This window comes from Daphnia magna, linkage group LG3 (genome assembly GCF_020631705.1).
Source record: "Daphnia magna isolate NIES linkage group LG3, ASM2063170v1.1, whole genome shotgun sequence".
Lineage (NCBI taxonomy): Eukaryota > Metazoa > Arthropoda > Branchiopoda > Diplostraca > Daphniidae > Daphnia > Daphnia magna.
The window spans coordinates 11,100,469-11,166,547 of NC_059184.1; the positions used below are offsets into that span (position 1 = coordinate 11,100,469).

The 66,079-nt window shown below is 40.6% G+C and overlaps 10 protein-coding genes across 21 annotated transcripts; 5 read left to right on the plus strand and 5 right to left on the minus strand.

The window, feature by feature from the left end:
* Window positions 1-4,150: 4,150 nt before the first annotated feature.
* Window positions 4,151-4,555, minus strand: LOC123470685. Its single transcript, XM_045171237.1, has one exon. It carries the CDS (start codon window positions 4,553-4,555, stop codon window positions 4,151-4,153), a length of 405 nt encoding a protein of 134 aa, XP_045027172.1.
* A 2,470-nt stretch (window positions 4,556-7,025) lies between these two features.
* On the plus strand, window positions 7,026-10,478 carry LOC116918632. The gene is made up of 7 exons (XM_032924364.2): window positions 7,026-7,029; window positions 7,846-8,242; window positions 8,340-8,484; window positions 8,549-9,235; window positions 9,331-9,438; window positions 9,502-10,084; window positions 10,155-10,478. The coding sequence occupies exons 1-4, from the start codon at window positions 7,026-7,028 to the stop codon at window positions 8,978-8,980; spliced, it is 978 nt and encodes a 325-aa protein (XP_032780255.2). The 3' UTR covers window positions 8,981-9,235; window positions 9,331-9,438; window positions 9,502-10,084; window positions 10,155-10,478.
* Window positions 10,479-20,415: 9,937 nt separating this feature from the next.
* LOC116918680 (adenosine 3'-phospho 5'-phosphosulfate transporter 2) lies at window positions 20,416-22,614 on the plus strand. The gene is made up of 8 exons (XM_032924414.2): window positions 20,416-20,792; window positions 20,858-20,979; window positions 21,050-21,146; window positions 21,238-21,403; window positions 21,463-21,653; window positions 21,954-22,064; window positions 22,132-22,202; window positions 22,308-22,614. Exons 1-8 carry the CDS (start codon window positions 20,592-20,594, stop codon window positions 22,465-22,467), a joined length of 1,119 nt encoding a protein of 372 aa, XP_032780305.1. The 5' UTR covers window positions 20,416-20,591; the 3' UTR covers window positions 22,468-22,614.
* Window positions 22,615-24,201: 1,587 nt separating this feature from the next.
* LOC116918681 (dnaJ homolog subfamily C member 5) lies at window positions 24,202-26,580 on the plus strand. Of its 3 annotated transcripts, none has more exons than XM_032924415.2 (8): window positions 24,202-24,463; window positions 24,530-24,641; window positions 24,706-24,748; window positions 24,813-24,946; window positions 25,017-25,148; window positions 25,313-25,402; window positions 25,585-25,726; window positions 26,087-26,580. In XM_032924415.2, the coding sequence occupies exons 1-8, from the start codon at window positions 24,444-24,446 to the stop codon at window positions 26,161-26,163; spliced, it is 750 nt and encodes a 249-aa protein (XP_032780306.2). In that variant the 5' UTR covers window positions 24,202-24,443; the 3' UTR covers window positions 26,164-26,580. The 3 variants fall into 3 exon arrangements, with proteins under 3 accessions (XP_032780306.2, XP_045026940.1, XP_032780307.2); XM_032924416.2 differs by having other exon boundaries at window positions 24,204-24,463; window positions 25,334-25,402; XM_045171005.1 differs by lacking the exon at window positions 25,313-25,402.
* LOC116918676 lies at window positions 26,263-34,874 on the minus strand. Of its 2 annotated transcripts, none has more exons than XM_032924406.2 (13): window positions 34,002-34,874; window positions 32,095-32,203; window positions 31,889-31,974; window positions 31,456-31,644; window positions 31,290-31,359; window positions 31,029-31,195; window positions 30,296-30,487; window positions 30,017-30,211; window positions 29,792-29,908; window positions 29,595-29,629; window positions 29,408-29,517; window positions 28,549-28,857; window positions 26,263-27,480 (listed from the first exon to the last, which is right to left on the minus strand). In XM_032924406.2, exons 1-13 carry the CDS (start codon window positions 34,177-34,179, stop codon window positions 26,643-26,645), a joined length of 2,595 nt encoding a protein of 864 aa, XP_032780297.2. In that variant the 5' UTR covers window positions 34,180-34,874; the 3' UTR covers window positions 26,263-26,642. The 2 variants fall into 2 exon arrangements, with proteins under 2 accessions (XP_032780297.2, XP_032780296.2); XM_032924405.2 differs by having other exon boundaries at window positions 28,549-28,860.
* Window positions 34,875-35,142: 268 nt separating this feature from the next.
* On the minus strand, window positions 35,143-42,219 carry LOC116918675 (ATP-dependent helicase brm). Of its 3 annotated transcripts, none has more exons than XR_006644354.1 (14): window positions 42,056-42,215; window positions 41,083-41,769; window positions 40,451-40,994; window positions 40,127-40,387; window positions 39,689-40,066; window positions 39,221-39,616; window positions 38,868-39,138; window positions 38,373-38,791; window positions 37,628-38,308; window positions 37,196-37,485; window positions 37,034-37,136; window positions 36,228-36,965; window positions 35,686-36,157; window positions 35,143-35,606 (listed from the first exon to the last, which is right to left on the minus strand). XR_006644354.1 is itself a non-coding variant. In XM_045170998.1 (14 exons), exons 2-14 carry the CDS (start codon window positions 41,757-41,759, stop codon window positions 35,529-35,531), a joined length of 5,241 nt encoding a protein of 1,746 aa, XP_045026933.1. In that variant the 5' UTR covers window positions 41,760-41,769; window positions 42,063-42,219; the 3' UTR covers window positions 35,143-35,528. The 3 variants fall into 3 exon arrangements, 2 of the variants coding, with proteins under 2 accessions (XP_045026933.1, XP_045026932.1); XM_045170998.1 differs by having other exon boundaries at window positions 35,753-36,157; window positions 42,063-42,219; XM_045170997.1 differs by having other exon boundaries at window positions 35,753-36,157.
* Window positions 42,220-42,655: 436 nt separating this feature from the next.
* LOC116918683 lies at window positions 42,656-43,526 on the plus strand. The gene is made up of 3 exons (XM_032924417.2): window positions 42,656-42,817; window positions 42,883-43,116; window positions 43,210-43,526. Exons 1-3 carry the CDS (start codon window positions 42,739-42,741, stop codon window positions 43,473-43,475), a joined length of 579 nt encoding a protein of 192 aa, XP_032780308.2. The 5' UTR covers window positions 42,656-42,738; the 3' UTR covers window positions 43,476-43,526.
* Window positions 43,527-43,853: 327 nt separating this feature from the next.
* LOC116918679 (aminomethyltransferase, mitochondrial) lies at window positions 43,854-45,533 on the minus strand. Of its 3 annotated transcripts, none has more exons than XM_045171004.1 (4): window positions 45,374-45,533; window positions 45,013-45,314; window positions 44,279-44,946; window positions 43,854-44,206 (listed from the first exon to the last, which is right to left on the minus strand). In XM_045171004.1, exons 2-4 carry the CDS (start codon window positions 45,273-45,275, stop codon window positions 43,923-43,925), a joined length of 1,215 nt encoding a protein of 404 aa, XP_045026939.1. In that variant the 5' UTR covers window positions 45,276-45,314; window positions 45,374-45,533; the 3' UTR covers window positions 43,854-43,922. The 3 variants fall into 3 exon arrangements, with proteins under 3 accessions (XP_045026939.1, XP_045026938.1, XP_045026937.1); XM_045171003.1 differs by having other exon boundaries at window positions 45,013-45,319; XM_045171002.1 differs by having other exon boundaries at window positions 45,013-45,525.
* Window positions 45,534-46,420: 887 nt separating this feature from the next.
* On the plus strand, window positions 46,421-54,045 carry LOC116918678 (epidermal growth factor receptor kinase substrate 8). 3 transcript variants are annotated; one of them, XM_045171000.1, is made up of 15 exons: window positions 46,421-47,161; window positions 48,108-48,222; window positions 48,367-48,869; window positions 48,952-49,124; window positions 49,448-49,568; window positions 49,644-49,879; window positions 49,953-50,061; window positions 50,160-50,218; window positions 50,300-50,519; window positions 50,618-50,765; window positions 52,474-52,665; window positions 52,734-52,902; window positions 52,979-53,114; window positions 53,199-53,466; window positions 53,577-54,045. In XM_045171000.1, the coding sequence occupies exons 2-15, from the start codon at window positions 48,171-48,173 to the stop codon at window positions 53,678-53,680; spliced, it is 2,490 nt and encodes an 829-aa protein (XP_045026935.1). In that variant the 5' UTR covers window positions 46,421-47,161; window positions 48,108-48,170; the 3' UTR covers window positions 53,681-54,045. The 3 variants fall into 3 exon arrangements, with proteins under 3 accessions (XP_045026935.1, XP_045026934.1, XP_045026936.1); XM_045170999.1 differs by having other exon boundaries at window positions 48,121-48,222; XM_045171001.1 differs by lacking the exon at window positions 46,421-47,161 and adding an exon at window positions 47,924-48,061 and having other exon boundaries at window positions 48,121-48,222.
* LOC116918677 (DEP domain-containing protein 1B) lies at window positions 53,834-58,392 on the minus strand. 3 transcript variants are annotated; one of them, XM_032924409.2, is made up of 11 exons: window positions 58,114-58,392; window positions 57,773-58,041; window positions 57,379-57,713; window positions 57,213-57,308; window positions 56,791-57,136; window positions 55,920-56,689; window positions 55,552-55,721; window positions 55,422-55,489; window positions 55,232-55,340; window positions 54,350-54,523; window positions 53,834-54,244 (listed from the first exon to the last, which is right to left on the minus strand). In XM_032924409.2, the coding sequence occupies exons 1-11, from the start codon at window positions 58,159-58,161 to the stop codon at window positions 54,098-54,100; spliced, it is 2,532 nt and encodes an 843-aa protein (XP_032780300.2). In that variant the 5' UTR covers window positions 58,162-58,392; the 3' UTR covers window positions 53,834-54,097. The 3 variants fall into 3 exon arrangements, with proteins under 3 accessions (XP_032780300.2, XP_032780298.2, XP_032780301.2); XM_032924407.2 differs by having other exon boundaries at window positions 55,881-56,689; XM_032924410.2 differs by having other exon boundaries at window positions 54,350-54,475; window positions 55,881-56,689; window positions 58,114-58,391.
* Window positions 58,393-66,079: the final 7,687 nt, after the last annotated feature.

Below are 66,079 nucleotides of genomic sequence, written 5' to 3' on the forward strand. Positions count from 1 at the left end.
AAACAAATCCCGCCCACAAACAACCCTTGGGTTTTTATAAAGGTAGTAGACTAGTATACGGCGGCCCGGCCCAGGACGGTAATAGGTGATGTCTAGTATTCAGTGTCTCCTGAACGTTAGTGTACTTTTATTGTCTGCTGAGCGTTGGTCGAATTGCAGTTTTAGTGCCTTCCAAATGCCCGTCACCTTTCCGTCGTTTTCCAACTACTACTACTACTATCTGCCAGCCGTTCATAGGGAAGTGGAAAACGGTTAATCCTAGCGTTTTGTCTGTCTTTGTGCTCGCCATCTTTGTACGACTACCCATCGGTTGTTGTCTCAGATGTCTCAGGCCTCCCCGTTACCGAATCCTCCACCATCGATTGCTATTGTAAATGGTGAGGAGGAGTGCAAACGTAGGTAAAATGTGGCTTTGAATATAAAATATATGAGTCTCGAAAATTCACGGTTGAGTGCACTTGGGAACTGCCCCCAAGGCCCTGCCCGTGTCCTTATTTGGTCTGTAGACCGAAGCGGAATTTAGTTCCTCTTGGTGGTTGATGGTTTGGTGGTTCCACTTTGTCTTAATCACTTGGTCGGTGATTTTTTGTTTTCGGTTTTTCTGGCTACTGGAGGCTAACTCTGGCAACTCAAGGAGAACTTCCTTGTAGACAACGCTTTTAGTGAATTCCTTGTTTTTCACTTGCACCGTGGATTTCGGAAGATTTCTAAGTAGCTTGCCTTGTTTCTCCGTTTTTTCGCATTGATTCTTGACACCTTCCCTCGATATGGCTCAGGAGAACGCAACGCACAGTTGGCCGTGGCTGAAGACATATTCCAGAAGGTAGATGCCTACTCGCTCAAAAGTCTTCCCTGCAACTTGTTGATAGTCATGGCAAAAGCCACAAGCACAGGGAACTGCAATCTCTTGAGTTTGAAGAGCAAATCAGAGTCGGTGGGAGACATGGACATCCGCGGGAGGAAGACGTTGTGTCCTTTTGTGTTTGCCTGCCGCGATCTCTCCCACAATCAAGTTACCGCTGAGTGCCTTGATGATGAGCCTCGTGCCGTTGCAAAGTACCTTTCGTGAGTCGATGTTCTTGTGAAGAATGACAATGGCTGCTATATTCAGTTTGAGTTGGTGCGGAGGTAGCCCAGAGACGTTGAAGGTGTTTAAAATTTCCGGGGGGTAGTTGGTCGAGGGCGTGGTTGTTCTTCATGGTGACTTCGTCTGAAATGATGAGACTGATGTTTCTGATCAGTTGCGCGTTGTAGCTGGCTTCTTCGATTTTTGATCTCGTCGTCTCCATTATTGAATTGAACTTTCTTCGACATTCTTCGCGGTGATAGTCGCAGTCTGGCCAACCAGACATTCTGTCGATCCAGTTTCTGATAATACGAGGCTAGAGTTCGATGACGTTGCTGTTATTACTGACTGATTTCTTGCAATTCTGGGTTATTGCAGTTTGACAGATTGGTGGATTCCAATGAAATCTGTAGTCTGGAAGTTAGTGGGTCGTTCCCAGTAGCAGATTTATTTGCTGTCCCACATGTATTAGGATGTTTATCAACATCACCTAAAATAAAATGTCGAAATTGTAAATCAACTTATCAAGTTTTATTGTACACCTATATGTCGACTTAGTTGAGTAAATAGCCTACCCAATTGCCAAATTTAATTTTAAAGGTAGGGGGACATTCGATTTATAAAATGCTGTGCTTAAACACAACTTATAAAACTGCTGAAACCAAGATATTGATATACTTTACTCCTAAAATGACTTTACTCAAAAAGTTTCAGGAACTTGTTTAGCATTCCGGAGACCTGTAACAAACAATATGAATGTAAAAAAACATAACTATAAATGTTTTAAACAAAAAAAAATTACATTTGAGTCTTTGAGTTATCATCAAGCAATAATTCTTGAAATCTTGAAGCGGTCTTGAACATTTATCCATGTTTTGGGTTTTCTTTCCAAATTGTTTATACTGTAACGATCCGCCGACCAAATCAGAATTCAAACGGTAAAATTTAACGCGTTGCTTTTATTGCCCTGTTTTGACCCCAAATTTGTTGCCCCGAATGACCCACTTTCTACTTTTATTACTATAACGGTAAAGTCAGCCTTCTTCCGCCGACCTTATATTTTTGAACACGCCTGATCTCGTTTGACTTTAAAATCGGCTCTCTGTTTTGCCGAATAAAAGACGGACAAACTTCAACAGTAGTCAGTCGAGTAACCAGTCGACCAGCAAGGCAGTCAGTTAGTCAGTCTTTCCCGATTCCTCCCTCCGTCTGTTACCTTTTCCCTTTTGTTTTTTCCGCTGTGTTTCTTGTAATGTAATTGATGTCAAATTTAAATAAACATCATCATCATTCCCCAATGGTTTCAATACCCACACGTCCCAACTTTTTTGTTCGGAAAGTAGGTGAGTAGCAATATTTCTCCATTGACCACCCTACTTATTTGGTTGCCCTAAAACAACAGAAAAAGCAGTTAGGAAACTCAGAGAATTAATAGCAATAGAAAGCAATACCAGAAATTCGATGTGATCTAAACTCTTTTGATTTGCATTGTAATCAGATGTTTTACGGTTATTCCTTCTAAAACATTTACCATTTTCGTTATATTTCCCCCTCTTTCTAGTGCGTTTTTCTCTCTGGTTCCACTTCATTCATGTCATTTTCATCGTTACTCAAGTCATCCATCACTATTTCATTTATTTCTACAATTCTTTTTCATAAATCGCTTTAAATTAGCATATAAGCAGGCGAAATTTCACCGAAAAAAAAACAAAAACAAAAAACAACTGACGCACGCGGCACACCGTTTCATAAAATTATTCAGCTAGGAAGGTGGCACTAGTTGCCATTACGGGCACCTCGGCTGCTTGGGCCATAAGGAAAATTACAGCCACGATTATGGACTAAGTAATACATATTGCCCCACGACCAGCCTGCCGTTATTGGAGGATAAATCTTGAGCTGCAAATGGTAAGTTGTTCCGTCCAGTAACAAAGTGGACGCGATCCCCATGTAAGCCCCTGCGATGACTTGGTTCCCTTGGCCTAGGAGGACGGTGATGGGGGGTGTTGTAGAGAAAGGTCTTTCCCGTTCCTCCAGGACCGTCCAGGAAATACTGCCACGGGTGTAAGTTTTTGACATCGTTTTCAGCAGCCATGAATTGATCAAGGGCCGCGCGTTGCCCGTCGTCCAGTTGAGCCAACATCATTTCGCCCATCAGTCTCTTTTATTTTTGGCGGTTTTCGTTGTTCTCTTCCATCTGAGCTTCGACCAGTTGGTAAATAAGATGGAAATCAGAGACAGGCAAGGAGAGATCTTCCATCGTCTGATTGTGGAGACGTAGCTTGTCCTGAATCCATTTCAACGTCAAGTTCTTTGCCACGTTAGCTTCGTGTCCACTTCTAATGTAGTCTTCCATCAGATGGTTCAGGTTGATTTCAAACAGATGCAGAGCGTCGGAGGGATTGCAGAAGAGAAAAATGTCGACAAAGAGCAGTCTCAGCTGAAGAGGGCTTTGGAATGCTGCCGCTTCTTGCATGGCTCTAGCCCAAACAGTGTCGTCTTCCAGCAAATTTAGTGCTATTGCTGCCGCTTTGAAAGTTGAATGGATTTCATTTTTGGCTTGCATTTCATTTCCCGGTTGGAAAAATACGGGCTGCTCTCGGAACAAATGGACGTCTAGGTGATAGATGGCATGTGAATGGTCGGAAAGAGAAAACTTGAAGATTCGCCAACAGGCCTCCTGTGCGCTGATGTAACGTGCATCAAGATGGCACGTGATTTCGTCCCACTCTACCCGTGGTTCTTTGCCTACTACCAGATGATATGTTCCCACTTTTTGATCCATTTTAAGGCAATCCTACCCTTTGTAGACGTACTTGAAGATGTACTTGACGCTGACGATGGATGCGCAGTATTTGAGGTTGATGTGGGAGTCAAAATTGAGGGATAACCAAGGGTTGTAAGGAACGACCCATCTGTTGTCCACTTCGAAATGCGTGCGTCCTCGTTTCAAGCGGTGTACAACTTCCGTATCTCTTCGTCTGTAAGTGGGGTAGCCGTTATCGTTGAGGAGGGTTTCTTGGCTATGTTGCTTCGGGAAAGCCTTTGAGCACTTATCGCCGTCCATGCAAGAGGATTTTTTTTTTACCCACACGGACCGTGAATCATGTGGGCCATAACGCTCTTATGAAGTCTCAGATGCGTTATTCTATCGGGAATTTCCGCGCATATGGTTGCATCCACATCTTCCACTGTAGCGGGGGCGTCACGCTCGTCGATGCAAATGAGCATGTGACAGTGGGGCAATCCGCGCTTTTGAAATTCAATGACGTGTATCCGTGCAGTCGCAAATCCCAGCATCTGACGCTTTTCAATGTCGTTGACCAACTCAATCTTTTTTTGCTGGAAGACTCTTGCGATTATATCGGGCCGATCTGGTGCCGATAGATGGCTGGGAATGTTGGCCGCCACCGCCGTGAAAGTCAGGAAGAATACTGGATTGCCGAATTTACTGCAGATGGCCATAGCATCTTGGTACGCTTGCTTCATTGCCTTTGGGCTTCCGATGAAACTCGATGGAAGGACGTAATACGATCACCCCGTAAAGTTTTCTCGTTAAGCGCGATTATGCAAGTAGTCCAAAAGACCGTCGTATTGAGCCACGTGAAGTTCTGCCTGATGTCCGTGGATGTACTTGACGTGGTTTGCTTCAATCTTGGCGTGAGAATCGACCGTCCATTGCTGAGTGAGTGATCCGCCGGCCAAGACGTTGTTGAAATAACCCCAAATTGACATGAGAAAGCTGTAAAATTCACACAGCGTGACCTTTTTTCGTCTTCCTTCGCCATGATTCAATCGATGGGGATCGTTTTCGTGGTCATCCATTTGCCCCTCTGGTTTCGGTTCTGGTTCTTCCACCAGCTCTTCACCACCAGCTAAGTCTTCTACTGGTGGATTTTTCAACCGCAAGATCTCATTAAGTCTTGCGAGATCGATCTCTTCCTCTTTATCCACATCCATTGCCCGTGCTGCTGCTTTCTCTCTTTCACGTTGTGTAGTGGTGGTATAAGGCATGTTTACGTGCCATCCACCGTCACCGTTGGGAAGAGCAAGGAGTAAGTCATTGGGTCGCACATGGGCTGTTGTGTGTTAATCTGAACGAATGGCCTCCCTCTTACTGGGATGAAGAGATGGCCACGGATACCTCTGTTCGCTAGCATTTTCTAAATCATTTTCTAGAATTGATATAAATCGCAATATAAATCATAAATCAAAATCAAGAAAAAATTTATTTAAATCGCGATTTAAATCGATTTCGAAATCAAAATCAAAATCACTTCAACTTTTTTTGCTTTAATATAACAATATGTTTTTTAGCAAAGCAATAGGAAATCTCTTCGTCATTTTCATCCACAAACTCGTAATTATTTTTTGTATTTTTTTTTTTTTGTAATTGATTGATAGCACGGGAAAAATGAGTGTAGGGTAGAATAGGTTCAAATAAAACACTTCATGTATTTTTGGTCCCCCAGACTAAAGTACTGATTTAATTCAGCAAAAAAGTATGTAATTGTGTAGAAAATTATCTATTCCTTAACTCATTTTTCAAAATTTTAACGCCAAGGGCTAGATTTTTGTTTCAATTGATCCCGCGTTTCATTGGTCCCATCCTCCCTACAAAATCAGTACAAAACTTAAAGTATCAGGCACGATTCCCACAATGATTGTTATATTTTAGAAAGAATTGTGAAGATTCTGTAATCTGTATTAAAATTTATAAAAAAAGGTGATTTTGATTTTTTAAAATGATTTATTTTCGCATAAATCAAATCAAAAATCGCAAAATTTAAGAATGATTTAAATAAAAATAAAAATCATGAAAAAATGATTTAAATCTCGATTTAAACCATTTGTGATTTAAATCGCAATAGATAGATTTTGACAACACTGGGTACTTCAGCCTCTTCGTGTGTTTCGTTTGCGAAAAGCATTTGGTGACGCTCTCTATTCACAAGTCTATTCACCATTGCGCGCGAAATCCTCTCTTCTACCGTCCCTTGGCACGTACGACTTGATGGCGCATTTCATCTACCATTAAGCGGGAGGCTCTGACTTCTTCTGTCTCTTGATCACGTCGTACTTGATGTTGCAAGTTATCCTCGATCATCCTTACTCCCCTCTCATAAGCGGTTTCTGCGTTGCGTACAGCTTGCTGCCGTGTTGCTTGATCTCTTAGCCTTGCACGTCTTTCTTCCTCATTTTCCTCTTCACGCTGAGCTTACTGCAGCAATGCTTGCTCTTCTAGCCTAGCTTGTTGTATTTCGTCTGGCTCTTGAGCTCAATTTTCTTTATGTCTTTGCGCCTCTACGTCTAGACGTGCTCGCCTGTCTACTTCATCTTGGATTTGACGTTGAACTTCTTGATCAAGACGCAATTTTTCTCATCGCGCACATCTTGTGCCGTGGCTCTATTGCCTTGTAAACGTTTTTCTCTAGCCTCTGGATCTTTTTCTCTTTGCTTCCTATTTTTTCCTCCCTTTCGGCATCAGTGAGTTGACGGCGTGGTGGCATTTCTGTTACCGACAATTTCGTTGTTACTTAATAGATGTTAAGGGAGGGCTTTTGGAGGGCAATAAAAACAATGGCACAAACAAAAACAACAAGGATTAGTATGAATAACCATTCCACCACAGGACACCGTCCAAGGCAGTTGCTCAATGTGGTTTCCGAGTGCTTAAACCTTATAAAGTTGTTGGCCCCAAACACCTATCACTATATATCCGGTATTGCAGTTCTCAAATCACCAGCTCTGCATTCTCCCGGCCTTAATATTGAAGCTATCGCTCACTATTGCCTCTTCTTGATAGTGATTTTCAATAGCAATGTCGTTTTGAGAAAATCCGTTGTTTGAGTTGCAGTCGATTTGCGGAATCGATTTTCAAAATCACAAGGATTTTTAATAGATGGACAATCTTCAGTCTTCCAAAGCATTGTCTCGTAAAGGGTTTTAAATGATTTACATGGGTACGCTTTTACAATCCTATAATGGCCTTTATATTTTGAAGTGAACTTCCTACTATCCTCGTCCTTAACTGCGCGAATATCTAATAACACTCTATCTCCTACAACATATTTTCTTTCCTTTGCACGTTTATTGTATTGTTCACGCTGACGATTCCGTGCTTTCTTGCTTTCTTCATGGACTCGTTGGAAACTATAACGTAAACGATCAGCTAAATTTCCTACATAATCGGATACGGATTTAAAAGTTTGAGGGGAAGCATCTAGAAATTCGTTAATGGGAATATTAGGGTCTCTACCATAGACTAAATAATAAGGGGTTTCAAGTGTCGAAGAGTGAACTGAACTACGATAAGCAAATAAAACATCGTCTAACATATCTTCCCAATTGGAATGTTCTCCATCTTTTTATTCTTTTCTTAACATAGCGGAAAGTGTACGACTAAATCTCTCGGTCTCGCCATTACTATCGGGATTGAAGGCCGTGGTGAGCCTTTGATCAATTTTCAATTTCTTACGAAAATAACGGATTAATTTTGAAGTGAAATTCGTTCCACGATCAGAAACAATTGATTTGGGCATTCCGTGTCTTACAATAATTGTCTTATATAGACCACTTTCGACTTGCTTCGTATCCACTTAGCCAAAAGTCGTGCGGCTAGTCGACTAGTGCGCACCGTGGCGGGGGATAGCCGAAACATGCTGCAGACTTGGCTAGATTGAGCCCATGAACTTAGCAGTTGTTTGTCTTTTACTGCAGTCTGCTGGTGTATCAAAAGAAAGAGATGTCCGTTTTCAAGTTTAAGTTGTCAGAGTAAGTGCTTTCGTTAGAGGATCGCGATGTTTATTACAAAACACTAGAGTTCCTGAAGTGTCACGATCCCCTTGTTATCCCTCTACAGTTATATAAAAGTGGTAAATCTTCATCTAAGTTTATTCCCCCCATAGAGAAATATCATTTGATTCTCTATCTGGTTTATGAACGCGATGTTACTGAGAGTGAAAAACACGAGGCACATAAAAATCTTCATTCGGAACAGTATCTAACAAACACTTTTACTGACAAATTGCTAGTGTTTCCACTTTCTAGTGGTGTTCTGATAATACGCACCCATGTCACTCATTCACAGTCCCTTTCAAATAAACCTGCAAGGCCTTGGGTTGCTCTTCACCCAACTGGAAAAGTTCTTCGTGCTTTTTGTGATTGTGCTGCTGGGTAGGTTTGTACATATTTGTTATTACGTCAGTAAATTTGTGTACTAATCTTTTGTGTTTGTTATTTTTGGAACTACCAAAAAAAATGCAATTCACAGGCTGGGGAGTGTGTGTATCCATGTTAGTGCCCTATTACAATTGGCAGTATCAGCCAAAAAAGATGCCTCAACCATTGCTGATGATAGTGTTGGGATACCGGTCACATCATTACCATGTTCTTGGAACAAGCCTGGGAAAGGACCAGTAAATATTGAGACAACTATATATTTATTTAATTCATACCCACATGTTATTTTTGTCACTTAAGGTAACAATTGGGAAAATTTCTGATTTAAATGTACACAGTCATAGAAAGAAAGAGGTTTTAGTTAGTGATATTCCCGAGGTTACTAATGAAGAATTGCAACGTACAAATGAAGCTCTCGCAAAACTAAAACAGTTGCCTGTTGTGCTGTCATGTGTACTTGAGTATGCAGATTCATTTCAGCCACCAGCTGAAACAAATATCTTACCGAAGGTACTGAGTGAAATGTACAATCCTCAATTAGAAGATAAAAATGAGATGGAAGTAAACGAAGAGTGTGAAAGACTAGTTACAGAAATACAAACTACTACCGAAGAACAGCGTTCAGTCGAGATTGTTACTAGGAATCAAAGTGAATGTGAAGAATGGGAACAACAGCGAAGTGGCAGGATAACGGGAACCAAGATACACCGTATCCGAAAAAGAGATCCATAGAGAAGTTATTGGTGGTGAACTACAGTTTCTTTTAGAAATGTGTTATCCTGAACTGGTTACATTTAACGGAAACACCTACACAAGGAACCGAATAATTTACAATGATATTACATATAGTTTTGAATTTCTTTATTTTGTATAGATATGGTCAACGAAATGAGCCAAAAGCTGTTTCTCTACTGGGAAGTACAATTATTGCTACGAAGACACACAACAACTTTCAATGCGAACCTGTGGGTTTGATTATATTAAAAAGTAATCCCTATCTTGCTGCGTCTCCAGATAGAATATTCACCTGCAGCTGTCATGTCCGAGCTGTAGTAGAAGTTAAATGTCCATTTCTATTAAAGGGACAAAAAATCAAGGAGTACGCCAAGAAGAATAAAGGTTTCTGCTTATTGTTTGATGAAAGTACCAATGAACTGCGCCTAGATACAAATCATGAGTATTACTCTCAGGTATAACACAATTTTCAAATATTAGATACGTTTTTTAATGTAAGATTAATATTTCATTCTCAGGTTCAATTACAGCTTTTTGTAACAGAGCTGTCTCTTGCACTTTTTGTTGTATTTAACGGAAACAAGGATATCGAATACGTTTCAGTACAAAGGAATGAAGATGTAATTGCAATGATGGTATCTAAAGGCAAACTTTACTTTGTTAACTTCATTCTCCCTGAACTCGTCGCAAAACGATATACGTCCGTGAAGGCAGTTCCTCAAACATCAACTTCACGTCAACAAAACGCGCTCAGTGATAAGTTAAACCAATTTATTTGTTATTGTCAAGATCCAGTAAAAAATGAAGAAACAGTAATGTGTGCAAGTACATTCTGTGTTATTCACGAATTCCACAAGACCTGTACCGGATCAAAGAGAATAACTGAAAGTTGGTTGTGCACATTCTGTAAAAAAGAAACTGCTGCAAGGAAAAGAAAAAGTGGAAGAAACAATCAGCTAGTTGGTGCAAATTCCGTTGAGTTGGTTGAGCCAAATAGTTTTGGAGATGTAGTGGTTGTTGTTGAAAATTTTGAATCAATGAATGCAGTCGAAGTAGTTGAAATATCAGATATCAACTTAAATCAACCTCAACGAGTGAACGGTATGTTAAAAAAATAATAATTGCTGTTGTTTTATTACATTAGCCTACAATTAACAATTTACTTCCACAGACACGATGAATGAATGTGAATCTCCATCATGTTACATATCTAAAGTTCCTGATAACACTTCAAGAAAGAAACAATTGAAATCCAAAGCAAAGTGTAATGACGCAAATGTCCCACCACAAGCAATGGTAATGCCGAACCCTTGTAGGAAAAGAGGACGACCAAAGAAGAGTATTGAAAATGGGAAAACAGAAAGTGATGTTGTCAATCTAAGTCAATCAATTCGTCCTAATGTGTGTTCTGTTCCTGATTAAGTCTCTGATATTACTCCAAATGTTCTCAGTAATGTAAGCCGCTTCGGTAGGGTAAGAAAAGCAATGCGTGTGTTAAATTATCAATAAAGAAAAAACAGAATTATGTTGACCAATATTTATTATAAGCAACACGGCAAAGTCAATGCGATGGAACTACACTTGGGTTTGCATTAGTCAGACAACAACAAACAAAAACTATTTTATCAAAAAAACCTATCTTTAATTCTCCTTTGCGAAGTAATTAAATTTGAACAACATCTTTTGTAATCTTGTAAGTTTCTCTTAACCTTCCAATAACTCTTTCCATTCAAGACCCAAGGGTTGTCCGTGAGTGATTCCCATTGGATATAAAATAAGGAGAGGCGACCTCCAACGCGGGAACACACATTATGAATGGAAAAAGAACGGTCTACATACTTGCCGGTAGAAGGATTGGAAAGATAGCCGTTTTGTTGTTTCCCACGCTGTTGCTGCTGCTGTGGCTTTCCCCCAGTTCCAATTGGGCTTGGGATGATTGCTGGTACCACCACCGGAATGACAATCGCCTTTGCGCGAGAAAGCGTTGCCTCTACGGCTAGAATGATGGCCGCCCAGGCGCCCAATCTTGTTCATTTTAGCATCAATGTCGACCTCTTTATCCATTGCCGAAATAAATTTTTTACCGAGAGAGATAACGATGGTCTCGTGTAGAGAACAATAAAGGATCAACCAACGTATTGGAAAACTTTGGGGCCACGTGGCGAATAACGTTTGAACGACGTATTTTGGTGATGTGGGAAAAACATGGCCCAATAAGCGAGTGACCGTTCTGATGCACAACTCGGCGTCATGACCCTCCGGAACCGAACACAACAGGTAAATAAGCGGTTCAAAAACATCTTTTAATTTCCGCTGAATAAAGAAAAGATTCTTTTCCCAGAAATCTTTAATCTTTGGGTTATCAGAAGTATCGCCAATATTACGAAGCCACTTGCGGACCAACGCCGGATCTAACTCGGGAAGCATCGATTCAAAATTCCCTTCAAAAGATTGTTTGTATGAGCAGCGGAGAGTAAAATTTTCGGATTTTGAATCCATGCAATTTTTCATCCAACCGCGCAGCTCATGGACATTAGACCTCTTCACCATGCAGACGTTGGCAGATTCGCCGTCAGACGTGGTCTCCTTACGAACACGAGATGCCAATAGTACCGAAGAAGATCCGGACTTTGAACGAGAACGTTTCCTACTGGTAGACGGAGACGGAGAAGTACGACGAGAAGGATGGGAATGACTGTCCTGGTCATCTCGGTTGGCACGGGATCCACGAATATCACGGTCATCTCGGTCGGCACGACCACCAACACTAGCCATTGGCGAGGCCAAGTCAAGATAGTTAATTGACAAAGTATTACCTCTGCTTGAACCACCACGAAAAACAAGCGAATCAAGAGCACGTTGGTGCTTGTGTGAATCGCTAGAAGAGACACTAAACACGCTGAAAAGGTTCTGAAGAAAGGAAAGAGGGGCCTTGCCGCCCTCGAGTGGGGTGACATTGCCTTGTGGGAAATAAGAACACGGGTAACTTCAGTATGTGTCTGTGTCACGTATATGTCTTCAACTGATCAAAACAAGACATCAAGAAACTTAATTAGACGTTGCATGATGTGCTATATATAGATCGCGGGACCCCTAATTTTATCTCGATTGCTTTCATTTTTTAAGTAGTTATCACTAGTATAAACAACTAGCATGGGTAAAAATATGGTAGCGATACCGGTTATAGTTTGGCTGAAATTCGCAATTTATTTAAAAATTCCCGTTTTCTTCTAAAATATTCGTGCATTTCTTTCACGCGTAACCTCTAAACTTAAACTTAAACGGACGATTTTTTTAGGGACGGTAGTTCATACAACTCGCTTTGATTTCCCAAAAATAATTATTTTCTTGAGTACGGTTTGCTTGCAACGGGCAAAAAAATAAGAAAAACTACGGGTTTTCACGCTTTTTCCCGCGGCGTTACCCCAGAATATTTATTTTTTTTGTAAAAAAAAAAAAAACACGTAGTTTTCCCACATAATTGAACCCCGATCCACCAACGCAACCGTGAAATAAAAAAATATGTCAGGAATGGAACGCCCTAATATGCATCCTCTCTTGGTCGTCGATGTTGCCATCAAGTTAACTTGTTGACTTATCAGAAAATAATTAAAAACTAGAAACTTATTATTTAAAAATGATACACTATGAACTAAAGAAGTTCATTCTAAAAAAATTAATTCTCCTGAAAATAATTTAAAACGAGACACTTATTTTCTTCAAATTAAAAACTATGAAACTTTATAATTTTCCCACAGTTATCCATTTTTGTTACTGCTTAACCATGAAATGTTATGACTGATCCGGGTAGTCAGCACCTCTAGTGGATGCCCGGATTTTAGTTTCAAAAAATAGCAGACAAAATTACGAGCAGACGACAGTTCGTAGACCTCTAGTTTATAGACCATGCCAAAAGTTATCAAAACCACTTGGAGGCCCTTCACCAAAGGCCCTTGGTGAAGGGCCTATTTTAGATACAAGTCCATTTCCATAGTCGGAACACGACATAGTTTTACACTAACACAAAAAAACAAATGATGAATAACGTGAAACGAAACACTTACTTTTTCAGCGAAACTTTTAAATTTATTCATATTTCGCACAATAGCAAAATACATTCATAGCAGACAGAATCGGCCGTCGAATGCTGCGTTGAGCGATAAAATCAAATGCGAAAAAAGATGTCGAATAGCCCAAGATTAAACTTAATTTAACCATGGTCTAAGAACCCTGGTTTATTAACGGTAAGCGCCTGCCCTCTCGGCCAAGGGAAACCAGCATACGACCTTCAAAGGAACTTTTGTCTCCTTCGTTCAGCGCGCCATGCGGATGTGTTGGGTACCTCTTGGAGAAGAACCAATCACACGAGGACATTCAATGGCGAAAGAAACCAATCGGAGAACAGCTTCTGAACTTCAAAGCAGACGAAAAATTTCTCAGCATTTGGCTGCTGGTGTGATAAGTGGATAAGTCATAAGTCACTCATCCGCTTGGCGCGCTGAACGAATAGGACAAAAGTTCCTTCGAAGGTCGTATGCTGGTTTCCCTTGACCGAGAGGGCAGGCGGGTTTTCAATTTTTTTTCGAGATAAAAAAGTTATGAAAAAAGATTCATAAACAAAAAAGTTTAAGACAAGATTTTTTTTTTAGTTTTTGCGCACTATAGATATACTGGACCTAATAGATGTAAGTAAAACATTTTATTCTTTTTCAAACTTTTTTCTTTATGAATATTTTTCATGGCTTTTACAGAATTGGATAGCTTTCACCAAGAGCTATCCATTTCTGTAAAATTTATTAATTTCGGGCTTGTAGTTTCCCCGATAATAAATATTTTAATTTCATATATGACTGGGAAGGGGGGATTACCCACTACCCGTTAAACCGCACCGACCTGCCCTAAAAATGGCTAACCAGTTTACCATTTGAGTAATTTCTTTTAAAGCAATATTTATACAGAAATGGATAGAAATTATCAAGAGCTATCCATTTCGTCAATTTTTTTTTATTTTAACTAATTGTTTTTCCGATTATGACTTTTATTGGGGCAGGAAATTCCCTGAGACCCGTCAAACCACACCGACCTACACAAAAAATAGCCAATCGGTTTACTACTCAAGCAGATCCTTTTAAAGCGATAATTTAACAGAAATGGATACGTCTTGATGAGAGCTATCCATTTCTGTAAATTTGTCTACTCCATATTTATATTTTTACGGATAACGTTAAGTTATTAATACATATTATACGTAGTATATAGGATATATAGGATATAAATATATAGGGATATATATAATATATAGGACGTAATATATAGGAATAATACGTATTATATATTTTATAGTAATAATACGTAGTAACACGTAAACTGTTTACGGATTAAATGTGAAGTATGTGTTGGCTAGATGGTGAAGTATTGAATCGTTAAAAGACCGGAAAAGAATCGATTCTTTGGAAGGCCCTATCCTTTAGCTTTGGCGTATTTATCGTCTGCACGTTAAGATGCCGTCTCAGATACCTTGTTGCGATATATCTATTCGAGATTTCGAGTACAGACATGGACTACTCTAACTAAAGGACGGACCTCTTCGACATTTCCTATGTAACCCATGTAATTTTTTTTATTTTTTATTAAATTCAGTTTTAAAAAATTATTATTGACTTACCAAATGTCCCTATATTGAAAATTAACCCTTTAAGAGATATTAATTATTTTGTATCAGACAATCGGGAAATTGGGCGGGCCGCCGGTGCCATCTGGGAACCAAAAATCACAGCTCATTGTTGGTTTTCTTTCTACAATTACAAGTTCAGTTGTCAATCAGCAAGATCATGCGATTTTAGTTGATAGATGGCACCCGACAATTTCGAGTTCAGTTGTCAATCAGCAAGAACTTGCGATTTTTGGTTGATAGATGGCACCGGCGGCCCGCCCAATTCCCCCTCCTACCAAAATTTAAATCGCTATATCTTCTTAAATGATTCGTTTTATAACGAAAAAAATATATGGTTACAATTTCCTTTTGAAGCTGCATTTATTTTTTTATTTTTTCATGAAAATAGCCCACCCGACACCCTTTAACCAGGCGAGATAGGGAAAGAGTCCCGTCCTTTAGTCAGAGTTAGGCAAACTACTTACACTCTTTACACTCGTTAAAAACAAGATTTTGAATTACCATTTAGACTTGTGGTTTTTAAAAATGATTCAGCAAGTCAAATGTCGAAAGAAGAACGGCAGTATTCTGGTCGGAAAAGGTATATTTCGGCCTTGTCAATTCTGTCAAACAATAGTTTTGTTAGTGACACAATTGAATTATATGTTAGTGAGGGAAAAAAAATGTAAACGAATCAAGCACAGCATCATGCACTCCTAGACGTAAGTTACTTTCAAAATCTGTGTTTCAATGTTAAGCAACTAACAAACTTAATAATAGGTATTTCAACATCTGAATCTGTTACGACTGAAGAAGCTGAGAGTCCATCTGTAGGAAAAGGAAAAAAGAGGAAGTCATGGGTTTGGTTGAATTTTGATGAGATAGCACCTAACTCAAGCAAATTTAGGTACTGTTCTAGCAGTTTTGTTGTTAGTGGCACTGGCACCATGTCAAAACACTTGCATACAAAGCATTCAACGAAGATTGGTGAGACAAATCAAAGCAAGCTAGATGTACGGGGTAAAGTTGTTAAGCCATTTAAGGTTAGTAATGTATTAAGTAATCATGCCTCAATAACCCTTATAATAATATTTTGCTTGTAATGTAAGCATGATGTGAACAGCGCCCATAAAGCATTTATTGAATTTTTGGTGTGCAACAATCCCAGGTAAAAAAGTACTGCATTGCACTACAATAAAATTATAATGTAGCCAAGTAAACTATCATTTTACTATAGTGAACGCTGTAAAATAAAAGTAACACTAAGTGGGCGTATTTTTTTCTTTGTTTCAATATCAGTATTACTAACACACACTACTGTTTCACTATCCCAGGTAAAAAAATACTATAGACCAAGATCGGATGCTGAGTTGCCAAGGCTGAATTCCGACCTGCGGTATTTGTCCTCTCGGGCCCTATAGGAGGGAAATGAAAAATAATATATTTAATTAAGTTATAGTTAGTTTTATTACAAAATCTTTTGGAATCGTGTACTATACCTCTGTGCTGATATAATACAAAAAATTTTATCTCCAAAAAAGCTGTTATTTTTCCAGGAAACTTTTTGAAAGATACTTGTTTACCTTTCCACAACACCCCCCCTCCCCGTATTACAACTGTAGAACAAGAAGCAGACGTTTTTCTAAGTAAATTTCTTTTTCCTTATGAATAAGTCCTTTAGCATAATCAGATAACTTAAAAAGACTAATTGTGTCAAATAACTCATTACCGACATCACAAACTACGGGGCCGTTCACATACTACGTAGTGGGATTTTGGCGGATTTTTACCCCCTCCCTCCCCCTTGTAGTAGATTGAAGTGTTCGGGCTGACTCCCCCCTTGAAATTACGTAGTAGTTCGCTCGACCCCCCTAAAAAATATAGGCCTATATATATTTCGAAACTCAATTATTTCTGTATTAAAAAAGTAAGCATTCTTACAAACGAATTTCAAAATACCATAACAGTCGACTGCTCATCAGGAGCTTTCGCCAAAAATAAACAACGATAGCGTTGCCAGCTAAGGAAAAACAATTTTTTTTTTAAATTGGAAAATTTTTGAAAATTTGTTTCTACTACGTATCAAATCCCCGGGCTCCCCCCTCCCCCGTAGTATTTTGAAGTAATTTGTCTGACCCCCTCCCCCCTAAGCCCACTACGTAGTATGTGAACGGCCCCTACACTACTCATGACATAAAAAACGAAAACAGTTTGACACTACAGTCACTAGTCACAGTCAATCACTTTACGTCTGCTACGGTACATTGTAAACAAGTACCTTTCAAAAAGTTTCCTGGAAAAATAACAGCTTTTTTGGAGATAAAATTTTTTGTATTATATCAGTACAGAGGTATAGTACACGATTCCAAAAGATTTTGTAATTTAACTAACTACAACTTAATTAAATATATTACTATTCATTTCCCTCCTATAGGGCCCGAGAGGACAAATACCGCAGGTCGGAATTCAGCCTTGGCAACTCAGCATCCGATCTTGGTCTATATTGCACTACAATAAAATGATAATGTAGCCAAGTAAACTATCATTTTACTGTAGTGAACGCAGTAAAATAAAAGTAACACTAAGGGGGCGTATTTTTTTCTTTGTTTCAATATCAGTATTACTAACACACACTACTGTTCCACCAGTGACAACTACAAGTTTACTTGGACACACTTTGTTTTCAGTAGTGTTCACTGTATATTTACTGACACAAACTGCTGTTTTACTATAGTAATTGCTGTTTCACTACATTGGGCATTAATGCCACTATATTCTTACTGAGACTCACATTGTTTTTACTGATTTCCACTGTACTTCTACTTTATATATTTTTCTGCGTGTATTTTTCGTGATATGCTTCACTCTCAATTTTTGGTTTCTACCTTTTTCCTAACTCTTTTCTGATGACTTACAGGTAAATTTTACTTCCCCCTTTAAATTTGTCATATTTTATTTGCTTTTATACAACTATTTCCACTTTGGTTTTTTAAATTTCTTATTGAACATTAACATTTTCTTTGTTATTTTGAAATATTTGGGTTAAATTAGCGATTAAAAATGAAAAAGATATTGAATAAAAAGATATTTTTTCATTTCCCAATTTTTTTTCTAGTCCTAGTTCTATCTGGTTTATTTTTATTTAGCTATTGTTTGTGAATGGTTTGTTGTTCATCCCCTTGTAGCAGACGAATTTCTGGCAGCAAACGAAATTCTTCGGCAAAAAGAGACGAGCAACTTACAAACAAAAATAAAATAAAAATAAAGTAGATAGAACTGGAGCTAGAAAAAAATATTGGGAAATGAAAAGATGAATAGGGTACCCACTGCTAGGAAGAAAAGGGGGAAATCTAAATTATAGTTATGAAAACTTAATTTTTAACGTGAAGAAGATGGTTTCTCCATAAGACGCTGCAGCCGCAGCAGACCAACTTGGACACAAATGAGATTTTCGCATTTGTGGAAAATGCGCAACGCAGGATGTTTTACTGCTCTATAGTCAGGAAAATCTCAACTCCATCTCGTTCAGGGACCTGAACGCTGTCAGGCAAAACATGGCGACAACTCCTGATAGGGTTCAGGTCCCTGGCCTCAATTTGCAGCAAGAGATAGGCAGCTCAATTCGCTATACTAGCGCAACTTGCCTTTCGCATTCAGTTGCAACTCCATCTCGTTCAGGGACCTGAACCATGTCAGGCAAAAACACAAAACCCACGAGCAGTTATTTTTTTGTTTTGTGTTTGTTATTATTTATGATTATTGTTTATTTTTCTTTCTGTTTCCTTTCCGTAATACAATGCCTTTTAACCTTATAATTTTGTTTTCATTTATTAGAATATTACTTAATTAATCAATGGTATAATTTCATTAAAATTACTATAATAATTGTGAATTTCCACTCATGGGCATTCGGGTAGTGGAACCGGTTTCAAAACCCGATATCATTACTGTGTACCCTATTTCTATTTGACTTGTTTTTTGCAATACATCATAGTTTTATTTATTTTCCTTCACTTGCACACACATTTTAAGTTAAGGCTGGGCCATGTCTTTTAAAGTGGGTATTTTAAACGAAAGAAAACCGCTTGATAAGCACGTACCCGAGTAATGACCGATCAGCTATTTTTCAGGTAGGTAGGTCGGTGCGGTTTAACGTGTCTCGGGTAATCCCTCTATCCCAGTACACAAAATTAAAATAGCTTTATAGGTAACCATATTAGGTCTAAATAAACAAATTTTACAGAAATGGATAGCCGATGATGGGGGCTATCTACTTCCGTAAACTTTTTACTTAAAAAATACCTAACCGAGTAGTAAACCGATTGGATATTTTTGTCGGTGTCGTTTGACGGATCGTGAACTAAATGAATTATAATCGGTAAACCATAAGCTCTATATTTGAAAAATTACAGGAATGGATAGCTCTTGATTAGATCAATCTATTTGTGCAAAATTATCGCATTAAAAAATTTTACTAGGGTAGTAAACCGATTTACAATATTTTGCTTTGGTCGGTACGGTTTCACGGGTATCGGGTAACCCCCACCTCCCTGATATATGTAAAACTTCAATAATTTTTTGCGGAAAAACTATGAGTCCAAATTAAATAAATTTTACAGATATCGATAGCCCTCATCAAAAGCTACCTATTTCTGTAAAAATTATGAAAAAATATTCATAAACAAAAAACTTGAGACAATACTTTTTTTTATAGTTTTTGCGCTCTATGGATATACTCGACCCTATTGACAAAAGTAAAAAATATAATCCATTAAAAAATTTTTTTTCTATGAATATTTGTAGAATTGGAAAATCTAGAAACAAATTTTTATCAAAATAGACCAGTTTCGGATGCTGCGTTGCAAAATTTAAAAAAATCCAGGGGGGTTTCGATTGCAGGGGGAGATAGGAAAAAAGGGGATTTTTGATTTATTTACCCTAGTAATACTTTTCCAATTCAGGAAATGTTCTAGAATACTACACTTTAAGACATTTTGCGTCTTCTCCAGTCTTTATTAATAATTAATCATTCCTAGTTTATCCATTATCCCCATATCCACATTTGAATCACCCATGTTTACATATTTTCTTGACACTAGAAACGCAAAAAATACTAAACAGCATCCCTAGCCTTTTACTTGAATTAATTTTCATGGATAAACTAGGGCTGATTAATTATTTATAAAGACTGGAGAAGACGCAGAATGTCTTAAAGTGTAGTATTCTAGAACATTTCTTGAATTGGAAAAGTATTACTACCTAGCCTTTTACTTGAATTAATTTTCATGGATAAACTAGGGATGATTAATTATTTATAAAGACTGGAGAAGACGCAGAATATATTTTTTTCTTTATAAAACGAATCATTTAAGAAGATATAGCGATTTAAATTTTGGTAGGAGGGGGAATTGGGCGGGCCGCCGGTGCCATCTATCAACCAAAAATCGCAAGTTCTTGCTGATTGACAACTGAACTCGAAATTGTCGGGTGCCATCTATCAACTAAAATCGCATGATCTTGCTGATTGACAACTGAACTTGTAATTGTAGAAAGAAAACCAATAATGAGCTGCGATTTTTGGTTCCCAGATGGCACCGGCGGACCGCCCAATTTCCCGATTGTCTGATACACAATAATTAATATCTTTTTAAGGGTTAATTTTCAATATAGGGACATTTGGTAAATCAATAATTATTTTTTAAAACTGAATTTAAAAGAAAATAAAAAAAAAATTACATGGGTGGCATAGGAAATGTCGAACAGTCCCGTCCTTAACAATAGAGTAGTCCATGTTATATCGTGATCTGACAGTTAAAATTTCATCTGTGTATTAACCGGTTTCTTGCCGGCTTGTGTCTACATCATTTTGTTGTAAAAAAACTAGTTTATGCTACAAGTTTGAAATAAAATTTTAATTTTTCAAATAATATCTATTGAAACTTTTAATCTGTGATAATGAAGTATGCCAGTGATTCGGCCATTCTTGTTGAGTCAAATTCTTTGCCTGGAATTAATAAACCTCCCAAGGTTTTCAAAGAGTCGTCTTTTAACGTAACATTATTAGGAATCGACATTTCATATCTCACCCAAACAACCCAGTTTGCTTTGGTCTCGTCAGGAGTTTTCGTGTTTTTCATTCTTTATGGATTCCTACTAGTAAGTCTGAAATGGAGTGAAGTACATATGTATGGGGAGGGGAAATTATTTTGTTTTCATTCCAGGAAACCATATTTGTGCAACCAACGCTCAAGTCTCATGGACTCTATGTAACATTTATACAATTTATTTTGTACAGCTTCTTTGCAATGGTAGAATCACACTGTAAAAATGATACAGAAAGAAGGTATGTAGTTGGATTGAATCACTAAGAACTCTTTGTGGTTTTTTCTTATTACTTCCTGTTTAAATTTTAGAATTCCAGTACCAACTTATATCATCATATCATTTTTAACAGTTGGTACAATGACCATGTCCAATTTGTCTTTGGAATATTTAAATTATCCAACACAAGTGAGTAAATAAGCTTTTTCCTAAACTGTACTTGAAATACTTAGTCAGCGATGGAACAATCAATTTATTTGTACTATAATTCTCCAAATAGGTGATTTTCAAATCATGTAAACTGGTCCCAGTTTTATTAGGTGGAATACTTATTCAAGGAAAGAAATATGGTGCAAAAGATTTTCTAGCAGCCATCATAATGTGCATTGGATTAATTTGGTTTACACTGATTGATGTAACCATTTCACCAAACTTTCATCCAATTGGTTTCTATTACTTTACTTTTCAATTTTAGAATAAAATTTAATTAATAATATTTTTTAAGGTGTTATTATGATAAACTTTGCCTTAGTTGCTGATGCTATTATAGGGAATGTGCAAGAAAAGGCTATGAAAAAATATGGAGCTTCAAATAATGAAGTTGTCCTCTACTCATATTCACTTGGTACCATCTATCTTTTCGTGGCTTTGATAATTAGCGGCCGCTTGATTCCTGCCATCACTGCGGCTAATCAGGTTTTGTGGAAATTCCAACTAATAAAACATTTTGACGCAGCGCCACTGGTATTATTTCGTAAACAGTCCGATTCAGCGTTTTCAGTATGACAGCAGAATATTTAAAACAAATTTATTCATTTGTTTATTCGCTACTCTGATGTGGGAAGCTTTCTGTGCCCTCAGATATGTCGGAAAACCTTTGAATCAGCGTATTACGAAATAGTTTTTGTGATGTTCAGCGTTGCTAAAAACCTTATTCGGTTTACCGGTGTTAACAATTTCTTTGCATAAATTTTGGTTATTACAATAAAACCAAAGTTTCCAGTTTCGATATACGGGTTAGGTTGTTTGCTTTCTTTCACTGGATATGTGGGAGTAAACTTGGTTCTCACCCTTGTTCGAGTTGCTGGTGCCTTTGCCGCAGTAACAGTAATACCAGTTTGAGCTGTTATTTGTTTATTCGCATGATAATATTTTCTATTACTGCGCATTGCAGGTTACAACATTTCGGAAAGCCCTCTCAATCGTTGTTTCGTTTATATTCTTTGCAAAGCCTTTTACATTTCAGTAAGTTGAACTAATTAATCTGGGAACTATTGAACTACTTGATGCATCAACTTTTAATTAATGTTTTAATTCGCATTGGTTCTTCCTTTTACAATCTGTTTATAGATATGTTTGGTCGGGATTCCTTGTCATCTTGGGCGTGTATCTTAGCCAACGGCAAGCTCATTTGGTCTTTGCTGAAACTCGTCTTTTCAAAAGTGCTGTCAAATTTGTTAAACAACTGATGGCAACGAAGAAATTTGCCAAGGCTGCAATCAGTGTGTAATGAGTTTTTCACTTTATATTATATTTTTATTTTTTATTTATGTTTTGTTTTGTTAAACATTTCTTCTTGGGGTATTTATTTTGTGGTCGTCTCAGTAGCAATTAAAGTTACTCATGGTTAAATAAATACGAAAAGTAAATAATAAAATAATGCTGGATAAATAATTACGGCTCGGCTGAGGTAGTGCTACTATGAAAAACCGGTAGGAAGAACTGCCGTCACATCTCTTCCCACACATTTAATTCGCTCTGCATACTTTTAGCGTAACATTAAAATCGATCCCAAGAAGCTGGACATGTTTAAATATTCGTCTTGAAGATAGAATAACCATACAGTAGAAAAGAAAAAAAATTTAACAGGATCGTCGTAGCCGATATTAGAAATTGGCAGTAGCCTAAGCTCAACAAAGATGAAATGTAAAAGCTTTAAAAATTCTAATAGTTTGTTTGTGTTTGTGCACTGCACGAGAACTTTAAATCTAAGTAGTGACAAAAAACACGAAACACGCTGTGGGTTTACAACACTGCACAGGGATTTGTTTTAACCCGTGACGAATTATTTTTTTTTTTTTTTTTTTTTTTTCAGTTTACAATTTGCAGTTTGATGTAATTAAAACCAGATTTTAATTTTTTTTTAAGTACATAATTAATAAAGAAATGCGTAACCAGCAAATGAAACCATTGTTATGCTATTACTGCAAAATTTTATTAAGTTGTACACACAAAAAAACAAGAAGGAAAAAATAGTTTTGTTTTCAAAAACATACATACATACACACATTCATCGAAGAACGTAACTTGATAGACAAATGTTTAACTAAACTCCAGCCTTCAGTAGGTTAACTTCTAATTTCGCTAACCAGAAACTTGAAACTGCGTGAAACTGTCGGCAATCAAAAATAAAAGCGCACCAATCGATCGCTTTTTTACCTTCTCGACTGGGTAACCGAATCTTATCACTGGACGTTTGCATTGCATTGCATTGCATTGCAGAGATTGCCAACAATTTCTACACCTTTTTCATTCAGAATGAGTAATAGTAGTCACGTACGGGCGTGACGTAAAGAGATGTGACCAATAGGGTTACTAAGCGCTGTTTATAGGCAACGTTCAAAGTCTCGTAGCGACCGTTTCTCGCGTTCTTGTTGACTTGTTGTTTATTAGCCAGCATCGTTCAATAACAGCATTACGAGCGGTTTAATTCCGATTTTTTTTGGTATGAATAGATATTCGGTAAGACAATAGTGGGAGCAGGCTGGATGCACGATTATACGCGCGTCATTTGTTATCTATATAATCATCGAACCACTTACACGACTACATACTAACGTGATTTTACGCCCGTTTTCCTTGACACTTTTTCGCTGTAACTGACAAACGTGACCACTTAGACATTAAGAATAATAGTAGCTCCGATGATTTTTATGATCTATTGAAGCAAAAGTATTTGCCTTTGAATGAGCACATCCGGAGTTTTGCAAACAATACATCCGTTAGCTTCATTTTTTTCAAAGTGGCGCTACGATCAGGTTCAAATCAGCAACGCTGTGTTAAACAGTAAACTTTAACACCCAATTTTCTAATACGTGGTTAGCTTATACAGTTCAGTTATGTGTTTTGCTGCTTTTGACTTCTAACATTGCTCATGAAAACTGAAGTGTAGGACAGATTTCACTTCCGAAATTTGGATTTTAAAAATAACGCTAGGTGGCGTCACGGCTTTCTTATCTCCAGTTACTGTGACACACCGCGATTCTAGTCTGCGCATTGATCCGATTGCAGCTTGAAGCTTGAATGAATGTCGATTCTCTTCTTGTCAAAAGCTTAAGCGTGTAATATCAACGGCATTTAACTGTTTTGAATTTTTCTAGTTTAAAGATTTCTCGGCTAGGATCTATTTAGTTTCCGACACGTCCTCTGACTCAAGGGCGTGTTTTTGTTGGTGATAAATACCAAAAATAAAGGGAAAAAACAATCATGGAAAAACGCCGCTATTCGTAAGTTATACGGTTTGGGCTCTCAGAAATAAATATTACTAAACATACATTTTTTTCCCCTTTCAGCACTACAGGTGATTCCTTGTACATTTGTATGGATTTGACCAAGCAGGCTACAAGTGATGACATTAAAAAAGCATACCGTAGGTTAGCTCTAAAATATCATCCAGATAAAAATGTAAGTGGTGCTACATAAACCTCCATTAGGTTGCTTTTAATCATACCTCCTTATTTCAATGCAGCCAAGTCCAGAAGCAGCAGAAAAATTCAAAGAGGTCAATCATGGTTAGAATAAATTTGTTTAAAATATAATGTCTATGATTAATAAGTATATTATTGAAATTACCAGCTAATTCAATACTGAGTGACTCAACCAAAAGAAACATTTATGACAATTATGGATCCCTTGGTCTTTACATTGCTGAACAATTTGGAGAAGAAAATGTCAACACATATTTCCTAGTCACTTCTGGATGGTGCAAGGTAAATTTAAATTACCAAAATAAAGAAAAGCTGCCTTGTTTAACATAAAATTGTGTGTGTCTGTGTTAAGGCTCTGTTTATAGGATGTGGAATTCTCACTGGATGCTATTTCTGCTGCTGTTGTTGCTGTTGTTTCAACTTCTGCTGTGGCAAGTGCAAACCTAAGGCACCCGATGAGACTGGAGACTATCATAACTTTCAGGCAAGTACCAAAAAATCCCACCTCTACCAATACCGAGTGCCTTTCCATTTTGGTTGCTACTTTTGCCTTCTCTCATTTCATGTAGTCTGTTATGCTATCAAGGTTGCAGCATGTTTTTGATTTATGCTTGATCTTTCCACCTTTTCCCTGGGGAAACATAATAGTTGATTCAATATCCTACGCAGGATGGACATCAAGAAGGTGCTGCTAGTCAGCAGCCCATTATAGTTGAACAGCCTGGGAGCTTTACAAAGGTTAGTTAATTTTTTTTTATTTCGCCGGTTTAGTAAATAGTTATCGTGTTTTTTTTTCTTGATTAATTTTGCTTTTTCCTTATTGGCTTGTTTGAGTTCCACTTCACAACCTCTCCCCCCTCACTGCCGATAACCTAAATGTACATCGATAACGAACATTTTGTTTTTCTTTTTGCATAAAGAATGACGACAGCAGTGATGAAGAGGAAGCAGAGGAAGTCAGAAAGGCGCAAAGAGATGCGATATCTGTTCAACCTGAACCAAGGAATGTCAGTGAAACAACAGGCCTTAATCCATCGGACAAGCCCCCTGTTTACACCGCAGGTACAGAATAAGGGCTACTGACAAGGTGTAACTAAATGGTACCGGGATTGTTTAGGCGTGTATTCTAATATTGATGCACGTAAGTTCTTTGTAGATTTTTTTGGTATTTAATTTGTAAATTTTGGCAGGAATATTATTATCGTAATGAGGAAGCTACTTATTTTGCTGTAGTTCAGGGTTAATTTAAGAAGAATTTGGCGTTCGGCCATGTGAAGATCAATTTTCTAGATTTCGGAATTTGAGTCTGTTAAATGTTTTGAGGCTTGTCCAGTGCCATTATCAGTTTATCGCTCTTTTTTCTTTATAGTAATCTCTTTCGTGTAACTTATGTTTTGATTTATTTTCTCGGTCGGCTGATAGCAATACAGCAGGGTGGAACACCGCAACACGGTTCAACAGGAAAGGCTGCCATACCTCTTCAAAGCCATGAACCATGAATCGCCATTGGTAATCATAAAGGCTAAAGTCGTAAACTTTTTCGAATATTTTTAATTATTAGCTTCACTACCCTTACATTTGCCCGAAGGAAAAAAAAATCAAGATTGTCCGTTTATTTACTTTCATAAAATTTGAAAAACGGTACATTTTCTGGAATCGTTTTGGTATTAATTTTTCAGTGTGCATTATTCAGTAGCCGAAAGAGTAAAACGGCCGTCATTTTTCTCTTGGCTTCGAAATTTTGATTAATGTATTTTCCATCTTTTAGCAGACATTTTCATTTGTCTCTTTGGTAACTGACATTATTGATGATTACTTGTTGTATTCCTTTCAATTTTTCAGTTTTGTACAATTATTCGCCTAATGGTATACAAATATAGTTCTGTGTGTATGTGGTACAGTACAGTATAACCAAATTTAAAATATGTTCAAAATGTTGACGTACGACAAAAGCGGAAGGATGAAAGAGGGATGTTGACTATGATTTGTTTAAAGGAAGGGTGGCGTAGATATTTTGACTATCAGATTCGTCATTGTGTTCCATCATAGCTTCGTTTATCTTGGCTGATGTGTGTTTCCCCATCTGGCTAGGCAAAGCTGGCAATGGTCTGCACTCCAGTCCACACGCCGTCGTATTCTTCTCTTTGCAATGAATGCGCGAATGTTCAGCAACAAACTCGTTCAGCGAAACGTTCACCACACTTTTCGGCAATTGCAGTTCATTGACTTTTTTCGGATGAAAATCCCCGAATTTAGAGAGTGATTTGTTGACACGACCTGGTTGTAATTCATTGTCGATGTCCGCCTTACAAGTGGTGGAATCAAGTGAAACAGGACATGATTCACCATCGTTGCCACAGACTCGGTTTTTCGTTTTCTTCGTTTTGTCTATCTTGGCGTAGAGAAGCACGATTTCGTCTGCTGTAAGCGACGGTTTCGATTCGGTAAAAGACGATTCACTTTGATGCGATCCGTACGGTAGCATTGACTTTTCCGTGCAGTGCTGCAAAGAATCATTCCCTTCCTCGACGTCTTTGTCGAGATCAATGTCCAAATAAGTGCTTTCCTGCTCTGAACTGAGCGACGAAGATGAAGCTCTGGCGTGAGAATCGTCTGGTTCTCGGGCGAAACTATCATCTAATTCGTTGTAGACAGGTTCGCATTCGGCTTTGACGACTGTTTGACGCTTCGCGCTTCCATTGCCGGCAGTTTTGCACACGGCTTCCTTTGCGGAAGAACCTGAAGTGTGGATCAGCAACAGATTGCTTGATACCTGCAGGAAACGTTTTCTTGCTTTTTCAAACGTAGTCCGCATTCTATGAAATCAAAAGATCTGCTCAGTAAATGGAAAACTGGAAATTGAATTTCTTCAAGTCCCTTGAATCATTCAAAATAAAAGAGTGATGAACTTTATGTGGGCTTTGGTCAGAGACAAGCTATAATGCATAATTCAAAAAGAAAAATTGCACGTTTCACATTTTGATGGGGAATAACAACGAGCCTTCGTTTCAGAAACTAGATTTCGGTCATACAGCAAATGACTCATACAGTAAATGCAAATCAAAAGTGACGAGAGAAAATGCCAGCTTGTGGCGTTGATCTATAGAGGTACAGTAGCTTTCACATATTGCGGTAGGCTCCGCTTTACTATTCAACTGAAATGAAATAGCTCTCGCCAGCGGTTCTGACGCATATCTGACAGCTCAAAAGTCACGCATCCGTTTTCCAAACAAAAAAACTGAAGGGGAAAAGCTAACGTGTGAGACACTTGTGGAAAGTTCGAATATTCAGGCTAGGGTGCAATCAGAGACTTTCCCGTGTTCAAGAAGAACAGGGGACACGTGGAAGTAGATAACGTAAGTAGGAAACGAACACCGCACAATTTTGCATGGTACTTCTTGCTGAAATGGAATACATCATTGACTCCAGTAGGTCTACTGCAATTTTAGGCGGTTCTAAATAAATTGACCAAAGGCCCAAGAGTGAAAACGAAGCAGAGGAATTTTTTCAAAAGCTCTGCTTCCAAGTTTCTTTTGCTTTCCTTCCCATGAAGCAAACCTTAAAATAAATAGCAACTGACGACGTTCCTCGACCATAAGCAGTCAAATTTCTTAGTACCACTCGCTTTTTTAGTGACAGATCTCATGCGGAAAATCAGTACAGTATGTCACTGAGCAAGAAGAAGAAGAAGAAAGCAGCTTCGTCGTATTCACGATGACAGCCAGATAAATCATCGCACTTTGTGACGGATGACGAAAAAGAAAAACGAGACAACTAACTGGGTTAGTTGTCTGGCTAGCATGCGCATCCCGAATTTTTAATCCAACGGAACGACTATACTTTTTGAAAGAAAAGAAGAAAAAAAAAAACGTGGAATACGATACCTGCACAGGTTGAGGGCAACGCCAACAACGACCATCAAGAAGACGATGATAAAAGCGGCGACAAATCCTGTTGCCGCTATCGCTGTTCCGGTCGATGCCGTATTTTCTGATGCGTCCGTACTACTGGCGATACCTAAGCTGGAATCGGTTCCTGGGGTCACGTCTTTTTCCATCAGCTCGACGACCGAGGTTGTTACCGGAACTGGTTTGACGAATTCTATTTCTTTAATCGACGAGGTTTGCACGCGAGCAGTGGTGCTGCTCGATGGGTCGGGATGGTCGGGCATTATCGGCTCTTGCGTCGTTTCACTGCTGATAGCAACACAACAACAAAATGATCATTCCAGGCACAAAGAGACGTCAGCGATTGGACCTGGCGTTAGGTCACAAATGATCCATGATACATGGGATAACCAGGTTGCAAATAAACGGCGTGGAAAATAAGATGGCAAGGATTTATTGTTTGCACGGAATTGTCTCATTTGCGTGCACCCCGCTTTTTAGGTTAGTGAAATGATCCGAAAATATACACAAGCTGCTGCCCTACTGTATATTCACGAAATCAATCGTTTTGTCGCCATGGAGTTATTGAAGAGTAAAACAAGAAATGAATGGAAAGAAAAGGGCCTTTTGTGTTTGTTTTTTCGTTTTTTTGATTTTTATGCTACCAATTTAGAGCAAAATAAAAAAAGGTCCCTAACAGATTGTTCAGAGCAGGGGTATATTGGACAGAAGTGGGGAACTGAAGTTTACTACGTAATTTGAAGTTATTGAAGCCAATCGGAGGCAGCGAAGTCGAAACGACCAACCCAAAAAAAAAAAGGCAAGTCACAGAGGCTTACAAAAGATCACCGCCTACCTCATATTGTCTGCTGTTGTGGAAAACGAAATGGAGACCGGCGGATAATATGTTGTTCTCAAAGCGCAGTGAAAATTTCCCTCCTTCCAGACGCCACTTTGCTGACACACCTGTTTGGGTCACCCAAAAATACATTGAAATCGTGTTCACAATCCTGAAAAACCTGATCATTTTAATGACAACTCACGATCGCAGTTTGAAGAGGTTTGTCCGCCAGAATTCCTACAGCCGGCACGATATGTTACACACACGCACACACACACACAAAATGTTTAATTTCAATAAATAAATCAAGTATTCAATTAAAATTTGTTCTCAGCAATGGGCTGTGACCCGCATCTAACGAGTGGCTACAATGGACGTTGCAAACAAACTTTGATTTACTTTGTGGCACGTATCCATTGAAACAGGTATACTGGGCGATGGCTCCTGGTTTGGTATGGTTGTCTACCAGATTGTAGAGAGCGTTGGAAATGGGACGAGGTAATTGGCAATCAGTAGCTGCGCATAACCAATACGAAAGATTAAGTCTGGCGTAACCGAAGGCGTTTGGCGCCATTCCCTTTCAATGTTTACGACTTATAATCATTTTGAATCAAATTTTCTCACGTCGACAAAAAGGCGGACTACCAGTCCAGAGACCATCGAGACCGCAAGTTCTCGCGGCGTCACCCCCGAATATCATGTAGCCATCCGAGCAGCGATATCGAGCAACGCTGTTAAAACTGTTGTTACTCAAACCGCGTGTAGGAAATAAATCGATTCGTCCGTTAATCACAGGAACCAGCGGGTGGCATTCCACAGCTATGTTTGGGAAAAAAGAATGTGCTGCGTAAGAATGCGACATGTTGTCAAACGAGTAAAACAAACACATCGAACCACTCTTACCGACACACTGGGTGACCTCGCTCCCGATCCAATTGCCATCTACGCATCGCAACACTTTCGATCCGCGTAAAACGAATCCGGCTTGGCAAGTTGGCGAGAAAATGTGTCCATGTTTCTCTTCCAACAATTGGCTCTGATTGGCTGGAGCTGCAAACGCCGGAAGATCAGGTAGACCACAAGCCATCGGCGCGTCTAGACGATTTGAAAAAACAAAACAAAAAACAAGTCGAAAAAGAAAAGAATTGAAGCTGGAGAGCGTGACAACGGTTTCTATTGGGACTGGGTCTTTTTTAACTCTCGTGTCAACCATATACGTAGGTGGGAACTATGCAAAACCTACACGAATTTCAATTCATATTTAGCGCAGTATGGGACTAAACTTGTTCTCTTTCTCTTCTGTCCTTGTCGACAAGTTATTTTTGAATGGATTTTTTTCTTTTCTTTCATGCCATAGCCGTGGTAGAACAGTTGCTTGAAGGCACTATGATTACTAGATTTTTTAAAACGCTCATGCAGCGACGTACGAGAGCTCGGTGAATAGCAGCCCGTAAAGGGAGGAATGTCGGACAATGCCTTTCAGATGTGGTGGCGACTTTCCAACGAGTTCCAACGAGTTGCTCGGGCAACAGTTTGAGTAACCTTAACCAAGACAACCGCAACCTTTTTGGCTTCAGATGAGCAATTGACTTGAAATTTTGCAAGAAGCCGCAGTTGTATTGATTTGAAAACGTACCTGGCAAGCCGTAGATTTCGATTTCACACAAAGCAAAATAGAAATCGTGCACTTGTCGCTCGTCACGGATGTGAAGAAAACGACCAGGAACTGCAATGGGTCCGTCCTCTCCCCGGCACTCAATTTGTACTTTGGGGGAATTAACTTGCGATAATCTCGGGGTACACCTATAAAACAACAACACATAATAATAAAAAAGGTAAAGATATAGTAGGTATCGAGATGAGCAGATGATATAGAGTTGCGCATTATGGATAGTACCTGCGATATTGGATGCCGGGGGCAGATTCCAACTTTTCGGCTATGAACACCGTCAATTCTTGTACAAAGCCTGGCAATCAAACAGAGTGAAAGGAAACTGTTGAACTAACCTAACGACTGACGCCTTTAAAAATCAGCTCGAATGCTGTCCATCCCCTTTACGTACCATCTGGCACGTGCAGGATGAGACCACTGATCAAATGGTTTTTCTTCAGGTCAATCTGAATGAATCGGTCGCCGACTCTCGTGTCCAGGTAAATGCAAGATTTTGGGTTGCCGTCTACGATCAGATCTGGCCGGTAGTGATTAACGACGCGTGAGGAGGCAACGGCTTTTTTGTAGGCCAAATTATCAACTGTGTAAGGAAAAATAGCTCATCAAGCACAACGCACAACTTAGTCTAACGAACGCATTCGTAAGGAACGCAAGGCAAACGGCAAACGGAAGTGCGGATAAAGCATTTGCATTAGCGATGCGTATGGTGCGGTAACGAAGTGAAGAACAGGAAAATGATGGCCTTCCGTAAAAGCATTGCCGTATTGTCGTTTTGTAAGCGCATCTAGAGCCTACTGTAAATCAAGAGATGACAGGAGACTCACCACAACGAGGCCGACGGCCGGACCATGATCCGTCATTTTGGCAGGTACGAGTGGAATCGCCTAGCAAAGCAAAACCTGGCTGGCAACTGTAAAAAAAAAAAAGAAAAAAGAATTGCAATTATAATAATAAAAAAGGGGAAAGACATAAGAATTTCCATTGGTTATATTGACCAGATGATTTTATATTTGCGCTTGTGCGTACATACCTATATTCCGCTTTCTGGCCAGGATTATAAAGCGCTGCAGGATACAGCGATATTTGAGTTCCATTATCGGCACGACCTGGAACTCCACACATTGACGTCGCTTCGGTCCCTAGATAGTGAGTGTCATGATGTAGTGCATATCATTATGTTGTACTAAAATATTGGGACACAAAATTTGCTCTTCTTTTGCTAGCTTAATACTGTTAACGCTTGGGCTTTCCTGAAGTAGGTGATTGGTCCAATTTAAAATCATTTTATGATTGATTAGTTCCCGCATCAAAAAGCATGAGCTTCTATTTTCAAATGTCACGCTGCTATTAGATTTAGGGGACGCATTGCCCTTAGCTAAGCTACCAGCTACGATTAATTTCTCATTTGATGCTAACATCTCTCTTGTGTTTTAGGCGAACGTTAATTCATCAAGTCCGTCAGCAATGTCCCTCACAGCCATTTCGACTGGGATGGCCTCGTAGATGTAGCACAATTTAGCTATTTGATTTCGTTTCACTCGGAGCCGGCCATTAAGCCGAAGAAGCGGACGGCCCTGCGGTTGTCGGTCAGTGGTTTGCGTGCAAGTGACTTTTCCAAATCAAATCGATACACTATATTCCATTATAAATGTGTGGTTTTACAACCTGTTTGGTCTCGTGCGTTTATATTTGTCTCTCTCACTCTCCGTTGTTTTCTTTTGTTGCTCTCTCTCTTTCCGCCATTGGGTGCTACTTGGTATATGAAATAAAATAAGCGCTTGACGATGTCATTTAGAAATTTCGTTTTACGGCGACGATGGGGAGAACGACGATTCCAAGTGTGACGCACGTCGACGACAGCGTGGAAGTAAACTAGTATGAACATATAAAAGTGGAGGCAGACTGGTTGAGACTCTCTAAAGTCAAGTGGTGCTTAACAAAACATGGGTCGAACGTGGCAGCAAACACCAAAAAAAAAATGTGGTAGAAGAAGGCTATCTGTAGTATCTGGGCTGGGAGATGTTTTAAATTAATTCTCGTCGCCAACGGCCAGCAGATGGAGATTGCGAAATAGACGGAGCCAAGAGCCATCATTTCAAGTGGGTTGATCTCGATCTCTAGCTGCGAGTTAGACAACTAGGGCATCTAGCATCCTAATATGTCGTTTTTCAAATAGGTAACACGATCCGATGGCGTATCAGTCAATTCAGCTTCATTCCCTCCATTTGTTTGGTGTAAAACATGCCCATCAAATCGAGATGACTACACGCGCTTTTCGGGGATTTTCAGCCAAATTTCCATTTTTTTTCTTTCGTACTTTCATTGCTCTAATTTTTGACGTAGGCTATTGAACGGCGGGCTTCTGGAGCAAATATACATTTTAAATGCCACGAAATCTAGCGAAATCCGCTCCCATTGACTTTCTCGGCTCTGTTGTAAAGGTTTTGGCAGTTCCACGAAAGGCGCCTTAAACTGGGATAACTTTGAACGGGTGGGTAATTCTATTGGCACAGGTGGAATCGCTATTATAGGCCAGAAGCAATCTATGCAGATAGTCGTGAAAGTTCTTTATTAAAATCACGGAACTGAATAGAAGTTGGAAAAAATAAAAATAAAAAACATTTCACAGGTAAAGAGTTTGCTGAGAACAACGCTGGTAGCAAAAATCTTTAACTTTGTTTACCTTTGAAACCATAAATGACATAACCTAGTTGTATTTACGTAATTTCAACCAACCACGCAAGGTCTCGATAGGTATTTCCATTTTGAGAGATGTTTAAACCTATTACTACACCGATCGTAGAAGCTACCTCAATCTATAAAGGGAGAGACTAGAGAGTAGCACACATTCCGCGGATACCATGACGTCCATAACAAAATGTTCCACATTATAAAATAAAGAGGAAAAAAATTTATGTGCGACAAGCGAAGACTCACCAAGTAGCGAAAAGAGGAGACAAACGAAGAGCATCAGCACTGGTGTTGGATCCAAGGCAACACGTCGAAATGGCTGCCTCGCAGGCTGATTTGGGATGGCGGCTACAGCCTCCTCTTTCGACATAGCGGGGGAGCGGACCAACGGGTGGCTGGCCAGTTGTTGAGCTTTCAAAACCATCGCCGATACGCGATGATTTGTGACTCGATTTCCTTTTCTGCGTTTCCGTTAATGTCTTCCCGTTCTGAAGCAAGCTGTTGATTGGCGATGGATCAAATTTTCGTTTGGCTCTAGATTTCGGCTAAGGCGCCAATCAAAACACGTGACAAATTATTATGTTTCCTCAGAGCATGTGACAGCTCTTATTCTTTTGAACAATTGCTTGATCGTCAATGCTTGTAACAGATTTCCCCCCCTTGTTTTTCTGATGTACAGTACGTATAGCACGAGGTAAACTCAATTTACCAATGAATAACAAAGAACTTGAGAGCACAACTTTCACTGCTAAAACTCACGAAAGTTAATATCCCATAAAGGCAATTTTCGAATCCTTATTGCTGTAGTATTTTCTCATTTTACGGAAAACTTTCCAAGTCCAATACGTTTGAGAAATATAATAGTAGCTATTAACGAATGATGTTCCTCTCAAACAACAACAACAAGTTCCGAAACACGGCAGGTGCACGCCGTACGTCTAATGAAATCCAACACTTTTCTCTCTGGTAACGTACGTAGCCAGGAATGAGTGTTCAAACGAAATACTTTCAATCAGAATGAATGCAATCGGCACGTTCTACTTCAACTTTGACAGTGAAAATTGAATCGGTTAACATCCGCTTGCCGCCACTACCTGGTCACGACTGACAATCCGGCCAGCTACTGCAACTCTTTTTAAGACCGAGAGCCGTAGAGTTTCTCACATTTCTTTCCCGTCTGCTGTCGGCGCTACACCACTGTGTCGTATGCGATCGCATCGAATGTAGGTCAAAGGAAAGAGGCGACATAGCATCAAACATTATTATTTTTTTTTTAGTTGCCTGGTGACGGGTAGCAGAACATCCGCAAACATGTTCCGTCGCTTTCTGATGCACAATCCAGCAGAATTATGCTTTTAGGTGAAGAAGAAGCATTGAACAAAATAAATACCAAAAAAATTCAAACCAATGATTTGGCTTGGTGACGTTTATTATCCAACCAAAAATGTTATACTGAGTTCGGGTGAACGAGCTAGTCCTTCTCAAATCGACAACGTGTTCCAAGACACACACACAAAAAAAAAAAAAAAAAAAAAAAAAGAAATCGTAAGAATGGAGAGAGCTCTTCACCGAATAGCGAAAGATAAAACTCGACATACACGATGATGATAAGTGTAAGAGGGACATGAGACAAAGGTAAGGAGAGGAGCTTAAATTAATCAATCGACTTTTGGTGTTGGATCGTCAACATGCATTTTCGCTGTAACGGCTCTATAAAGATTAAACACGGAGGTGAATGAGGAAAGCGGGTCAAAGATAAAATTAGTACATGATTTAACGGTTACGACGAGAAGGTGCAGGTGAGGCTACGCGTGATGAACTACGAGAAGAAGTTCGTTCACTAGTACCTTCCTGGGGAACGAAAAAAGAAAAAAAGAAAACGAGACCATTAAACAACTTGGATGATTTGATTGTTGTTGAATTAAAATACCAAAACAATGACAACATAGGCGGGGTGGTCGTTAGTAGGAATCATCCAACACCTAATGATAACTTGCCTCTTCTTCCCCGAAATCGTCCTCTTCGTCGCTCACGTATTTCCGGCTGGTTCGTTTCCGCTTGCTCCTCCCGCCGGCAGGGGTGGCATGACCGCTGCCATCGCTGTTCTTACCGCTACGGTTTTTACCAAGTTTGATCTTGACTTTCACCGAAGATGCCGCGTTCGAATTGTCATCCGATTCACTGGGTTGCGCGTCGTCATCATCGTTGCCTTCATCTTCCTGATGTTGTTGCTGTGGCGGTGGCTGTTGAGGCTCTTCCGGTTCTTCCTCTATACGTTGTCTAGCACTGGTGAAGACGGACTGAAGAACAACCGAGTCTTCGTAAATGAGCGACGACTCTTCGTTATAGTTTTGTGCGTTTTTACAGAGCAACATGAAATCGCGCTCCAGATCGTCGAAATCCTACAAATTCAAACAACAAGAGTTGCAGCCAGAACACAATAGAAAACAATTGAGGAAACCATCCGTATACCATATATTTGTCCGCCTGAAGTCGCTGCAGGATTTTATTGATGTCGATAGGTTTCTTGATTACTTCATAGTAATCGGGTAGTTCTTTACGGGTTGGTAGCTTCATGAAAGGTTGACTGAGCATTCTACCCTCGGCGTCAGTGTATTTCATAACGGCTTCCAGAATTTTCTTCAGCTTGCGTTTGAGTGGCGCACTGACGCTGCTATCCTTTTCGGCGTTTAGCGACCGACCTCCTCCTCGCCGCTTTTTGTTCGACGGCTCATCATCTTCATTGCCTCCATCGCCGTCGCCTCGCTGGCGCTTGCGACGCGAACCGCCAGTGGCCCGCGATCGTTTAGAGGAGCCACGTCCACTTGGACCGGGCTCTTCTTCCTCTTCGTCATCATCTACGTTGCCTTCTTCTTCCATGGCACCAATAGCTTTAAGCCACTCTTTTTCGGTGAGGCTTTCGCCATAATCGACATCCTTCTTCTGACGATTTCCTCGACCAAACACGCGTTCTTCTTCTTCTTCGCACGTTAACCGTTCCACCTCCTCTTCGTCCTTGGACATCCATTCCGGCAGTTCAGATTCTTCCATCAGACGCGGTTTTCTTGCCGCTCCTTGGCGAGCCTCTTCTCTTCGCCGTTCGATATCCATACGTTGATATAGCTCAAATTCGCTCTCGCTGCGAGCTATCATTTGATTGACTGTTTCATCATCGGGGACTTCGTTCTCCTCCTCGTCTTCCATTTCATCCTGGATACATCAAGATAAAATTATAGTGCCTCAAGGTTTTCTTGCAAATTGAGAAAGGCTAAGCTTACCGCATGTAAAATTGTCTGTAGGAATTGGCGACGATCTGCTCCAGTCGATTTTTGATCAAATTTACCAGCCTGGATGACTTTCTGGTCCATATTCAACTTGTACCTAGTTTATTTTAATGCATTTAAATTATCTGTATGATGCACCATTGGTCCATTAAATACCTCGCAGCAGCCAGAATACGCTCTTCTACAGAGCCTACGGTCATCAGCCGTAAAACACGCACTTCGTTGGTTTGCCCAATACGATGGGCACGATCCTGCGCTTGCAAGTCCTGATGAGGGTTCCAATCCGAATCAAAGATGATGACGGTGTCTGCTGCTTGAAGATTTAGACCTAAGCCACCAGCGCGAGTTGAAAGCAGAAAAAGGAAATAATCCGAAGACTTGTCGTTGAACTTCTTCAACAGGTCGCCACGATCATCAGCTTTCGTCGTACCGTCTAATCGCAGATACTAAATTCAAAAAGACAAAAAAATGTACTGCCTGCTTCGACATAACGACTCTCAGAATCAAGTTCACGCGAAAGGAACTAACTTTCTTAAAACGAAAAAAAAAAAAAAGGAAAGAAAAATACAAAATAAAATGCGAATGTACCTTGAAGCTCTTCCAATTAAGATAGTCCTCCATGATAGTCATTAGTTGTGTCATTTGACAGAAGAGAAGAACGCGATGATTCAAATGCTTCAATTTCGGGAGAATGCGATCTAGGAGTTCAAATTTGCCCGAAGTGCGATACAAATCGGGACCCGAAACAAGTCCACCCGGTACGTTCATGTGTTCACAATAGGCTTCTTCGATATGCTGGAACATGAAAGGGTGATTGCAAAGCTTTCTGAGCTGCATAATAGTGTTCATGAGGGCCTTGGCACCTCCTTTGCCTTTCTTATCTTTCTCGGACCCATCAGTAAGCATGACACCTTTGCTCTGCATGTGCCGGTATAGGACTTTTTGCAAGCCAGACATGTCGCATTTGACAATGTATTCGACCTTGTCCGGCAACTGCGATTCTACTTCCTTCTTGAGGCGACGGAGAAGGAAAGGGCGTAGCACTTTGTGGAGACGACGAATAATCAAAATTGTTTCTTCTTCATTGAGTTCCACCTTTTCGCCAGTAGTGGCAAAGGGGGCGTTGAACCATTGCTCAAAAGTAGAAACCGATTTGAAGATGGATGGCAGCAAGAAGTTCAATAAAGCCCACAATTCAGGCAGTTTGTTCTGGAGTGGTGTACCAGTCAACAGTAAGCGATGTGGCGCCAAGTAATGCGTGTTTAACACCTACGTGTATGGGAAACCGAAGAAATACGTAAAAAGGCAGAGAGATTACGTGTAAGAATATTACCTGGGTCAATTTACAATGATGGTTCTTCATACGATGTCCTTCATCGATAATCATGTACTTAAATGGTAACTTGGCCAAAATTGACTTATCCTTAATGATGTACTCGTAGGTCGTAAGAAGCACATTGAATTTGACAGCTCTCATTTGATTTTGAACAATGCGGCGTACTGTAGGTGAACCCTTATAGCATACTACATTGACGGACGGAGCCCATTTTTCGAACTCCAAAGACCAGTTGGAAAGCGTTGACAACGGCACAATAATCAGATACGGTCCTGGGTTTTTTTTAACTTCCATCAAGTATGTGATCAATCCAATGGTTTGAATGGTTTTGCCAAGACCCATTTCATCAGCCAGAATTCCGTTTAGATTGTTGTTATAGAGAGAGACAAGCCATTCCAAGCCTTTCACTTGATACTCTGTGAAATTGATATAGAAATGACGCACAAAACAGTAAAAAGGTTGACCATACACATATTTACAACTCTCTTTTACCTTTCAATTTGCCATTGATCAAAATGCTGGCCTGTCCATGAACCTTTTCGTGTACCGTGTGGGCAATAGAGTAGTAGTTTTTCTCGCCATCGTCAGTCTTGTACTCGTCATCCAAAGCCTTAACTTTTCTTATGACTCCTGAAGCAGTTTCGTCACTTATCTCGGATTCGTCTTTTACTACTACTTTGGTCTCTTCTTCGCGCTCTTGCTCGTTACGTTGCTCTTCCTCCTCAGTTGCTTCTTCCCAGCCAGGATGAGCTTCCAACCAGGTCTGTCGGGAAAAAATTAGAAACATTGCTTGATCAAAATAACGCCACAATGAAAATGATAAAGTGCAAGTGTTGCGGAATTACCTGAAGAACGGACGCAAGCGGGGCTTCCTCGCCTTTAAGGATATTTCCGGTAGCCGTTTCTACAACGGTAACATGGAAATCATCAACAACTGTTCCATCATCGTTTCGCTGGATGCGTCTCTTCATCATTTGCTGCTCCTTCATTTTTCGTCGTTGTTCCGTCTTATGAAGTTTGACCATCTCCGTGAGATTGGCAATGTATTCGTCAGTTTGCTGAAGAAGGAAGGCAAGACGCTTGTCTTTTTTCTGATCAATCAGCTTACGATAGCCTTCTTCATCTTCAGCCATCAAGCGACGCATACGTTCTTTTTCAATGCGCTCCTGTTCCTTCTTCTGTTCGCGCTCTGCGTTAGCATGGTGTAACATAACCGCTTTGTTGATGCGCACAATCTTGGCCTGCAGCAATATTTTCCAGAGGTTGGCGATTAATTTTGTTTAGGAAAATCTAATCGAAGATCTTTTAAATACCTGATTATTACGATGGAACTCCTTGAGATCTTTGCCGTGTTGGAGAACAGCCGTGAGGTACTCTTGGTGTTTTTGACGCCTACGGCGCTCGGCTTCCATTTTCTGTTGTTTTTCCAACTTCTCAGTCGCTCGAGCTTCTCGTAGTCCTTGTTTCTTGGTCCTCTTATAAGCCTTTACGTTCACAGCTGTTTCTAGTGTCGTGTCTCTTCTTGTGCAAGCCAATACTTCAGAGCGCAACTGCCTCTGGAAGTTAAGTAATCGTAGTGCGCGCAACTCAATCTGCGCCTTTACTCGTAGATCTTCGCCCATCGTAGTAGGCAGGTTGCTCAACTCTTCAATTCGATAGGCAACACGGCTGGCCATGCGATTTTCTCTCTCCTGACCACAACATAATGTTTATAATTCGATTCGATTTGGTAACCGTTCTGTGTAGCGTACCTGCAAAATTACCACGGGATCTAGTCCCGCCGGCTTAGCTATTGGGGTAACTTTGTTTTGTTTGGAGACGAGCGTTTGCTGCTGCAGTTGCTGTGGCTGTATCTGTTGAGAATGAGGCATCACAGGTTGTTGCTGCATCAACGATGCGTTGGGAGCAGAAACCACCGGTGGTGCTATAATGGGTTGCAGCGCAGCATTTCCCATCTGAATTGCTGTAGGAGCGGTGGCTCCCTGCGATGGTTGCATGGGATGTATTGGAACCTTCAGTTGTGATAATAAATCATTATTTAAAAAATACAAACTCGTGTTATCTTGAAAACTAACCTGCGGTTGGGGAGGTCGGGGAGTTGGTATGGTTCCCGGGACTGGACTCGCAGTAGTTGCAGATGTCGGCGTTCCGGCCGATGGTGAGGGGCCCATAGATGGGAGCTGTGGCTGTTGCCCACCTGCTGATGGTGCCACGGGTTGCTGAGAAGGATATGTAGGGCCCATTGGTCTAACATTGGAAGGTTGCATCGGAGACGAAGGAACGGTAGGAGCGGTAGGTCTCTGGAAAGGTTGTCCGGGCTGTGATGGGGAAGAGACGTACATTTGCTGCTGTTGCTGGTCAAGCTGGGATACCGAACTCGGTTGTGCCTGCAGTGAAGGTAGATCCGTCCTTTTCCCTTGTGCAGCCATTCCAATATTGGTGGGCACAGGCTGATTCCGAGCCAATAAACGATATGCCATAATTTGCGCTCGAAGCTGGTGCACTTGAGTTGGTGACAGGAATGATGATTTCATGGAGTTGGCTCCTTCTGGTCCGGAAGAATTGCCATTCAGCGCCGCAGAGTTGGGTGGTCCATACGGAGAAGGTGCACCTGCTTGCCTATCATAGTAACATTATTCACGATAAATTATATCCAATTATAACGTGCCGTAAATAACTGAAGGACGACCATATCAATTCGCACTACCTGTTGGGGTCTAACGGAGGACCAGGGCTATGGCTAGTCGGTGCCATTCCCCCTTGTTTAGCTCGCATGGCAAGGAGGGCAGAATACCGAGGATCATCTTGCAGACCCCGGTCTTCCATTGTAGATATTGCTCTTTGTAAAGCATTAATGTTGTCAGGTGGATAAGGTGGTGCTCCAGGTTGTTGTTGAGATGGCTGAGGAATCGGGCCACCTGGCTGTGATGGGTAATTTGCTTGCTGTGGAGGCTGATGGTGTGAAACTGGAGGATAGCCTCCCCCTGCTGCCATGTAATGAGGCTGTGGGATTCCACCATGATGTTGCCTTATTGCTTGTTGCATCGGCTGGTGAGGGGGGCCCATTGAAACAGCTCCTGACATTGGAGGTGGATAAGCTTGCTGTTGTTGTTGTGGTTGTTGCTGGAACTGTGGAGGTGGATGTTGCTGCATTGGTGGTCCCATGGGTGATGGAGATGATTGGGGATGGTTCATAGGTGATGGTGGTTGAGGAGGAGCCATTGGGGAAGCCACTTGCTGCTGCTGATTTCCAGCATTTGGGTTTGGATGAGAATGGGGTGCAGGAGAAGCAGTTGGGTGGGTTATTGGTGATGGCTGTGGTGTGCCAGGGCCTGGTCCAGGTGAAGTCATCATGGAGGAAGAAGGTGGCTCTCCAGATGACATCCTTCACAACCTGGATATATATACGAAGAACATTACTGTTAGTATCCTCAATTTACTGAAAGCAAGATGGTAACTGGCATGGGAAAAAAAATTGATGCATTTTAAAAACTAAAATAGACAGATATTTTCAACTCAAACAATTTTTCAAATGCCCCCGCCAATAATGTAACATTAGGACTGTAGAGAAAAAAAGTGTCGTCTTCAACTTATAACCGGTCTAATTTACAAACAGTAAAATTTTTATGTCTTATGTTAATGTTACGACAACTTTCAAATCAAAACAAGTTAAGTTTTACCTCGAACCTTTTTAACTGTTGCTCCAATAACTATTTTCTTTTGACAGTTTCTATTTGGGAATTCCCTTTCAGACACAAAAAATATGGAAAACTATGGCGTTGCTTTGCGATTGCTTGGCTTTTTTCATTGACGTCAGGTGCCCTCTGTGGGGGTTTAGTGTACTACGTGGTCAACAACGCTGACTTTTCTGGAATGCAATATTGCCACATGCCTTTCATGAAAGTTATAAAACAACTTATTCCATTTTCTGTAGGTTTAATAATAAAATATAATATCGTACAGCATGAGATCTCTGAAATCAAGCTAAAATTAAAAACTCCTTTTTTTTTTCCGTAGATGTCGTACATATCTGGAAGGCAATGAAACTCTTACCAGTCCGAAAAATTAAGGATCGAGCCGGGAGCCGTAGTCCGTAGAAGGTAGACCCCAGCGGCCTAGCCTAGAGCTGGGACGAAGGAGTTGGAGCATGATCATATAAGACACTACTACGAAGGAGTAATAAAATATAATCTTACATGATAATGATAGGAGGCAACAGCCCCAACAGGCAAGCAGCAAGGAAATTCAGGTCCCGGAACGAGACGGAGTTGAAATAAAAGTAGTTAAACCATGGTTAAACTTCTTAATAACAGTGTTGCCAGTGAGAAACACGCTTCTGCAGACGAATTGATTTACGTTCCTAATGTGTCGGTGTCACGTTGTTTTACTTTCTTCACATAAACGTGATCAACCAAACAGAGTGATGACAACAAAAGCTCTAGGTAAATGACAAAATTCATTCATTATTTCACTTTTTACACGTTGATTATTTTTATGTGCATTCTAGACATTGGCAAGGGCGGAGAGTTCTCGCTCCGAGCCCTCTTCGATCAGAACAATCTTAGCGTTGAACCAGAAGAACAATGTTTAGATGTGCCACATGAACCAGTCGCTCGGAAAGCACAAAGAATTGTCTTTGAAAAGGAAGTAGAGAGCCATGTGGAGCAACAAAGCTACTGGAAAAATGCTGGTATGTGGTCGGAACCACTGTTTTTTTCCACTGGAGATACACGTTTTAAAGGTTAAAAAAAAGTTTTATTAGACCTTTTTTGAAAATATGTGATCACAGGAAATAAAAATTCATTTTTACCCTTATTTAATGCTTTGTTTGTAGAGGCTGTAGATTTTATTCACCAAGCAGCAAAAGAGGAACCATACCGCGACAGAAATAAATGGTATGAACAGCGAGAATTACTGAAACAATATTATCGCAACAAAATGCGCCGAAACTCACTATGGTTGGCGGGAACTAACCAGCAAACACAGAAGAAACGACCGTTAATAGACGCATCAGACGAGTCATCGTTTCAATATTTTGGCCAGCAGGACGAAATCGAACGTCAAAAGAAAAAGAAACCTCACAGGACTTTTTTCAAATGAATTTACCGTATTATACAGAAGGTTCAATAAATTTCTGTGTTTTTCTTTGTATTCATTGTTTCTGCAAAAACCTTAAAAGGACGGCTTTGCCGTGTAAACCGACTTTTCATTTGCTTAACTTTTTTCTCCGATTCTCAGCTCTTACCACTAGGTACTGGAAGATGGATCGTAGCTAAACTCTGCAAAAAAAAGTACCCTTTATGTGATAAAAGGACCCTTCCGCATTTTTCCTTTCAATCAATTAACCTAGTTCATGTCTTAATTGGCATGTCTGCAGTTCATAATGTAACTAAGTAAAGGAAATTTCTGTTGAAACCGTCCGCTTCCTCTTACGTTTATCTCTACGCAATAACAATAGCAAAAATGAGTTAACGTTGGTAAAGATATATAATCTATATTGAACCCATATAAAGTTTTGAACTAACGCGTTTGGCCATCAACAGTTAATCACTTTTTTATGTAGTATTTGGTAGGCACGAAAGGCATCTTGGTTACTTGAGCGTCAATCATTTTTTTGCGAATTTCAAACTGCACTTCGGTTCCGTTTTTTATAAATGGGCGATCGACGTAGCCCATGGAAACATTTAATCCCGGCAAGCTTGGCGACGGACATCCTGAAGTAATTTCCCCTATCAGTTGACCGTCTTTTGAATGAATAGGGGTGTGTCCTCGGGCTGGTGGTCCACGAGACACAAAACCTACTCGGCGCCGGCCGGTAGTGGATTTAAGTTCTGCAATAAGGTAATCAGTAGTAATAACTTTAGTTAGACGCATTAAAGGTTATTTAAATCATAGAAGCAGACCTTTGAGAATGTTGGTTGCTCCGGGAAAATCTGCAGCCAATCTTCGGCGTTTAGCGACAAGCCAAGCCAGCGATGCTTCAATTGGATTAATTTTCTCGTCCATGTCACTTCCGTAAAGACATAGACCAGCTTCGAGTCTTAAAGAATCCCGAGCACCTAGTCCAGCTAACTTTAAAGCCCCTTTTGAGGAATCCAAGAGCTTTTCAACAATATCTGCCGCCGCATCAGGTGGAACAGAGACTTCGACGCCATCTTCTCCAGTGTAGCCACAGCGAGTAATTCGACAATTGGGGACCCCACATACAGTAGCCACAGAAGTGGTCATAAAGTATAGCTGTTCAAGAAGAATATCAACATGAGGTTGCAAGATGGACATCATTAATGGTCCCTGTATGGCCAGCAGTCCTCTTCCTTCCAATACTTCAATATCAACATCAAGACCTTCTTTCTTGGCTAGTGTTAATTTTGACTTCATCAGAGCCAAATCTTTGTCACGGCAACCAGCATTGGAAACTACATATAAGTAACCTAGTGAGGTTTTATTAACAATAAAATCATCAATAATTCCTCCATCATCTGTAGTGAAAACAGATAAAGTCCCATGGTTGCTTGGAAGACTCTGAATGTCACCTACCATTAGACCTTCAAGAAACTTAACATTGTCTTTCCTAGAAGGAAAAAAACATAACATGAACTGTGACCATCATTTAGTTTCTGGCTATGAGTGTGTTTACCCATGAATGTTGGTTTGAAGCATGTGAGACACATCAAACAAACTGCAGTGTGATCGAGTGTGTTTGTGGGATGCAGCAATTCCTTCAGATGCATACTGCACAGGCATCAAGTACCCAGCAAAATCAACCATTTTCCCATGATGTTTAACGTTCAAATCATAAAGGCACGTTTTCTTTGGTTCACTTTTATCGCTGGAAAACGTACGACTTATGAGAGGAGTAAATTTTGAGGTATTACGATACTGTCGGGCAATATTCAACATTGTTTTAGTCTCGGATGTTTAACAATACCTAAAGCTGTTCTAAACTATCGGAAAGATTAGAATATTCTGTTACACAATTCTTTTCGGCTTATCAATACCGTTAAACTTTTTCACAGACGTGAGAGTCCGAGTCGGACTGAGTATATGACGTCCTAATATCACAAAACAAATGCAACAGCTGATATCTGTTGACAGCAGCTTGAAATGCGACTGGTAGATACAATACCGGGCGATTCAAATGTGTTGCCAGCTTAAAAAAGTCTAGGTGACGTGCGCAAAATCGCATTCCCGCATGATTTACTGTAAAGTTTATTTATTCTTCATCACGCCTGAAGGGTCAATAATTAACTGGTCTCAGCCGTATGAATTCATTGTAAGGGCGGTTGTACCTGTTAGTAATGGTTAATATTGGGATTGTGACCAAGCCAATTCTGCATACGCAGAATTGTACGATGATTTTCTTTATTAATGGAGCAACTTTCCATGTGCAATGGCATTTCGAAGAGTTGGCAAAGCAGAGGCACAAGTGAAAATTGATAACCTCGACATACTCAAAACTCAAGAAAACAAACAAACGGCCAAGTCAAATCACGTGTCCTTGAATACGATTCACGTATATAGCCTATGGCATCGAGACAGGAAGACGAGTTGATTTTTTAAGCTGGAGGCGTTTTTTAGTTTTCCCGTTTTTTTTTTTTTTTTTACTCTCCCCCGCACCTCTTTTACAAACGGGTTTAAGCACACTGGACGTAAACGTTGCTGAAACCGTCAAACAATTTCTCGGTTTACGACGTGGACTAGTTTCTTTTTTTCGAATCATCAATTGACTACGTAATACGTGATGAAAAGTAGACGATTTCTGTTTTAAATACGCAAAGACATTTGAAATGGCGATACGTGAGAATGTGATAATTTTGTAAATGTATTATTTCGCTTTTGCCATTGAGAAAATTGGTGGAATGCCAAAATGTGGATAGCGATACTGCCACAGTAGAATTGATGGCGCTAGTATCAGAGAAGTCCTACCTGTCCCACCTGTTTTTATCAAACCGTCGTCTTTTCTGGCTTTCTAAACCCCCTGTTTCGAAATTCTTGCTTCTCAAGAATGTCGACAGGGGGAAGAGAAAGAATGGATAATGGAAGAAGGGCCAGCCAAACCTCCAAAAACACCACAATCAGCGATGCACTCGGGCTGGTTTTACTCGCACCAACAGAGGCTCGAATCTATCGCGGCATATATAGTACTTTGGCTTTCTACGCCACGAAAAAGTGGATTCCCCAATTCTCCCTCATCAGAAAGTTTTTCCGTCTCTGTCTTAACATACTCGTCGTCTCCTTTCTTCTGCTTCTCCAAAGAAACCTTGAGGAAAGCGGCTCGTTAACACAAGTTGGACGCCATTGATGTGTTATTAAACATCATTGTCAGTGGATTTTGTGTTAGTGCACCACACTTGAATCCATTTTCTGGATTGTTCATTCAACTTAGACAACCTTCAATGCTGAGTTCTTCTGTTCTGTGTTGCGAGAGTCGTCGCCATCATTGAAAAAAAAAACGGTGCATAAAAGTTAGGAATACGAGACGTGAGAGAGGGAAACGACGAACTGATAAGCAACAGAGCAGAAGCTAAAGTTGGCAGGGCAAGTCTATCGCCTTAATATAGAGAGATATCGGGCAAAAGGCGAGGCCATTCAGCCAGCACAGGCAATCGACGGCGTAGATGCTTTTTCGAAATTGTTAGTCTCAGACGAGACCAATGTGAAGTTCACTGCACAGGCATCGTCTGAAACACCTGTTGATGTGCACAGTGCCGTCGTGCCGTCCATTCTCAACCACCACATTGATTGAAACCAGCATCAGAACAAATCACATTACCGTCTCTTCATAGGTTAGTGATTCGTTTATGTTTATCTAAATTCAGGTTTTGATGTGAAAGAAAAAGAGTCTGTCTAGCTTTTGACCATCTATTATTCGCTTGGCGCGCAAAGGTGAAAGGCACCAGATGTTTGTGCTGATCCGTCAACCAACGGCCTTCACATTTCAAGATGGCTATACGAATCGGCTGCATTTTTTCTTGTAGTAGGATGATTATAGCGAAATCGCATTCCCACTTGAGTCAAAAGGTCGAAAGTAGAAAATTTTAATCGTTTAAGAGCTTAAATTATGCGTGAAAAGTTGAACATTTGAGAAAAGGTTACGAGTGGTACGATGTGAAATGGCGGCACAGCAAAGAGGGTGTGAACATTTCGAGGGCATTTCATTTACATTTCTCGATCCCTTCAACAAGTGTGAGAGCGGTCTATCCAGAAACGTGTTTGAATGTAAGCTAAGGAAATCGACCCCGTGTTTCAAACTTTTTTTTCTTTCTCTCTCTCTCTCTCTTTCTTTTAAAGTAGGATTGGCTTTTTATTTTATTGGGGTCTTTCACACAGAGAAAGTAGGTACGATCGTGACTTCAAAGAAATGCAGCTTTTTGGCTGCGGCTGGACATGAAAATGGCAAAATGTTACCCGCAACTAGGTGACGATCACAATTTACAATGCTTCGCGGTGACGTTATTACACTTTTCAGTCGACGTGACGGTGTTGTTTTTAGTTGCGTTGGTTAGACCTAGATGGATTATCTTAGCATATCATCAGCTGATAAAATGCCATTTTTCTTTGATAAAGGCAGTTTAAGCCAATACGTCACGAGTGTCCAGGTTGATTCCATTGTACACACGCGAGCTCGTATTGAGTTAATCAGCTGTAAAGATCGAAAAGCACCGGATTTGCCTACGCGATAAAAAGTGTTTTGTTTGCTAGTGGAATTATACTGTTCAATTTCAATTTCAGTTTTTTTTTTTAGAAATTGGTCCAAAATTATTCGGACGGAGTTGCTCTGCTATTTAGTTCATCATGGCTTATCGAGAAAATCGCTTGCCGGGCCCCACCAACGGTTACTCACCAGGTAGGAAAAACAATTACATTTTCTCTCAATTGCGAAGCCTAGATTACGCTATCCGGGGGTGAAGCGAAATTCCAATCTTTTGTTTGGTTGTCGCTGACGTACGTTTGTTGGCATTTGCTGTACGCATGTTTATTTTTATTTCAGGTGGAGGCAACGGAGGAGCACAAGGAGATATGGAGGACGGTCCAAGCTTTGTTGTCGAACACTTGGCCACGTTCACTGTTTCGCAACAGAATGAAGTGATGTATCCAGCAGACGGAATGCGACGCCTGTTGCACATGGAAAAGACGTCCGGCATTTGGACACAAAAGATGATTTTGCGTCTTGACCGCGAATGGGTCACTATACAGGATTTCGAAAACGGCGAGGTGGTTGAACGCTTCCCGCTCAACCTCATTCTGGAACCGACCGCTTTCACCAGTCTGGATCCAAAGGATTTGTACAATAACATTTTCATTTTCGTGGTGGGCGAGGATCCTCTCAACCGGGACCCACCTGAAATGCACATTTTCCAGTGCGTCGGCGTTTCGTCTGAACTCGTTACCGAAGATATGAAGATGTACATTGCAGGCAATTACCGACCGAACAATCCTTCGCGCATTCCTCCGCCACCTAATAAGCCGCCACCAGAGCCGCCACTCAACGGGGTAAATTTTCATTTTTTATTTTATTTTTCTCCGGTTATGTAATCATTTTTTAAAATCCATCTATTATTTTTTTATGTTGCAGGCCAATCACGCGGTCTTTATGCGCCAAATGAACGATGACGCCAGTTCAACATCGAGCGAACGCTATGAAAAGGACGTGACGGTACTGAATCGCTGCTTCGACGACATCGAGCGTTTCATAGCTCGTTTACAGCACGCTGCTGCAGCTCGCCGCGAGCTCGAACGCCGTAGGAAGTATGTCGCCCTTTTTAGAAATAAGATACCAATCACTTCCCTTCCCTTCGGCCATTTTGGCTCCTCGTGAAAGCAAAAAAAAGGAAACCGATAGTTAATCAAGCCAAGTTTATTTCATCCCAATGTGTAATAATGTTTCAAGTGATAAAGAATGCTTTGAAACGTTATCGCACTCGGATATTTATATTCGATGAGTAAAGAGAAGAAAGGAAAAAAGGAACTTTTTCTTTTATTATCAGCGTGCATTTCCTCATCTCAACAGTGAACATTCATGTCAGCGTTTTCGAATCAATGGATAAAATAACAAAATGATTTGGCACTAGGTCACGGAAATCGAAAAAGAAGGAACAAGGTGATGGTATGCTGTCCATGAGAGCTCGACCACCCAGCGAGGCCGAATACATTGACATCTTTCAGAAATTCAAACTGTCCTTTAATTTACTGGTACAGTAGCCTTATCTTTTTTGTTCCTTTGAGGAATGAAAAATTTTAATCAAACCGATCATGTTTTTTGAACAGGCCAAATTGAAATCGCATATTCATGACCCTAACGCTCCCGAATTGGTCCATTTCCTGTTTTCGCCACTAACGCTGATCGTGGACGCGTCACACGAGTCTAACACGGTGCCCAATCTTCCGGCGCGTGTCGTTGCCCCTCTGCTCACCTACGACGCCATCGAGTTGCTTTCTAATTGCTTGTCTAGCAAAGAAACTGAGCTGTGGCATTCTCTCGGTGACGCTTGGCACACTCCCAAGTAATTTTTCAGCTGGAATTGGCCATTCCGTTATACGATTTTTAATTCTTTTGCGTGTTTTTGACTGATATAGGGATAAGTGGAACAGCTACGTCGTCCCTTACGTGCCAACGTTCATGGATGGTTGGACACCGGATGCCTCATTTTTCCCTGAGGAGAAAGAAGAAAACAAACGCTCAAATGTATTTTTCTGGAATGACGCCGCTGGGCGCCATTTAAACCGAACATAGTTTCTAGAAAAGATGTTAATAATATATATATACATTTTTTTTTATTACAGACGGAAATGACGCGATACAGCAACGAATATTTTTATGACAGTGACCGTGGAGACCGAAGGTGATTGGACAAAAGTTTTAATATTATTATAATTTTTTTTTTTTGCGATCGAAAATAACATAAAGGATTTTGACTGTAAAGATCGCATTCCCCGCCGTCAGATCGCGATTTTGGTCCGCGCAGTGACATTTCCAATGATTCCATCGAGAAGAATGGTGATCCGGCTGCTCGTTTTGAGCATCAACAACGCCGTTGGCTAGCCGAGCTCAAAGCTCGCAACGCCAAAATCGTCCAGGTGACCTACCCTCGGACAGCCAACAACGACAAGGAACTGACTGTCGTCCGCGGTGAATATCTTGAGGTATCGAGACTTGACGTTCCGTAGTCTCTCTCTCTCTCTGATGTTTTAAATCTTGTATTCGACGTGTTTTACTATAGCGATTGACGAATATTCTGTAGGTGTTGGATAATAGCCGCAAGTGGTGGAAGGCTCGTAACATGCACGGCGTAACAGCGCACGTACCGCATACGATTGTCACGTTATTGGTGCCAGACGACGACGTTTTCACGCCGCCATCATCGGCTGGTTGGCACAAGGGCAAAAAAGGTGATTTGCGCTATTTTTAATCAGCGCCAAACGAACGTTTGCGTAATGTCTATTCAATATTTACATCAACTCACCAACGTCCAAAAGGCGCCTCTTGCCGTAATGGTGAATGAATAAGTGAAACGCCATTCACCGCCCGTCCCCTTTTTTTTTTCCTGTGAAAAAGAAATTATCGGCTTGCTTGCTTTTTTTTTTTTTTTTCGTTTTCACCTTATGTCCAATCATCATACATCAGCTTTCATATTGTTTTATACATAAAGCCTCGCTCTCTTTCTCTTTTTGTCTGTCTGGTTTATCTTTTTCCCCATTCGTTCTGTGTGGTCGTTCATCTTCGTTTGATGATTTTCTTTTATGTACGTATGTATGGCTCACGTGGCGGATTGCAAAAATTATTCCATGTTTCCAAGAGTGGAAATATTGACACGGTTAAAACGAACAGGCAAACGATGGATGATGTTGTTTCCGTTTGTTCCTTCTTTGGACTGTTTCTCCAGTTGCTGTTGAACAAGTGTGGTCTGTTCACTATGGCTGACCGTCCACTGGCTGACCCCAAAATGTTCATTACGTGCACGCACTATTTGCTCACGCTAAAGCACCGCAAGCATCAATCATGCAGACATACACATACACTAACACATGACAAGTGAAAATTATATATGTTGACTTGTTAAGTCTGGTTCGAGTAGTCAATGGTCAGAAATCTAGCTATCAAATACGATTCCAGATCGGTTTTTCACTTCCTGTTTTTTTTGTTTGTTTTTTTCCCCCTTTGACTTCTCGAGTTTCTACTCCCTGATTTTTATTTCGTCCTTTATGTGCATTTCTTTTTACATAGTACGATGGCATTGTGTTTGTTTTCTTGCTTTTTTTGACAATCATTTTTTTAAACGCTGAATTGAGGACATCCCAAAGACGGTCATCGACCCTTGCATTATCCTCTAACGTTATACTGCTATTTCTATCCACCTGTCTTTACAGTCCTTGTGTGTTTTGTTTCACTCTTCCGTTTACATTTGACTTGTGTACGAATATTTGCTATAGGTGCTAATCGTTGTGTTTTTTCGGCTGATGACGCATGACGAAAAGTGTGCCGTTGTGTTGAGTGTGTGGTTGATGACGCTGATCGTTTAAATCTGAATGCTGTTCTCGTGATGGAAATATACCGTCTATATATATATATATATATTATGATATACGTTTTCGTGCCGTTAGCGCATTGATGTCTGTCCGTACGCGCTGCAAAACGCTATTCGCTCTCTCTTTCCTTGCTTCGAAAAATCCTCTCGTAACTTTCTTTATCCAGGACGAGTTTCGAGTTTTGCCCAACGACCACCGACGCTCCCTTTTTTTTATTCACATAGGGAAATGATGGTTAACAAGCGAATGCATTCCTATTACACAGCCACTTCGTCATGGTCCAGCTGTGTCCAACTGCAAAGTGCCGCTGACTATACGTCTGTAACCTCATGAATAATTCTAACGAGCAAGATGATGTGGCTTTCTCTTTGCTCCGAAAAATGAAAGTAGGCCAGCAGTTGGAATTAAGCAAATAGCGACAATTAACTGATTTAATTGTTGAGTATACTGTATATGTCTGGAAGTTGAGCTGTAATCGTTTTGGCCGAAAGGCTAGCTCGTTAGCGTAGCAAAAATGAATGTACAGCGTGCTAAATTGTTTGACTAATTACTTGGTGGTTACTTGATGAAGGGTACACGAGTGACAGTTACAGCGAGGATAGCGATGGCCTGCCAACGAAGAGCCGTCGACAAAGACCAAGAGCTGAATCTGTTGTCTCCATTCCACCGCCACCTCCACCTCTGCCGCCCAAAGAATCTGAAAAGAAGCAGAACAAGCCAGTCAAAAAAGAGGAAATCGTAAAGCCTAAACCTATAAAAAAGAGTATGCTTCAATAACTGTAGTTTTAGAAGAAAAGAAAAAAATTGATATTGATTGACCATCTTTTATAGGCGCCAGTAATCAAGACCTTATGGTGGAAGAGCTGAAAAATCTATTGGACATTTACCAACCAGAAAAAAGTAAACTGGACATTCGTAAGACTCCCGAAACGTACATCACACCAAAATCGAGTCCCAATGAAGTCCGCGATTGGCTCAAATCAAAAGAATTCGACGTTGTGTAAGGATTGATTGCGATGGACGCCTCGCGTTTCATGGTTTTAAGTTTTCTTTTTAAAATGCATATGCTCCTATAGGATTCAAAAACGATTAAATGGTATGAGTGGCGAAGAATTGTTTAAACTGAAGAAAGCCGATTTGGAGAAATACTGCGGTAAGGAAGAAGGTCATCGACTGGACTCGCAATTGACGCTGCAACGCAAAACTTCAGGAGTATATAACATCATTTTCTGATTTTCATCCATAAACTGAATCTGTTGGGAAATGAAGTAATCCATTGATTCATTACCTTAATAGTACCAAACGATGCGCTCGTCTGAGCTACACGAAGCGTTGAAGAGGGCAAGGATGAAAACCGAAGTAGATAGCAAGAACGGAAAAGAACAGCCGAAAGCTAAAAGTGAACCGAAACACGAAGAAGGACGCGAAGACACAGAGCCTAAGGAGTTCTACTTGAACAGCAGCTCTAGCGATCGTGCGACCTCTCCAACGCCCGAGAAAAAACCAGCGAAAAAACCAGTGAAAAAACCAGCTAAAGCCAAAGCACCCCTGAATTTAGACGCCGGTAAGAATCTTTTCTTGACATCAGTGTGCTGATGAACATTTACGAGTTCCTCTCTACGCCAGCACGCAATTCAACCGTTATGTGTCTGATAAATTTTTTAAAATATTTAGACTATGATTCCGACGATGACACCCCAATTCCGACGGGAACACTGCGTGACGTTATCCGCAAGCAAAAAAAGAAGATGCAAAGTACTAGTAGCTTAGACGACTAGGCTATTCAATTTCGCCACTTCACAAGTTACATCTAATTTTGTGCGTCGTCTTCCGGAATCTACCACGGTACAACATTGATGTTTTGCAGAACCCAACAACTGAAGCAGATTTACTTATATTATTACTTAAACCAAAGCAATTCAAATTTTAGAAATCGTTCCAAGAAATTTATTTCAGTATCATGTCAAACCTAGAAATGTTATTTCCTTTACATTTTCGAGTAATGCCCACCCTTTATATGGCATATTTTTCTATTTGAAAGTAGTACAAGTCTTCAAGTAAATCGCTGATGGGTTTAAACACCTGGTGCAATAGCCAGTTGTTCAGTTTCTGACAACGAAATACACGTTATACAGCATTAAAAGTTAGTAAAAAACTACTAAGTGATATTGAGTATTGTCATAGTATCTTTAAAATCAATTAAGACGTAGATTGCGGATGCGGGACAGCACTGTAGACGGGTTGCTTGGCCGCTTTCCATTCGATTGAGGTCGCTCTAGCTTGAGCACTTCCGCTTCCGTGGGGAACTTGCTTGCGTAAATCTCTGGATACGCAACTTGAAACTGTACCCATTGAGAAAACAAACATAAAATTAATTATAAAAAAAAAAAAAAAATAAAAACCTCAGAAGACCGAATATTAAAAAAATAGCTTAACATTGAGTTTACCTGCTTCAGTCTCTTGCGTTTCTCTTTGAGCGGCATATTTTGATTATTGACAATGTGCTCCAAAAGCTGATAAATTTCTTTTTTCGACTCGTCTCTCCGTTGTTCCTCGAAACGTTGCGGTGAAACCTGAACACAGTACGCCAGGGGTACGACATCGTCAAGTTGAAAACGGATCTTTTTTGTTTTTGTTTTTCAAAGAGAAACGAATGGGAGGGACCAAAGTTCAAACAGACAAGGAAGCAAATAAAAGGAAGAAGAGCGAACGGGACGAATAAATAGACAAACCACGTGCAATCGGAAGAAGATGGACGAAATAAAAAGGAAAAAATAAATAAAAACATCGAAATAAGTAAAAAATACCGAACGACGACGGCATGCAAATACATTAAGATGACTAATTTTCTTAACAGAAATCCTAGCAACGAGAACACAGCTTAAGAAAATTAACGTAACCTACATATCGACGGTAATCTAACATATACTCTACACATAGCGACTTCTAACATATGCGAGGACAACACTATTGCAACAATTCAACTGCTCCTTTTCGAGTTCAACTAACGAGTATCGTTACCGAAGACGGTGGCCATAAATACAAAAATGTGTCTACTCTGGAACGCAAAACGTTGAACGCGCCTTGGAAACCAGGAAAACGCGTTTTTTTTTTTTTTTTTTTTTTAAATAAACATGTACGATCAAATCAGTTCAACTTGGTCGAAGCGATTTGGCAATAATTGTTCGCTGGCTATACCAACTATCCAGCATTAAAATGTGCCATAATTCACAGTTTCTCTAATGTAAGCAAAACTACAAACACAAAACTAGGATAAGAATAGAACAGAAACGACCCATGACTAATAAGTGAATAAAAATGAAGCATACTTTCTCGCGTTGAATGTCGCCCAATAGGTGACGAACTTGGGAACAGAGCTTATATGGCACCGCCATGATGGCTTCGGCGTTTTCCATTAAGAAACTTACAAGTCGCACGCTAAAAGGCAGAAAGGAAAAAATAAATAGATAAAACGTCAATGTATAAAGTACTGTGGCGAAGAAATAAAACAAGAATTACGCTAGAAGTTCATCGTAATCAGCTTCTTCAGTGGAGCAGATAATACAGCGATAAAACGTGTTCACCATCTAGTTTTAAACATGTAGTCAATTTAGAAATGCTAATCAACACAACAACTCAACTATCTTACCAAAGTTTTCATTTGGATTTCTGGGTCAAGTAATAGTTTTTGATTTGCCGATACTTTGGCCATAAAACGAAGAAGCAGGTGAAGTTTTCGCCGTTGATCTGGCGGTAACAGTAAAGTAAGTAACTGAAGCAGCTCAATAGCCATGGCTTTCCCACCAGCCGTCACCAGTCCTGAGCAAGAAAAAACGCATTTCAGTTTAGCAAAAAGCATTCAAAACCTCATTGATTTTATCCGCTAATTTACGTGACAACTAGAACCACAAACACAAAGCTGCTTTTGAATGCATTGGAATTTGAGGAGGTTAAAGCGGGGAGGTTGAAGCGGGTTACCAGGTTTGCAAGCTTTAGCTCCATAGTAGAATTCAAGACCTTTCCGACGACCAATAAGTCGTTTGCTTGGTGAATTACGGTAGATACGAAGTTGCCCAGACAATCCAAACGACTTGTCTTCTTCTGAAATGTGATAGAGGTTCTCGTAGTTGTTATGCATAGCTGACGTTCCGACAGACGTTTCGGAGAAGGATGGACTCAGGCCCGTTGCAACTGTTTGGTGACAGCTAAGACTGGAGACGCTCCGACTGTGCATGACACTTGCGTTACACGCCATCCAGGAATCACTTTCAATTCCAGAATATCTGTCGGAATTTGAACGATCAAGACGTTCGAGTGAACCGAATGCAGCCACATTGACATAGCCGCCAGATTTACTGCGAAGACGATCAAGGCTGTGAAACATGCTCGGATTTTCACTGTGATGCTGGCGGCGATATTCATAAGAATTTAAGGTTCCACCCGGATCTTCATTGCAAACGTGTTCGGACGATTCGTTTATGCGAGAAATAGATGTGCGAACTGCAGAAGTAACGATCCTTGTCATAGGTTCGGCGGTCGTGAATGCTGTTTCGTAACATGCGTTAGAAGGAACCCGATGAAGTCGTCGGCTAACAGAAGCAACACGCTTCACAGACAAATTGCCTTCTCCACCTGTTTCACGATGTATCACTTCGAAATCATTCATGCATTTTCGAACGCCTGGCATTTGGTAGTTGCTTTGGGTATCGTTAGCCACCCTTCGACTTCGAGTGCGGTTACAAGCTAACGGGCTCTTCGCGACAGGCAATGTTTGGTGATACAACAGCCTGTCACAAGCAACAGAGAGTCATAAAAAAAAAAAATGTAAATACGTCATATTTGATCACAGCTAAACGATGTAGTTATTTTTTATGAAAATCCCAAATACCGGTCTTGATTCTCTGGAAGAAAAGTGCCAATAGGCGTCGAAGTTTTCTGATGAATCGGTGACGCCATTTCTAGGACTAAGCCTCGGGCAGAATCACGCGAATGAAGGCTAAAAGCGTCGTCTTCCCTGTCTTCTGATGGCTCATTTGGTTTTCGAAAGGTAAGATCTGCCGCTTCGGAGCGAATAAAAGCCTCGACCAAAATATTGTACAGATAGAAAGTTGAAAGCGGACTCGACGCATTCGTGAAGTAGTCGCAAATGACTTTGAATACGTCCTTTTCCGATCCTTGATATTCAGGCAACTTATGATTTTCATTTGCAGGCCAATTCACTAAGGACTTCATACCTGTAAAACCATAAACAATTTCATCATTATAGAGCCACATAAAAAAGAAAAAGTTCACAATTAAAACCATTTGTACCATATAACACCCAAGAAGGAGGGGAGTCCGATTCCTCCATTGGTTGAACAACACCTCTTAGTCCAACGTGGGATACATTCCATAAAACCCATTTTCCTACAAAAAAGAAATAATTGATAGGAAAAAAGAACAATTTTAATAAAGATAGGTTAAATAATTACACCACCTTTGATCTCATTAGAATCAAGAAAGCCATTTAGGTTTGAAAGATTAAGAATCTTTGCAACCTGTCTTAAGGCTGTGTTTTTCCATAACTCCTCAACTTCATGATGATTAAGTTGTTTGGCTGTTAGTTGGCATTGTACCAAAGTTTTGGCATAAGTTGAAGTTTGAGGTTTAATTGTTGGTGGTGCACTGCTGCTCATTGGTACATCTTTCTTAACTTGAACTAACTTTGGTGAACAGTGGTATTCAGTACAATTATTACGGTTAGCTAGTGTAGTCAATGGTGTTCTACGTCCTGGAGTTCTTGGATTACGAAAAGGTGATCGATTTGTAAGTCTAAAAAACAAGAATACATTAGAAACTATTAACACACAGGGCAAACAATAGATATCTACCTATATAATCCACTTGTTTCCATTCGCAGATCAGCTTTAGAACCAACACCACGGACATCTTCAAAAACACCTGCTTTTAAAAATTTGCACAGAAGCTGCTGGGTTTGTTCTTTGGAAACACTAGGTCCAAAATGAGAATTTTCTTTCAGTTGAGAGTGCAACCAATTGGTAGCTTCTGTAGCCGTGAAACAGTTTTCATACTGCTTTAACTGCCTCCAATGCCTCTTCTGAGGTACACCATTGTTAAAAATCCGTAATGCTTCATTCCACTGTCAACATAAAAAACGAGTTGGTTTGGTATAAAAATTGATTTTAAGTCAACATGTAACTTATAAACTAACGAGTCGTGTGGCACGGTAGGGACCAGTTATAGGTTTTGGCGTTTCCATTTGAGATATTAAATAATCATTAGATTACTGTAAGAAAAAGAAAAAACGTTTGAAATCATCCACTCCTGCACAGAAAAACAGCTCTCAATGGCATCGTAAGCTTTAGAAACGTTTCGATAGCAATCAAACTTTTAGCACCGTAACTACTGTATAATATGTAACCGTAATTTTCAAAAAATTTTTATGAATAAGAAATGCCGCTATCCTGCGCTGCCAAGCATCACTCAGCATGTGATTGCCAGATTTCCTAGAGGCTTCTCTCAGCGAAGAGCCCCATCAGTAGGGCTCGGCCCCGTGTCCAATGGGTAGGTATTTGGGCGAATGGGTAGGTCTTCTCGGAAAAAAAATTGGATCCGGTGGGTAACGGTTCCTAAGACTTTGTGCCCACTACCTACCCGGGTACCATGTGGGTAACACAATTTCGAAGACCGTTTCCATTACCCGGGTTCAAAACCCGGTTATCCCCGATTTCCTACCCGATTACCCGAGTTTTTCCCTGAAATCAAGTGACGCCCTTTGAATTTCCCGCCACAAAAATTTTTTTTTGCTACCCTCCCTTTTAATTTAACCTGGGGCTTTGCAAGCTACCATTTTCCAAGATGGCGGTGGGTATACCCGGTTTTCCCATCAAATCCGCCCAGCCTACCCACTTTGGCAAATAGACTACCCGGATCGCTCATGGGCGACTTTTTTTGGCGACGAACCGCGGGTAAGCCGGGTTTTCGAGAACCGGGGCCTAGCCCTACCCATCAGAGCAGAGTAATAGCAGAGTAATAGAATACTATTACTCTGGCCCCATAAAGGGCTCGGCCCCGATTACCTGAACCCCAAAAAACTGCACTGACCTATCCGAAAAATGGCTGATCGGTTGCGACCCGGGTAGGTAGTTTTCCAGCGGTTCGGTTCGGTTCAAAATACCCGGAGAAACCGATAGACCCGGCGACATCTTGAAGAAATGGCGGATGCGTGGCACCAAATTACAAAACCATAAAAAATGCGATGAATTACCCTAATTTTAAGCTTAAATAAATTTCTGTGTAAGAATCGGGCAAATTTCGGGTAATCAGAAACCGGGTTTTTGGAACCGATTAGCTTCTTTCCCTTGCACCGGTTTTCCCCGGAAGTCGACCCAAATGCCGATAGTCAGGAAAAAACGACGCGGGGCGTGGCCGAGCCCTAGAGGCTAGGGCATGCACTCTTATGGGCGAGTTACCAAAAGGACTCCAGGGTAAACGACTTTTGGTTGCAGGTTTCCGACACTTGGACATCTGGCACACGACGCCAGGACATCTGCCCATCGACTTCAGGACTAGTGGTTCCCGACCTTTGGACACAACAACAAAATGTTGCTGAACCCAATTAGCAGAATACTCGACCAGGGGTCGTATTCCGAACGTCGACTTAGACTTGACTTGGACTTGACTTAGGCGTTTTTCCTACTTGACTTGAAAAAATTTTCAGACTTTAACCGAAGTTGAATTCCGAACTCAAAAATTTCAATTCAAGTAAGAAACTCGGACTTGAAAACTCAAAAGTCGAGCATTAAAGTCAAGTCCCAGTCAAGTCTAAGTCGACGTTCGGAATACGACCCCAGTTAAACGACGAGTGGACTCTCAGGCAATCGACGTTCGAACTCCCGGGTAATAGACGTTTGGAATCTTTTTGTTTTCTTTTTTTTTCGAGTGTTCTTTACGACATAGGAACTCCTCATCCAGCAACAAAAGGACTCCCAATCCAGTTACGCACGGATTTGCTTATTTGTTGCAGCTGAAGGATCGTTAAGAACATAGGTATTTTTAATTGACTATGATTATTGTATAGATATTTGTGCTTGCATTTATCGGCTGAATAACTTATTTATTTTTATTATAGAAGAAAAGTTTAATTACAATTATGTAAATATTGTACTCTGAAATGGAACGAACATGGGTAACCATGTTTGTTCCAGTCAGACTTCTTTCCCTTCTTGCATTCTGAAATGGAACGAACATGGGTAACCATGTTTTAATGGGTAACCATGTTAACGTGGGAAACACAATTTTGAAACCGGTTGCATTACCCGGTTTCAAAACACGATAAGCCCTGATTTCCTACCCGTTTACCCTGTTTTTTGCCCGATTACACGGGTTTTCCCGGAATTTATTCTCGTGCTTTCATTTTCCACCACTAGATGGCGTTTTCTCAGAATTTTTTTTGCTACCCTCCTGTTTTTTTAAAACTTGGCGCCATTCCAGCCACCATGTTTCAAGATAGTGATGGTTATACCCGTTTACCCATCAAAACCGGTTCAGCCTACCCATTTTAGCAAATAGGCTACCCGGATCGCCCATGGGTGCCTATTTTTGTCGACGATCCACGTGTATTCCGGGTTTTCGAGAAACAGGGAGCCCTTGGCCATGGGGCCAATATTAATTAGCGCTCGGCCCCGCACCAATCGGAGAGCTTTTTAGTCGATCCAGTGCGGGGATTTCAGTGCGGGGATTTCAGTGCTCGGTGCCATCCCCGATTATAATCGAAAGGCCAGTCCGATTTCAATCCCCGATTAGACCCTTATGGCACCGCTATCTACCATCCCTATTTATTTTTCAACGTAATGTTTTTTCCCTTCTGAAGAAAGTTTTTCCTTATTCTAAGAGTACTGACCATTTACCAATTGCCCAAAATATCAATACCAGAGTCATAGACCTCTGGTTCCTCCACTATGGCTATTTTCCCTCTCAGAAAAGGGGTTCCCTCTTGCGGGAATTACTATGAAAATAAAGACGGAGGTTTTGGGTCGAGGTGGTCGGAGCGAAGAGTGATTTTCCGCCCGGTGGGGGCGGAAATAAGTTTCAAGTTAATAAGTTTCACTCCACGCAGAAACTTATTTGTCGACAGGTGGCAGTCCCACTGGGCGAAAAATCACTCTCTCTAATTTGGCGAAAAAAAAAAACAATGAAAAATGACGTAGTGCCATAAGAAAGCACGGGGAAAATGAATATGTTCCAATAAATATTCCAATATTTGTTGTCCAGTGTTCCGACCGATTTTATGCATTACTAAACAACATTTTTGTCAGACTATAAGATGAATTACTAATCTTTACTAAACTTAATAACCAGTATACTGTTTAATTTACATTATAAGTATGAAATAAATTTACATAAACAAGTATGAAATAAATTACTTTAGTGTATCATAAGTTAAAGTATTTTAATACTACTGTTCCGAACGCTCACGTGCATTGGAGACGTCGGATCAGCGATGAGGGTGATGACAAGATGAGTGATAAATGACGGGTGGGGTTTAAACAAACTGTATTTCTTCGTTTTAAGGTGGCCAGAGAAAATTGAACACCAGTATATGAGAGAGAGGGGAAACTGAATATTACTTTGTTACAATTACGGAGGGGGGGGGGGGGGTAGACAAGCCGTGCTTGCCTACGTCATACAAATTACTGCAGGACACCGACTTAAGAGGGGCGATAGCAACTTAACACGTTAACGAATATAAGAAGGCCCTTGTCACCTACAATCCTGCCCGTGGGGGCTGCACTGCAAGTGACAGTGGGCCCACCTGTCCACAGGTAATAAACAACAACAACAAAAAACCCAACTTCTTAGAAGAAAAAAATAAGAAAAAGAAAAGACAAACACACACAAAAAAAGCGGAAAAAACAGAAAAAAAAAATTCAGTTCCACAACTGGCAAAGGCACACGTCAACGTCTATTCCGGGATGATTTCTTGGTAGGCCCGTCGGGCTGCGCATAGAATCTGGTGGTGATCCGAGGTAATGCACATTGCACAATGACGCGGAGGAGGGCAGTCAGAGAGTTTCAAATGCCCAGCCACGAACAACGGCAGGAAACATCCGAAGCAGCGGTGTTGGGCGAAGAGTAACTCCAGTCGCTGCCAGTTCGTCCTCGTCATAAAGTCCTCACATTCGAAGATTTTCCGGCCACAAGCCAACATACCAGACTTGCCGAGGTGGGCCCTCAGTAAGCAGAGGATGGACGCGGTATGTTGAGGCGCGACGAGCCGCGGGGCGTCCGGTTGGGTTACTGGTTTGTCAGCTGCTTTCTCGCGATCCTTTTGTAAGAAGGAACCAACGTAGCTGCTCAACAGGACTTGTCTCTCTGTGCCATCACAGTAATTTCGCCCGAATTACCAAAGAAAACGGAATTTGTCAAAAAACCTCTTAGTGGACCGAAGATTCTCTCACTGCCTGCGCTAGTGGCTGGAATACTATGTCTCTAGCCATGTTTGATAATTTAGGCCATCTTTTAGACCTTTTGGCCCACTAACTTAGTATATCGCTCGGATTACAGTTACTGGGCTCGGTCTCCTCATTCGCATACTGTTTCAATTCATCTGTTTTTGATTCAGTAGTTTTTGCAGATATGATATTAGCTATGAAAGAATGATCCGTCTTGGATTTTAACTTGAACTTGCGTCTTTGGGATCACCGTCAATCGTTGTTTGGCTGTCAGATGGCAAATTATAGGATTTCCACATAAGATCAATCCTAAAAAAAAACGAGCTGTGCTTAGTAAGTTAATCAATGGATCTAATTCAATTAAAAAAAAAACTTACGCTGGTTTTACTCTACTCGACATGAGATCAACATTGTCAGCATCTAATTGTGTGAATGCATTTTCATTCTCACCACCACAATTCCACCCATGATTCTCAAAATATTCCAGTTTACAACGAGGACCCAGAAAGGTTGCAATCATAACAATTGGAGAGGCCTTGTCGTAATAATTGGGCAACTTGTGCAAACCGGCGGCAGTACCCTTTCTTATGAGCTGGTGGTTACTTCGGTCTAGTTTCACATCCTCAAGGAGATTTAGCAATTTGTTGTACAAAGGGACAACTAGAGACAAGATTGGATAACTCGTTTCCTCAATGTATGTTGTGATAAGAGTGAAACTCTTCAGGAAATCGAAAACTTCTTGTAGAATGTGGCACTAATTTGCTTGAAATTCGTTTTTCCTAAGGTCATGATTCTTTGCAATTTCATCAAGAGCATTGCTTAGTTTTAAAGCTCGTTTTAGGAAGAAAAATGTGGAATTCCATCTTGTTGGGCAATCCCAAATGGATAACAGATCGTGATCAATAATGTTTTCTTCAGCATAAAGGAGTTCGTCTTCTTCATACTCCACGTCTTGCAATTGAACACCACATGCTTGCAGGATTTTCTTGAATTTGGCAATCCTTTGTGGAGAAGTTCGGATTGATACAACGAGATTTCGGGCCTGAAAATGCCAATAAGTATCAGTTGGGCTTATTAATATTAAAAAAGGTTTCACCTTTTCAATCAATGTTGACATTGATTCAAGGGCACTTTTCACACAGAGGTTAATCACGTGTGCAAAGCAACGGATCCATAGATCTTTCTGGAACGGCCGGGAATTATTTTTCGTCAAATGCACAATATATTAATGAACATTTCGTTTGAGCTAGCGTTGTCTGTTGTAATCGCCAACATCTGTGAAAAAACAGAACATTAGTACAAATTCACCGTAGGTGAAAGCGGGCCCACCTGTTCACAGGTACTTAACAATAGTAAAAAAACCCAAAACCCATACAAAAGAGAGCAAAAACAAAAGAGATAGGTAGTCTTCTGGTATCGTTACGGATAGTGGCCCACGTCCACGTGTCTACTCCGGGATAGTTGCTTGGTACGTTTTCGGGGGCACAAAGGATCTGGTTATGATCCTTATTCTCGCACATGGCATAATAGCGTGTGGTTCGGCGGATCCGATTTAGCTGTTTAATTTTATTTTTTTGTATTGGGGCCACCAGCGGGTGCTGTTTAGCCCTTCCCATCATCTCCCATCCTCTTTCAAGGATGTCACTCGCTGTGTCCATTTCCGAATTCCCCAGTGTCTATTACTATTCTTACAGCTCGATTGACGCAGGTATTTTCCATTTAAAACGGTGTCTAATTGTTTAACATGTAATAACTTCTTTTCCCTGTACAGCTCTGACTAGAATAGTATAGCCCCGACTAGAATTGGATAAGACGTGACTAGAAGTTGACCTTGAGGTTTGACTAGAGTTGAAGGGTTTTGTACGGACGGACCAGTAAGCAATGTACTAGTCAATCACGTGTTAAAATCTATCCTTGTCTATGGTATTTAATTATGTGTTCTCTCAGTTGCTGTATTAGGGGTTCTCCCCACTGACCTGGTGTTCACCCACTGTGTTGGAGTGGCCCACTTATATCGTATTCTTTTATTCCCCATCCAAGCTAGCTCTGCTAGGTAAATACTCACTATAACGTGCTGATTGATACTTGACTAACTGCTTTCATGTTCTAGATTGATGGTAGAATTCGTATATTTGATTATCGTGATTGACCAAATATACTCGTAGTCATACAGTCCACTACTCGAGTACCAACCAAGCTATCAGCGTGGGTGAGGGCAGTCTGCCAGCTTCAAGTGCCCGGCGACAGATAATGGAAGGAAGCATCCAAAGCACCGATGTTGAGAGAAAAGAAGCTCAATCCGCTCCCGGTTGGTCCTCAACATGAAGTCTTCACACTCCAATATCTTGTGACCGCAAGCTTACATTGCCGATTTGTCGAGGTATGTCCTCAAGAAACAGAGAATGGTTGGAGTGTGCAAAGACGCGACGAACTGTGGGGCTTCCGGCTGGGCTGCTGCTGTCTTCTTCCTTTCTTTCAGGAGGGCTCCAACGCAGCTGTTGAGAATAGTTTCCTGTTCCGAGATGAAGTGGACGTACACGTTCTTGATGTCTTTAGCGTTGTCCTCTAGCTCCTCGTTGAGCTGGACAACGGTCTTTTGGTGGGCCAGAGCCAAGTCGATAGCTTGCGTTCGGGCCATTAGGAGGTCTTTCCGGTGACGCTGAGGGTTGGTTGCGCATTCCTCCTGACGTTCACGAGACTTCTTCAATTGTTCTTGGATGGATGCGATGGATGGAGATGGATTTTCAGCCATGATGATGAGTCGGAAAAGGTCGCTTTCACGTGTTGTTAGCATAAGAGTCAAAGGTACTAATACTCAAGTCTACTGTTCGTAAGAAACTAAACGGCTTCCCTAAGCGGTCAAGGGCTAAATAGTAGGCGACCTGATTTTGGCCTTTGTCCTTTGAACTAGATTTAGATGGCGTTGCAGTCGGAAATTTTTACTTTGTGTTTTTGGGTCTACATATTTTTATACAGTTTGTACATATTTTATATTGATTATATTTTTACATTTTATACTTCTAGCATTTTGACACTTGACAGTTTTTACATATTATAACAATTTTTCATTTACTTTTATACAATAGTTGACTATTTACATTAAAAGTTTGACTTCACGACCCCAATTTTGACTCAGACGACCCAATATTTTTCATTTTTTACGTAAACGTCCTGCTCTTTGGCCGTAGCCATAACACAGAGCTTCGTCACTGGACGAATACAGGGGTTTTTGTGGTTGCTGATCTGGAATTTTACCACTCTAACAACGTTATCCGATTCGCTGGGTAGAACCTCGATCATCTTTCCTAATGGCCATTGTCCCCGTAAGGTATTCTGTTCGATGACGAGTACCAAGTCTCTGACGATAACGTTTGGCCGATTCTCAGTCCATTTTGTTCTTTCTGTAAGGTGTGGAACGTATTCACGAAACCATCTGTTCCAAAAATGTTGTATGATGGCTTGACTTTGAAGAAACTTCTTTGCTGGTACGTCTAAGTACTCTGCATCTCCCAGTTTTAACGGAATGTACGGCCGGGTTCCCCCATGTAGAAAGTGATTCGGCGTCAACGGGTCATGGTCTTCTGGATCCATACTGAGGTGCGTTTGTGGCCAGGCATTTAAGAGGGCTGCCACTTCTGCGATCACCGTTCGGAGGACTTTGTCGGTGACAAGACGGTTTCCCACACTGACTTTAATAGCTCTTTTGCATGATTGAACAAATCT

What these genes read in the sequence shown, in the direction of transcription:
- LOC116918632 (XM_032924364.2), top strand. An exon ending in TTTTGTGATTGTGCTGCTGG is followed by an intron (nt 8,243 to 8,339) that starts GTAGGTTTGTAC and finishes TGCAATTCACAG; the next exon opens with GCTGGGGAGTGTGTGTATCC. An exon ending in ACAAGCCTGGGAAAGGACCA is followed by an intron (nt 8,485 to 8,548) that starts GTAAATATTGAG and finishes TTGTCACTTAAG; the next exon opens with GTAACAATTGGGAAAATTTC.
- LOC116918678 (XM_045171000.1), top strand. Translation starts at nt 48,171, where the DNA reads ATGGCTTATCGAGAAAATCGCTTGCCGGGCCCCACCAACGGTTACTCA. An exon ending in GAGCTCGAACGCCGTAGGAA is followed by an intron (nt 49,125 to 49,447) that starts GTATGTCGCCCT and finishes ATTTGGCACTAG; the next exon opens with GTCACGGAAATCGAAAAAGA. An exon ending in AACTGTCCTTTAATTTACTG is followed by an intron (nt 49,569 to 49,643) that starts GTACAGTAGCCT and finishes TTTTTTGAACAG; the next exon opens with GCCAAATTGAAATCGCATAT.
- LOC116918675 (XM_045170998.1), bottom strand. Translation starts at nt 41,759, where the DNA reads ATGTCATCTGGAGAGCCACCTTCTTCCTCCATGATGACTTCACCTGGA. An exon ending in CGCTTGCGTCCGTTCTTCAG is followed by an intron (nt 39,139 to 39,220) that starts GTAATTCCGCAA and finishes TTTTCCCGACAG; the next exon opens with ACCTGGTTGGAAGCTCATCC. An exon ending in TTAATTGGAAGAGCTTCAAG is followed by an intron (nt 37,486 to 37,627) that starts GTACATTCGCAT and finishes TTTTGAATTTAG; the next exon opens with TATCTGCGATTAGACGGTAC.
- LOC116918677 (XM_032924407.2), bottom strand. Translation starts at nt 58,161, where the DNA reads ATGGAAACGCCAAAACCTATAACTGGTCCCTACCGTGCCACACGACTC. An exon ending in AAATCCAAATGAAAACTTTG is followed by an intron (nt 55,490 to 55,551) that starts GTAAGATAGTTG and finishes GTTTAAAACTAG; the next exon opens with ATGGTGAACACGTTTTATCG. An exon ending in AACGCAAGAGACTGAAGCAG is followed by an intron (nt 54,245 to 54,349) that starts GTAAACTCAATG and finishes CAATGGGTACAG; the next exon opens with TTTCAAGTTGCGTATCCAGA.
- LOC123470685 (XM_045171237.1), bottom strand. Translation starts at nt 4,555, where the DNA reads ATGAAGCAAGCGTACCAAGATGCTATGGCCATCTGCAGTAAATTCGGC.
- LOC116918676 (XM_032924405.2), bottom strand. Translation starts at nt 34,179, where the DNA reads ATGGTTTTGAAAGCTCAACAACTGGCCAGCCACCCGTTGGTCCGCTCC. An exon ending in GGCCAGAAAGCGGAATATAG is followed by an intron (nt 31,975 to 32,094) that starts GTATGTACGCAC and finishes TTTTTTTTACAG; the next exon opens with TTGCCAGCCAGGTTTTGCTT. An exon ending in CGAGGTCACCCAGTGTGTCG is followed by an intron (nt 30,212 to 30,295) that starts GTAAGAGTGGTT and finishes TCCCAAACATAG; the next exon opens with CTGTGGAATGCCACCCGCTG.
- LOC116918683 (XM_032924417.2), top strand. Translation starts at nt 42,739, where the DNA reads ATGTGTCGGTGTCACGTTGTTTTACTTTCTTCACATAAACGTGATCAA. An exon ending in GATGACAACAAAAGCTCTAG is followed by an intron (nt 42,818 to 42,882) that starts GTAAATGACAAA and finishes TGTGCATTCTAG; the next exon opens with ACATTGGCAAGGGCGGAGAG. An exon ending in TGGAGATACACGTTTTAAAG is followed by an intron (nt 43,117 to 43,209) that starts GTTAAAAAAAAG and finishes CTTTGTTTGTAG; the next exon opens with AGGCTGTAGATTTTATTCAC.
- LOC116918680 (XM_032924414.2), top strand. Translation starts at nt 20,592, where the DNA reads ATGAAGTATGCCAGTGATTCGGCCATTCTTGTTGAGTCAAATTCTTTG. An exon ending in ATTTAAATTATCCAACACAA is followed by an intron (nt 21,147 to 21,237) that starts GTGAGTAAATAA and finishes TTCTCCAAATAG; the next exon opens with GTGATTTTCAAATCATGTAA. An exon ending in GCAAAGCCTTTTACATTTCA is followed by an intron (nt 22,203 to 22,307) that starts GTAAGTTGAACT and finishes ATCTGTTTATAG; the next exon opens with ATATGTTTGGTCGGGATTCC.
- LOC116918681 (XM_032924415.2), top strand. Translation starts at nt 24,444, where the DNA reads ATGGAAAAACGCCGCTATTC. An exon ending in TCACTTCTGGATGGTGCAAG is followed by an intron (nt 24,947 to 25,016) that starts GTAAATTTAAAT and finishes GTCTGTGTTAAG; the next exon opens with GCTCTGTTTATAGGATGTGG. An exon ending in GCCCCCTGTTTACACCGCAG is followed by an intron (nt 25,727 to 26,086) that starts GTACAGAATAAG and finishes GTCGGCTGATAG; the next exon opens with CAATACAGCAGGGTGGAACA.
- LOC116918679 (XM_045171004.1), bottom strand. Translation starts at nt 45,275, where the DNA reads ATGTTGAATATTGCCCGACAGTATCGTAATACCTCAAAATTTACTCCT. An exon ending in CTTCAAACCAACATTCATGG is followed by an intron (nt 44,947 to 45,012) that starts GTAAACACACTC and finishes TTTTCCTTCTAG; the next exon opens with GAAAGACAATGTTAAGTTTC. An exon ending in AGCAACCAACATTCTCAAAG is followed by an intron (nt 44,207 to 44,278) that starts GTCTGCTTCTAT and finishes ACCTTATTGCAG; the next exon opens with AACTTAAATCCACTACCGGC.